The sequence below is a fragment of the Lactuca saligna genome, chromosome 1 (genome assembly GCF_052625555.1).
Source record: "Lactuca saligna cultivar CGN05327 chromosome 1, ASM5262555v1, whole genome shotgun sequence".
NCBI lineage: Eukaryota > Viridiplantae > Streptophyta > Magnoliopsida > Asterales > Asteraceae > Lactuca > Lactuca saligna.
This window is the reverse complement of record NC_136417.1, coordinates 10,783,918-10,856,006: the sequence shown is the minus strand read 5'-3', so window position 1 is coordinate 10,856,006 and position 72,089 is coordinate 10,783,918. Positions and strand designations below refer to the sequence as shown.

The following is a 72,089-nucleotide window of genomic DNA, read 5'->3' as shown; positions in this document are numbered from 1 at the left end:
GAAACAATGGTAATGACACACTTGAGTAAAACAGCATCAATTACTAGCTTCTTGGTAACCTTGCAACTTCCCATGATCCAAGCGTGAGTCCTGTGCTTCCGGTAGTATAGATCTCTACTACCATTCACACAGACTTATACTCGTCCCAAGTATTGTCTCGCAGTTAACCAACTCGCCATACATAAATCATATAATCATTCAACACATCAGATAACATAACCTGGGTTTATATTAATTCTTGAAACTATTACACAAAAGTTCAAGTTCACCCTATACTATGCCTCTAACAGGCTATGCTTCCTAATACAGACTTTATATATTAATATGAAGTCTTCATCTTTTAATCCTCCCATCATTTTCTTCTTCGTCAAGGAGCATGTGGAATGCCCTTGGCTGTGGCGGTGCGTTTTTCTTTGGGCAGTCTCTAGAAATATGCCCTTCTTCGTTACATCTATAGCACACCTTTTTGTTAGCTGCACATTTGTTGGCGAAATGCCCTGTCTTCCCACATTTGTAGCAGGTCGTCTCCTTGTTACACTTCCCGAAGTGTTTCTTTTTACACTTCTCACACCACTTAGCTTCATCTCTTCCTACAGATTTCGAGAATTTTGTTTCTTTGTTGATCATTGAAGATCCTTCATGTTTCCTTTTCTCTCCAACTTCAGCTCTCTCCAGACCCTTTTCTTTTATTTGGGTTTCAACATTTTTGGCTGCCCAGATGGCGGCTTTCAGAGTGGTTGCTTTTCTGACTATCGGACCAAATTCTGCTGGTAATCCATTGGCAAACTTGTTGAACTTGGAAAGTTCCGTTGGAATTAGGTATGGAATAAGCTTCATCTTCTCCGTAAAGCTTGTAGCGTATTCAGTGATGCTCAATTTTCCCTTTTTCAGATTTTGGAACTCATTGTTGATTTCTAGAAGATCCTGCTCAGAGCAGTATTGTATTTCCAATTGCACCACAAACTCTTCCCAAGACATCTTGCTAGCTTCCCCCTTGGGCATCGAACCAGCTAGTAACTTCCACCAACTCAGTACTCCAGATTTTAACAGAGGAATTGCAAGAGCGGTCTTCTATCTGTTGCTACACTCGCAACTTTCGAACATTGTCTCCATCTCGGAGATCCAGTCCATGACTTGCACCGGTGTCGGGCTCCCAGAAAGACACAGTGGTTTGGATGCTATGAAATCCTTGTACTTGCATCCACATCCGTCATTTCCTCCATCCTGGTTGTTTTGGCGAACTATTGGTGGGTTGGCTTGACCAATGGTCCCACTATAGTTTCCTCCTTCAGACTGCCCTCCATTTACTTCGGGATCTTAAAGTTGAATTGATAATTCTTCACGATTCTGCCTAATTAGACGTCTGGTTTCTTCCATCTGATAATCCAACATTGCCTGGATCATCACTTGAACTCCGGCCATTGTGATTGGTTTAGGTGTTGCTGCTACAACAGGTATTTGCTCAATCACTGGTATTTGATTCTTGTTTTCATCAGCATTTCCAACTCCACTCCTCGTTCTCACCATTTTTTATCTATACACCGAATAAGGTGAAATTAGATCCTCATTCACTACAGATATTTAAATCATCCTTATCACTCTGAAACGTTTACATGCTAGTTCTAATATCATAGACGTACACTTAGAATCCTACACACATAAGGTTTCCAAATCCGGTCGGCAACAGACCATAGATCCGAACAAATAATATCATATATGGCAAACATATAACATTTAGCACATAAAATCATTTTAGGCAATTTTCCTAAAATATACTAGTGGCCGTGTCTAAAATATGGTAGACACTCATCTCACAATCATCGCTTAGCATTCTAGTTTAAGTCTAGAAATCTTACAAATTCCTAGTTCACTTAAACTAATGCTTTGATACCAACTGTGACATCCCCAATTTCACAGCCAGAAAAGACCGATTTGTTTATACTTTGTTTTATAAAATCAGACTAATCCTTTGATTAAAAGAGTTGTGGAATTTGTTCCCAAAACAAAATATGATAAAATTTATCAAAACGTTTCTCAAAGAGAATGTATTTTCATTAAATAATAAAACCTCGGGATGTCATGTTCTGATACAGACCAAAAGCATAAACAATATAAAATAGACCTTACAACAGTTATTTATAACTACTGATCTATAATCCAAAATTTCTCGTTAAGTCCACCAACTTATACCCTCGTGTCATTACCTGTAATGTAAAGAAAACTGAGTGGGTTAGGCTTGGGAGCCTGGTGAGCATATAGGGTTTTCAACCCACAATAATACATTTATTATATTCAATTATCAAACAATCAACCCAAATAACCATCCCCATATCTACTTTATTTTCTCAAGGGTTTACCCTAAGAATCCACTATCCTGCATTCATTCATTCCTAAGGATTTACCTAAGGAAGTGGCACGAAGTCCATTGCTGCCAAAGCTTATCTATCAGATACTAAATCCATAGTTATTAGGTGCTAACTCCATAGTCACCAAGGTTTATACAATAGGCACGAAGTCACATTGTCACCAAGGTTTATCAATAGGCACTAAGTCACATAGTCACCAGGGTTTACTCAATAGGCACGAAGTCACATCGTCACCAAGGTTTATCAAATAGGCACGAAGTCGCATTGTCACTAAAGCTTAATCAATAGGCACGAAGTCGCATCTTCACCAAGGCTTTACTCAATAGGCAATACGTCTCATAGTCGCCGCTATTTCATCTACCCATGTTATACCCGACACATTTGTAGATATAAAATACATATACATTTTAAATCATTTAACCCCGTATAAAAACATCAATTCCAAGCCCATCTCAAATACACAAATAATATATATAATACATAGCATGTATTTTATAGCTAATACTTTATATTTATGTGTGAGAAGAAAGTAACTATACACTCACCCAAAAGATATACTTAATACATTCAAACAATACTTGTATTAAAATCGTGTTTATGAAAGGGACTATACACTCACTTGATTAGAAGATGATCGGACAACACTACGGCTTGTAAAAGTAGTATTCTTCGGTAGATCTGGAAGATCTTCACAAAAACCAGGCTTCTCGTAGGCAGAGCTTCGATTCGGAAACTCTTTTCTTCTCGGGATCTTCGGGCTTCGGGACTCGCTTCGGGTCTCGGGATGATACTGGGGCTTCAGGGGTACTTCTTTGCACGTAAATCGAGGTAGAATGGGAGAGAGAGAGAGGAGACAAAATAGCGACCCTAAACGGCTGGCCCTTCAAATCTATTTATAGGGTAAATTTTGCCCTTGCCACGTCGTGGGCTTGGTCGTCACTGCATGCATCATCGCAAGTTGCGTCTGGGGGACTCCAGGAGTTGTCAGAAGACTTGCCACGTCGTGGCACTACTTGCCACGTCGTGGTATCTGACAGTTTTGGGGTTTCGCACCCCGAACTTTAGAAATTTATAACTTTCGCATATGAACTCCGTTTTCGACGTTCTTTATATCGACACGTAGGTGGGATTATGATCTACAACTCTCATTTAGACTCCGTTGGCTAATTTTGACTTTATTTTTAATATATTATAAATATATTACTTATATATTATTTTTAGTAGGCCGGGACAGGAAAACTCTGTTATAAATTCATAACTTCTTCATCCGACGTCCGTTTTCGCCTATCTTTTTATCGTTTCACTACTATTAACGAGATATTTGATTCTTATTTAGATTGTTTCGGCTAAAAACCGCTCGATCTCAAATCGAGTATTCAGGTTGCATACTGTTAAGTCGAAACTTAGAAAAATCATAACTTCCTCATACGAAGTTAGATTTGGACGTTCTTTTTATGCACGCTCATGGTTTAACGTATTCTACGACTTTCGATTATATTGCTAAGGCTAAATATCGCTCTAACGTAAATTCACTTTTTACGTCGCGCTGTGTCGTGCTGTTTTTATCGCGAAACTTTGACAAGTCATAACTTCTTCATTATAACTCGGATTTAGGCATTCTTTATATGTACAGAATCCTTGTAACATATACTATAACTTATTTAAGATTACTCATTCTAAATAATCTTTCATCAAAAAGTCATTTTTGATGCTTATCATCTCTAAATTGACTAGCCCTGATCTAAGGGCGTTACAGCAACAACTCTTATGGAACAAACAAAGGATATGGGATGATAACCAATGGAGAGTTCATAATTCGAAAAGTGGCATACGTGGAAGGATTGTAGCACAACCTCATAAGTGTATCTCAATTGGTTGTGGGTACCGGATGAAAGTCTCATTCGACGGTGAAGGATCAGAAATTATCGAAAAGCAATCCAAAAGAGTCTTGTTAAAGTCTGAACGAAAAGGAGAAATGTACCCCCTAAACCTCAGTCCATGTATAGGAAAACCAACTATTTGCCTGCTGTCCAAGGCGAATTCGGATGAAAGTTGGCTATGGCACCGATGCCTATCGCACCTAAACTTTAAAGATATTAATAAGTTGGTGCCTGGTGATCATGTTCGAGGTCTTCCAGTTCTAAAGTTTGATAAGGAACACCTGTGTGCAGCATGCGAGATGGGTAAACAAATCCGAAAGAGCCATCCTACACATATCAATACCAAGATCGTTGAAGCTCTTGAACTTCTGCATATTGACTTATGTGGACCTTCGGCTCTTGAAAGCATCGGTGGTAGTAAGTTCATTCTTGTTATAGTAGATGATTTTTCACACTTCACCGGGGTATTCTTTCTTTAACAGAAGTCAGAGGTGACTCCAAAGTTGAAAACTTTCATCAAGCAAGTCTAACTACTACTACGAAAGGTGGTGAGGAACATTCGAAGCGATAATGGGATTGAATTCAAGAATAAAGAGTTCGAAGACTTTCTGGCAGAAAAGGGAACATCTCACAACTTCTCAGCTCCCTATACCCCACAAAAAATGGGATTGTTAAAAGACGAAACCGTTCTCTATGTGAGGCAGCCCGAACCATGTTGAGCTTCGCTTCACTCCCATTATACTTCTGGGCTGATGTTGTTGCTACTGCATGCTATACTCAGAATCGATCCCTACTCAACAAGCGATTCGCCATCACTCCGTATGAAATTATGAACAATACGAAGCCAAATGTTAAGTTTTTCCACGTGTTTGGGTCCGAATGCTTCATTTTTTACTCCAAAGAGAACCGAAACAAATTTGATGTCAAGGCTGATGAAGGAATCTTTCTTGGCTATTCACTAACTTCAAAAGCTTATAAGGTTTTGAGTAAACACTCCAAACGAATTGAAGAAACCTACTACGTAACATTTGATGAAAACTACATGAAGAAAGTTCAAACAAACAAGAGCATCACTGGGGAAATATTTCTAGAATCAGGTCAAGTCTCAGTTCCAATTTCCAACTTGTTTGAAGAGTACATATGGCTGTTCGACAAACCAGAAAAGGTCATAATCTCATAGGCGAAAGCAGCAGACAACAAAATCGACCATCTGAAGAAGATCATCGATGAAGCTGCAAAAGATGTGGAAAAAGATCCTCCTAAACTAGTTGAAGGTCAACCCTCAGGAGATCCTTCAAAAAAAGCTCAATGTTCGAGGGGGAGGGTCTATCTGTCACCAACACAACCGAACTGCCAATAAAGGAGGAGCATCCAACTCCAACTCATGTTGGTCCAGTCGAGGGAGAGAACCCAGCTCCAAATGCAAGAGAGCATCCCACTCCAACTGAGGGAGAGTCTCCTGAACCTAACATGGGATATGCTTTGCCATTTGAGGGGGAGAATTCAAATACAAATGATGAAGATGATCAATCGGAATTTGAAGAAGAGATTAATGCAAAGTTGGATCCTGTTTATGACCCGAACTACCCTCCTATGACAAAATGGACTAAGGATCATCCCAAAACACAGATAATTGGTGAATCATCTGAGCGGGTTCTCACACGTTTTCAATTGAAAGCGAAGCAAACTGCATTATTCTCTCATGTTGAATTTTGCATGTTTAATTCGTTTGTCTCTAAAATCGAACCAAAGAAGGTCAATACTGCACTTGATCATGTCGATTAATGTAAGATAAACTTCATGATTTTGAACGTAATCGAGTTTGAAGACTAATTCCCACACAAAAAGATGCTTCTGTGGTCGGTTTGAAATGGGTCTTCAGGAACAAGATGGACAAAGAGGGAAATGTCATGAGGAATAAGGCTTGGCTGGTGGTAATGGGTTATTGCTAAGAAGAAGGAATAGAATATCAGAAGACCTTCGCTCATGTAGCAAGATTGGAATCGATTCGAATCTTTCTAGCATATGCTGCTCATAAAAATTTTGAAGTTTTTCAAATGGATGTGAAATGTGCCTTCCTAAATGGAGAACTAGAAGAAACGGTGTATGTTGAGCAACCACCTGGGTTCGTAAATGAGAAATACCCTGATCATTGCTATGTGTTGGATAAAGTTGTGTATGGACTGAAGCAAGCACTAAGGGCCTGGTATGAAACATTAACTCGCTTTCTAAAAATGTCTAAATTCAAGCAAGATTCGGTTGACCCAACCTTCTTTCGCATGAAAGAAGGCGAATATCTAATGATAGTTCAGATTTATGTCGATGATATCATCTTCGGCTCCACGAATCCTAGCTTAACAGCTGAATTCAGGAAGCTGATGGAGACTAAATTTGAAATGAGCAGAATGGGTCCAATTAACTTTTTTCTTGGGGTTGAATATAAGACAGGGACCATAAGGTATTTTTATTAACCAGGAGGCCTACACGAAGAATCTATTAGCAAAATTTGGTATGACGAGAGACTCGAAGGTGAAGGTTCCCATGGCGTTTGGCACTAAGTTAACACCATCTCTGGAAAAGCCTGTTGTTGACATGACACTCTATCGTCAGATGATAGGATCTCTCATGTATCTAGCTGCTAGTAGACCAGACATTATGTTTTCTGTATGTTATTGTGCCAGGTTTCAAGATAATCCTAGAGAACCTCACATGGTGGCAGTGAAGAATATTTTTCGCTATTTGAAGAGAACCTCGTTGCTCGGTCTCTGGTATCCAGCAAAATCCAGGTTCTTTGTATAAGCCTTTTTTGATGCTGATCTGGGTGGAGGCGGTCTAGATAGAAAGATCACAATTGGAGGATGCCAGTTCCTTGATGGTAAACTTGTTAGTTGGGATTCCAAGAAGCAAACATGTGTGTGCCTCTCAATAGCCAAAGCTGAGTACATAGCTGATCATTCGTGTACCTCATAAGTAGTCTGGATACAAAGTCAACTTAGAGACTATGGGCTGAGTATGAAGAAGATTCCTCTTTATGGTGACTCTGAAAGCGTGATAAGAATTTGTCACAATCCGATGCAACACTCAAAGACAACGCATATTGCACTTAGGTACCATTTCATCAAGGACCACGTTGAAGCTGGAAACGTGGAAGTCCATTTTGTTAGGTCCTCAGATCAACATGCTGACATTTTCACTAAAGCATTACCAGAAGCAAGCTTCAATAAAATTTTGCAAGGTTTGGGAATGATGGAAGCAGAGTCGGTACCGAATCCTCAAATCTCTCTCTGAAAAATTAGGCAAGCGAAATAGAGTGAACGCTCGGTCTATTTCGGTTCTGGAATTTTAGGGAACCGAAATGAACCGAACGCTCTACTTATTTAGGCTCCTTAATTTTTGGGAACCGAAATGAACCGATCGCTCGGTCTATTTCGGCTCAGGAATTTAAGGGAACCGAAATGAACCGAGCGCTCTGCTTATTTCAGCTCCTCGGTTTTGGGGGACTAAAATGAACTGATATCTCGGTTTATTTAGCTTCAATTATTTAAGGTTTAAGTTCGGTTGTATCTTTTTGTATACTTTGTTTTCAACTCTTTTCTTGCTTTATTTTTTCTTTTTTCTTTATTTCTATCATGTTTAAAATTATTTTCGCTTATTTTTGTTTTTATTATTTTTCAGAAATTGCAAAAATCCAAAAATATTTTTTTTATTTTATTTATTTTTTCAGAAAATTTAAATTTCCAAAAAGATTTTACATTTTAGTTATCTCTTGTTATCTTCTCTATCGTTTCGTTTTCTGTTTTTCTTGTGTGTGGTTTGTTTGTCTCTTCTTCTTTAATATGTATCAAGTACATGGTTGCTATATGAACTCAAGATGGGGGCAGGTATATCAATTTCACTATAAACTAGCTAGGTGTCCCTAGAAGCATGTTGTTGCATGTAGACCAAATCCTCTAAAACTTTGAGTGAGGCCTTAATGATTCGATTAGTACCTATCGTCTCTTCCTAATCAAGCCGCTACATTCGCTCAAGTCATGAGCTACCCTACTCTTCACAAATGAGTCAATAGTTTTCTGCAATGTCACTCTTTTAAAGCAGCGGTACTTTCTGTTCTTTAACCACCTCATCTATTTTCTCCATCTACTTTCGGTTCATCAACGTAACTCTTAAGACTCTCAGAGATTACCACTGAGGTTTATGGTTACACAAACTCTGAGTTAATGATCTTAGATGCATACACCACATGCTAAGTGAGACCCAAAATTCAAAACGAATGTTGAATTGACAGTGAATATTTATATTCAAGAACTCACTTGTTACCTAATGAAGTCTCTTTTATTTTCTTGCGTGATCTTTATGAAATTGTCTAACACTAAGGCATTTCTTCCCAAAAGATCCAGTTTAGTTTTTTTTTAGATTTCTATTATAAATCTTGTTCCTTCCAAACTATCCAACCTACTTGTTCAACAGACCACATCGGTCTCACAAGTACTTCATCCAACGTTCGGTCTTATATTAAGTATCGACGTTCGGTTGAAGATTAACCACACACTGTAGCATGTGTTTAAAAAGAAGCCTTTCAATGTTTCTTAACAAACATTTGATCGTATTCTCACGGGAAACCACACAAGCACTTCAAGTCTGTCTTAACTTTGAAGGAAGAGATTCGTGCCTGGGATCCTCTGTTCTATGTCGTATTTGACATCACTCACATCTCATACACTTATTGCTTTATTTCTTATTCTTTGGAACCTTAATGCACAAAAATCTTCATGATTTCCCAAAATTCTAGTACGTGACAATTATGAGTTATTTTTACTTTTGGCTCTAACCATTGAACAGATTTATGGAAGCAAAAGTGGTATTCTATACCATGAATGAGCAACGGATCGGGGCAGTTGAATGGATAAGAAGTTGAAATGGGTTTTTGGATAAGTTCAAGAATAGGCGCATGAAGTTAAAACGACTCCTAAACCTTCGCCGTATGACGTCTATCTGGGGAAACCAAGCTGTCAAATTCTGCTTTTCCAGAGATCTTCTCATCATGATGGCAGATTCCTTCTCTTTCCTAGCAGTCATATATAAAGGGATTCTTGCACCACTGTACATTCTTACCATTCTCAACTTCTCTCAAATACACTAGTGATATTAAATTGTTCATCTTCTTCACGAGTTCAACAATGACAGAATATTCATCCCTTCAAGATCAAACTGCATCGTCATCATTGCTTACGATCAAGCCCAATCAGAACATGATAATTTAGATGACTCCATTCCTGTATGATTCGTACATGCTTCAAGTCATGGAATGTCTCAAATATTCTCCCTTGGTAATCACTCTTACACAAATGGAATCTGTTCCAATGTTGTTGTTGTCCCAGGTGTATTCTACAGCGACTTACGTCAAAACCAAGGAGAGAATCTACTTTCAGATTCTTACACACAAGGCTTCCATCTCAAAAGGGCGATTTTGTTCACTGCTAGGGCTAGCTGTAGATGCTTCAGTCATCTCTCTGGATGTCACACCCCCGAACCTGGATGACGGAAACGTCCGGGGACGGATGACTTCGTGTACAGTATCATAACAATTTAATATAAATGAAACATACAAACCAAACATCATACATTGGAAATACATACTTACATAGTTTACATATTAATCTTGTTCATCAATTACACAAAAGTAATAAAAGTAAGATTTCTTGAAGTCACACCACTTGATCTCCTAGTCTAGCATATTACCTGCTACTAGATTCCTAAGGATACAAGTTGTTTTGAAAAGCGTCAACTAAAAAAAGTTGGTGAGTTCATAAGCAGTTTTAAGTAAAAATGGTTTTTGTACTTGTTTAGAATCGTTTTCATAATGCATTCAAAAATCTGATATTTTCTAATAAGAAATGGTTTGAAATATTTGTGTCTGATCTTATATTAATTCATGTGTGTTAATGTTTACAAAATAGAAAGAGAATGATTTCCAGACAACTCGATGTTGTCTGCGTTAGATGATGCTGGAATCTCAACCCATGTGGTTGAGTACCGGTGTGTATAGATTTCCGTTTTATAAAAAAAAGGTTTCCTGTTTTATCCAAAAAGAACATAGGATGGTTCCCCGTAAATCTTACAACATTAATTCCTCTAAGTGAGTCGTTATAACCATACATGATAGTGACCAATTCGCCTATCATGGCATTTTCCAAACGCCAGTTTTGATCAAGATTTTGTCACCCTAGACTCGCCTAGTCTAACTGCAGCGAACAGCTCAGGTGTGGGGGAGTCATCCCCGTATAGATCTATACACAAACTCTCTCTCTCCCTCCAGGAGACTCTGATTATAGCTACAGGCTACGACCATACACTCAGTGGTGTCAATCGACAGGTCTCACTAGATCCTTAATCGAAATTTACACGGAAAAAGAACGAAGAACACATATAAAACTCATTCCCAGGCCCAATAAACATGTAAGTGGACCACTAAGGCTCACTATACGTGTCTATTATTTCCAGGCTCAAAAGTAATGATGTGTGTAAAACAAACTAGTTTTAAACCTACTTTTAATTATGAAATAAACACACAAAGGCAGTGGACCTATCAATTGTGATAAAGCTAAATAAGTAGGGTATCGAACACAGGGAACGGCAAACTAAAACTAAAAACTAATTTTATCTAAGTTTGAATAATAAAAAGGGGTTTTTCTCTAGTTTTACAAGACTACAAACTTACTAACTATTACTTAAACTAAAAACTAGAAAAGCAAAGATTCAACTAAATTCAATGACGAAGGGGACTTCTGTTTAGTTCAACTCAATTGATCCTATGGTTGATATTATGGTAATAGTGCAATGGATTACTTCTTCTATTAGCTACCGATTCAAGTAATTAGATTCACGTTCGCTGCACTAATTCTTAGAGATCAAACTAACTCAAACAGTGGCCAGTTGTCTAATTTAATTTGATTCACTAGGTTTTTATTCGGGTTAATTTAGACTTGTAATAGCTAACTAATTTGGTCCTTTAGTTAACCTCTTGTTGATGGTCATCACACAAGCTCACACATGAATTTACCTATTTTTCTATTAATTCTAGTTTCACAGTCGCTAATCCTAGTCATATAATAAAGTGGTCACATAAATTATATGAGGTTGCAATTAAGAGATGTTCATGTGACTTAATTATCTCCCTATTAACAGAAAAGTAGTTATCATTCACAAGTAAGGTTCATTAACAAGCTAGAATCAACAAAATCACTAATATTAAATCAATCCTACCATAAATAATCAATCCATAGTATCAACATTGTCTCCCCAAACAGAAGTTTAAAGGTTTTAGCTCATGATTGAGGTGATTAACAGCATAAAAACGTAATCTAAAAGTCTATACATAATGAAGAACAATAGATTAAAGTAAGAATGATGTAGATTTACCTCAAATCTTCTTCGAGATTGGTTTTAGGGTTGTATCTGCATTCTCCGGCTCTTTTCTGACTATGATTCGTAGCTTGCTTCTCCCTAAGGGTTTCAGAATTTTTATGTCGATCTGAAAGCTGTATATATAGATTCGAACCGACTCGCCGAGTCCATGTCCAACTCGCTGAGTCCATTGCTTGATTCCCATTCACGGTAAGTCTTAGAGTCCTTATCTTCTCGATCCTTCGATGCGACTCGCCGAGTAGTCGACCCAACTCACCGAGTACCTTATGTTTTTAACATTTTTCTCCTTTGCTCAACTCCCGAGCTCCCAACTGCTTCTCCTGCTTCCTTTGGCTCCCAAGCTTTGCTTTTGGACTGAAAACATAATTCAAACACTTTTAAGTATCTTTTGTCCATGATATAAAATAAATTAGCTAATAAATGATAAAAATTTATACTTAGTATAAGACTAAATATGCAAATATCAAAACACCCCACACTTGACTTTTGCTTGCCCCCAAGCAAAAATGAATTTTAACACATTATAATCACATAAGACAACTCCAATCGAACCCAACCGTTATCTCAAGACCGAAACGCATGCATTTGTGTCTAAAATTTTCCTAATAACCCCCATATTCCAAATACTCACAATCCTCATAAACATTCGCCCACTTTTTCCAAAAAATGCTCATTTTATGCATCCCTCCGATTCCATCCCCAGAAAACCTCTTAACCTCAAGGTATTTTTGATTGAGCAACCATGCATACATAATCTAGACAATTACAATTTATGATACTACTATGGAGCTCTTTTGGAATTCTTCACTTCTTTGACATTTGATCGTTAACTTTTAGGTATCTTCAACTTTTGAATCTCTTCATAATTTTTGATCTTTGAACTTCATACTTTAACTTTGATGCTCCAAAAATTCTTCAAACTTTTTCTTCTAATTCTCTTTTTTTTACATGTACTCACTTTTTTTCTTCACTCAAAACCCTACATGCTTGAGCAGGGGCGCTCAACTTCAACATTTATTGGCTAAAGATAATAATTTTCCTGGATACATTTATGGTACACGATGCTAAACATATTGCATCCTTCAAACTAAACGAGGTCGTGTTTTTATCCCATGATTTCACTGGAATAAGGAAGCCACAAATGCACTAGAATGTATATAGGCTCAACTAAACATTTGGGTTTTCATGCAATCATCCACACAATTCTAACATGGAATCCTAATTACTCTTTACCAAATTTTTCTAAATTAAATCCTAAGTATTTTTGGCATGCAAATTTTTTTTAAGAAAATAAACCTAAATTAGGATATTAGGATTCTAAATTTACTAAGATGTAACCAACTCCCCACCCCACACTTAATTCATGCAATGTCCCCATTGCATGTTATGCAAGAAAAAAACATGAAATATAGAGAGAATTGAAACAAAATCCCCTGGGATAGCAGTTACGAAGGTATTTTTCTTCAATTAAGCTTCTACTTCAATCGACTTTATCCATGGAAACAGTGCATCCATATCTCGGACATCAAATCACATGTGGGTAGCTTCAAATGTGCAGGAAATTACTATAAAATCTTCAGGAATTGATTCAGATAATCCTTCAAGTAAAAGGCTCATCCCTACAACGGTTAGACTCGGACAAGAGTTGCGCAATAGGGCCAAGTATAGCACTCTGAGATTATTCAACCATGTTCGCATGTGACGTGACGCATTCACCTAATGGCTAACTCCCATCACTTAGATTCCCACAAAGCACAAAGCAAGCAACATTCATACGAAGGAGACTATTCAAGCAATTCTATCCTCATAATGGGAAACTATACTAGCAAACAATGCTAAGCTCACGTTACCAGGCATAACCTAAATAGGCAATTTTCATATACTGAAGCACATAAAGCAGGCACATAAGCATTCACTCCTAGATCTTTAGTCCTATTCAAGCATGTTGTTCTACTGAAACTGATAAACATACATAAACTTGTATGGGTACATTAGGGAATACTTACTTGAGCTCGGTCGGTCGCGCACATCACACACTTTGTTCCTTCTTAAAATTCTTTACTTAACCTTTTAGAAAACATTTTATTTTTCAAAATCTTGTAATCCCTTGATTTGAGTTCAGACACCCCTGAAGGTGTGTCCGAATCCCTCAAACCAGGGCTCTAATACCAACTTGTAACATCCCAAACATTATGGACCAAAAATTTCATTTTTAATTAAGTGAATTGCAAAACGTTAGTAACAAAATATCATTCGACCATAGCATTTAATAAAACACGTCTCGTGTTTGTAAACCAGAATGTAAATCACAATAATATCATAGTACAAATCCCAGAATGTATCATAGTGTGGAAAAACAAGAGCATGTGTGTGATATGCCGCTACCGCGCCAGCTCCTTCCCCTTGGCTGAAGAGGTACCTGAAACAACAACTAAAAACCGTAAGCACAAAGCTTAGTGAGTTCCCCCATCGTACCGCATACCAAATAACCATATAACATACAAATAATGTCAGGCATATCTGGGTGCCCGACCTACCCCTCCGGTCCTCTCGACCGGATACTGACTAGCATATATGGGTGTTGGTCTACCCTTTGGTCCTTTCGACCAGATACTGACTAGCATATCTGGGTGCTGGTCTACCCTTCAGTCCTTTCAACCGGATACTGAGTAGCATATATGGGTGCTGGTCTCCCCTTCGGTCCTTTCAACCGGATATTGACTAGCATATCTGGGTGCTGGTCTCCCCTTCGGTCCTTTCGACCGGATACCGACTAGCATATATGGGTGTTGGTCTCCCCTTCGGTCCTTTTGACAGGTAACCTGGGGACTATCTCCCCTACTATTTCTAGCACATAGCATCATATCGTACGAACACATAAACATAACATAGATAGTGGCAACCCTAGATGAATATCACAGAGACAATCATCTAATCATACAATTCATACTAGTGGGTTGGCATTGTGGCCTTAGACCCACTGCTACTAGAAGGTAACTCACCTCGAAATAGCTACTGAAAGTCTGCTTGTTATGCGCCTGACTGCTGAACCGTAACTCCCCGGCTACAATTTCCATAAACACTAAGTCAGATATTGATAACTAATCTTAGGGTAAGATGACTATTTTACCCCCCGGTCAAAGTCAACATCCTGATCAAAGTCAACTTCCTGGTTGACTGGACTCGCCGAGTTGGCTCGCCAACTCGCCGAGTCCCTTCTATCTGTTCTAGTTCTACACCCGTTTCTACTCGTCGAGCTTAGCGAAGACTTGACGCATTCTTCCTTGATGCATACATACTAAGTCCAAGTTCATCCGACTCGTTGAGTTGAAGAACACTTCGTCGAGTCTAAGGTAATCTTCATCGGACTCGCCGAGTTGCTCATTCAACTTGCCTAGTCCACGGATATCTTCATAGGACTCGCCGAGTCCAAAGTTCTACTCGCTGAGTTTATTCAGTCCTTTTTCCATACAAACCTGATTTGAGCCATGCAGCGGCTCCAAACCACAGATCTAGGCTTTTAAGGCATGCTTATCACGTAAAGTTGCAAACTTTACGTGCATGCATAGCTTTAGGAGCTTCAAATGTCCAAACCAAGCTCTTAATGGGGTTTTAAGCTCAAGAGGGACCTTAATCACAAATATGACTGAAAATTAACACTTCTAGAAGGTAATAAGAGTCCAGATCTGAAGTATAACCCAACCATAAGGTTTCTCTACAAGGATTTGGGATTTTAGGGCTTAAAGGCAACAATTTAGGGACAAACAAAATCTAATAGATCAATAATCAAGATGGAAACTTTATTACCAGAATGGATGACCACAAAATAATATGTTCTGGATCTAAGTCCCCTTCCTTGACCTCTTCAACCTCTCCCTTCTCCCACTGGCTCCAAAGTGCACCAAAAGTCCCTTCACAAGGCAACAATCACTCAAACTTACCTATGGAGGCTAGGGTTTCGTTAAGGAATGCTCTGAGGGTGATGGAGGCTGAGATGGGGCTATAAGGATGTTTAAATAGGGCGCAAACCCTAAGGATTAGGGTCTCCTCCTGATTGGCCTACTCATCGAGTCCAGGCGTGGACTCACCGAGTAGATCACTTAAAGCCCGCATCCACTCGACATATACTCGGCGAGTTAAGGCTACAACTCGCCGAGTAGCTCTTCCCAAAAGAACATTTAATCAAAATAAATACGTACCAGGAACGGGGTGTTACATTTTGCATCATGTTTTTATCCCAAATCGGTTACGAAACACAAATAGTGTGAAAACAAACAACTATAAGTTATGAGACTAATATATTTCTTAACCTACATTGCTTAAGAAACAAAATTAAAAAGAAAGGGAAAATGTATATTTAATTAAATATATTCTTGATTTTGACTGATTTATGCATCATTTACAATATTAAAAAACTTCTTGAACTTTAATATATATAAAAATTTCCAGTGATCAAATTTGATTAGAGATATATATGGTTGAAATTCAGGTCAATGCATAGATTTAGCCATTTAGGCTACGAGGAGTGGAATCGTTACCTTGCTCGCCAAGCTTCTTGCTATTACAAGGAACACCGCCCCCTAGCTCTCACTTGGTGACTCGCCAAGGTAATATCACTACAAACGTAGCGAGAGGAGAGAGAAGGAAAATCTTTGTTGTGATGGGAGGAAATGTGTTTAACAAGATTGCTTGCATGACTTTTGACCATTCAAACCTAACTCCATTTAATTAAAAAAACACCTGACTTCATTTAATTAAAAAATGAAAAATTGCAATAAAGTCACTAAATTACCAAAATATTTCGATTTTGACATCGAGTTTTTTTTTTGTAATTATGTCACTATACTTACATTTTTTTGTAATATTAACCAAATGACGGATTCTCCTTGTTCTACTGGTGACCACTTTTCCCGAATTGCAATAAAGTCACTAAGTCAAATTACAAGAAAGTCACTATATTACCACAAAAATTCGATTTTGACATCGAGTTTTTTTCTCAAATATGTCATTACATTTACAATTTTGTTGAAATGTAAATCAATTGATCGATTCAGGAGATGTTATTGTGATTTAGAAGCTCAATTTATACAACAAATAAATCAAGGTCATTCCAATGGTTCAAACTCATTTATAAGTTAGTGAAAAAGGCATAATCACCCTTTCAGGATATGTTATTATGGTTTAGAAGCTCGATTTGTACAATAAGTAAATGAATACCCCTACAAGGTTAATTTGTACGACAAATAAATGAATACCCCTACAAGTTCGATTTATTTGTACAACAAATAAATAAAGATCCCTATAAATGAAGATACCTATAAACTCACTTCTAAACCAATTGACCGGTTACCATCAATCTACCAAGATAAAAATAAATTGACATGGCAATATTGTGATATGGAAGCCATGTAAGATCTTATGTGGTAGGATTGAGTTTCAAATATAGGGTTTGCAGTGAACCCACTTTCACATATCCTTTTAGGTCGATCAAATGGTTCAAAGTCACTTAAAAGTTAGCGAAAAAGGCATACTAACCTTTTTGGAAGACACTTTTTATCATATTGTTTAATGTTTAATTCTCATTAGAGTATTTCTTCACAAATGGCTTCTAAAAAGTCAATATAGTGGTTCAAACTCACTTAAAAGTCGGTGAAAATTGCATACTCAACCTTTTATGAGATGTTATTGTGGTTTAGAAGCTCGATTTGTACAAGTAAATGAAGACCCTTAGAAGGTCGATCCAGGAGATGCTTAGTGAGTTTGAACCACTAAATTGATCTTATAGGGGCCTTCATTTACTTGTTGTACAAATTGAGCTTTTAGACCACAATGAATCCTCCTGAAAGGGTGACTATACCTTTCTTATTGACTTGTAAGTGATATGGCATTAGCACAAGCATGGCTTAATGTGTCGGAGGATCTTGCAACGGGCGACGACCAAGATTCAACAACCTTTAAAAATAGATTTTAGATTAGTTTTTGTGTCCAAATGAAAATTGAGTACCGCAATGCTAATCAACTTTACTCGAAAATGAAGGACCGTCAACAAAGCCTCAATGGAGTTCAATGACATCTACATAAACGCGACCCGCAACCCCCAAAGTGGTGCAAATGAGGTGGATTCCTATCAAAAGTTCGTAAGATTTATAAGGCGAAAGTCAGAAAACCTTTTGGCAATGAGGCATTTTGTGGAGTTGTGAAGGACAAATCAAAATGGCTTAATCTAAAAAGTGATGATGATTACGCGAGCACGTCCAAACAAAGCTAAACTTCCGAGTCAACCCACAATTAATCTTCTGATGTGCGTATCGAGGGGGATTGACCTCAAAAACGAAGATCTATATGAAGCTACAACTCGTCTTATGGGACGAGACAGAGCAAAAAGAAAGCTGAAATGAGCACAAAGTTCGTTGAGTGGAATTGAGGAGATAAGGAGCGACATCAAAGGGTTGAACGCTAAACTTGATGGTTTTTTGGAATTGGGAAAGGAAAAAGAAATGAACCGTACGCTAATGATTTTCTTAAAGTCGAAAAAGAACTTGTTTGAGGAGGATCGTCAGTTTTTCAACAATGCAAGAAATGATATTGCTAAACAATATAATTGGGATAGGTCGTAGTGTTTTGATGTCTTAAATGTAGTTTTAATTTATACTTTAAGTCTAGTAGTAAATCGTATTGTTGGCTTTAAGTCAAGTTTTTAGGTTTTAAGTAAAGATAATGACTTGAAAAGGTAACAAAGTTTCGATTTTTGTCACATTTAGTCACTAAACTTTTTTTCGTTATCTATTTGCCATTGAACTATTGAAAAACTGTTCACATTTTACCCTTATGACCAGCTGTTACCGGTCATAAGGGTAAAATGTGAACAGTTTCAATAGTTTAGTGGCAAATAGATAATGAAAAAAAGTTTAGTGACTAAATGTGAACAAAATCAAAAATTCATTTCCCTCTAAAAAGTTCAATGACTAAATGTGAACAAACTTTCTATTGTATTATGTTTTAGCAAAATTATTTATTTTTGTTTAATTGTAGCAACATTTGTTGATGAAGAAATCTATGAAATGAAAAAACAAAATGTAACATCCGGATTTCCAGGTATCATCATTTAAGTATTTTTCTTTTGAGTTAAGAAGAGAGACTCGATGAGTTGACGCCTCAACTCGTCGAGTAAGGTCGCGAATGATGACTCGGATTAATGAATGGACTTGACGAGTCGGTGAGGCGACTCGACGAGTCCGCGCTGTTGGCAGATCCCTAAATCTTTGGGCTCGAGCCATATTTAAAGGCACTTATGGTCTTCAATTGCGAATACCTTTCCCATAAGTGAGAACCCTAGCGAGCTTGAGTGTGTAGAGTGAGAGGAAGAGCTATCTTGAGCTTTTTGGTGTGATAGATCTGGACCCTTTTAGGTTCAGAGAGCCAAGAATATGAAGCTTTAGTAGAGTAAACCTTGGGGTTCAAAGTTAGGAAGCATTTATGGTATATATAGTTACTTTCATCTTACACATAGATATGAAGTATTTTATATAAATTACGTGCTATGTGCGCATATTATTTGAATACTTGCTATCTATGTTGGATGAACGATTTTATACATGTTTTAAAAGATTTAAATGGTATATTTATTTTATATCTACAAATATGTTGCGGATGAAACATGGGTAGATGAAATAGTTGGTGTGTGATGAAATAAAATGATGAGAGATAGGTGATGAAAGAAAGGTGGTGATAATTAGGTAAATAGATGATGATAAATATGTGATGTATGATGAAAGGAGATACCATAACCTTTACTAGCAATGTGGCGATGTAGTCATTTACCAGAGTATAGGTGGCGACCACGGACTATTCTAGACAACCTAGTGGAAACATCAGCAGACCCATAACCTGTAGGTGGTGAATTACGAGTTCAGGCGATGTTGTAACTACGTATTCATGTGATGATACTCTAACCCCTTACTATGAATTACGATTTCAAACGATGTTGTAACTACACATTCATGGGATGTCACAAATTTCGCATGCCAAACCAATGGTCATAATTCACATCAGTAAGAATGATTTATTTTTTTGTAAAACCAAAATCAGATTGGAAATTTTGATTTTTTTATTTTGGAAAATGTCAAACCATTGGTTTTTATTTCGGTTTTGGTTTTTTGTTTTTTTTTTAATATATTTTCAGGGTTTTGTTTTGTTTTTTTTTTTTTATTTATTATTTCATAGATTTCTTCATCAACAAATGTTGCTACAATTTAACAAAAATAAATAATTTGCTAAAACATAATACAAGAGGAGGTTTGTTCACATTTAGTCATTGAACTTTTTAGAGGGAAACGAACTTTCGATTTTGTTCATATTTAGTCACTAAACTTTTTTTCGTTATCTGTTTGCCATTGAACTATTGAAACTGTTCACATTTTACCCGTATGACCGGCAACAGCCGGTCATAAGGGTAAAATGTGAACAGTTTCAATAGTTCAATGGCAAATAGATAACAAAAAAAAAATTAGTGACTAAATGTGATAAAAGTCGAAACTTTGTTACCCTTTCAAGTCATTATCCCTTTAAGTAAGTTTTTAGGTAGTAAGTCTAGTTTTTTGTTCATCGTATTTTATGTTTTAAATTATTGTAATTTTTTTATTAATATTAAGTGGTTGTCTTTAAAAGAATATATGATTTATTCAATATTAAAAGTTTGTGTATTAAAATATATAATTTATTTTAAATAAAAACCATATGATTAATTTAAATTTTGAAAAAGAAAATCATAAACTAAAAAAACATAATTTATTTAAATTTGAAAAAATATATATATCATATAATTAATGTAAAATTGAAAAAGTCATAATTAAAAAATATATATAATTTATTTAAAATTAATAAAAAAATCATATAATTTATTTCAATTTGAAAAAGAAACGTAAAAAAAATGTTAGGAATGCTATGCTAAGAATAAGATGTTAGTGAGGGAGGTAGCAAGCAAAAAAGAATACTAGGAGACTAGGGGTGTGTTTGGCAAAAATAGTTGTTAGCTGGAAACGGATAGCGGTTAGTTGGTAGTGGGTAGCTGGTAGTGTGTAGCAGGTAGCTGGTAGCGGGAAGTTGTAGTTTTTATTTGTTATATAAATGTTTGACAAAAGCAGTTGAAAGCTTTTGAAATATATAAAATTACATAAAAAGACAATTGATTAAAATAAATAAATATATAAATATATTTTTAAGGGTAATTATGGAAATTGATTTTAAAAGCTCAGAAGCGTTTTGTTAAACACTACGCGAAGTAGCTTTTAGAATCGGAGTGTTTTGTTAAAACTAAAAGTTAAACGCTTCTACTGCCAAACGAAGTTTTTTGTTTAAACTAGAGCGTTTTATTAAAAGCTAGAAGCTAGAAGCTCCCAAATATTTTCAAAAACTCCGTACCAAACACGCCCTAGGAATATACTCTTTCTAACTCACATGAATCAAATTCAAATCCAAATAAACGAGTTGGTCGGACCGTCTGCTAGATCTAGCCTAGGCCTCCCACCAAGTTGAGTTGGGCTGTTCTGTAGGTAGGCTGAGCCCATATTATCTTTGTTTTAAATAAAAGTTCAGAACATTTGTTAACTGGTGATTTAATTACGTTTTAAATATTATCAATTTCCAAAAGTTACGTATAAGGTTTGAGACTAAAGTTTGGTAAAATATTGATTTTGCAACGTTTCAATTGATTTTTCCCCTAAAATCATGTGCCGCGCATTCTTAGGAGTTATGAAATTGCCTTGAAGCTTCAAACAATCCTAATCATTTTGATATAAATTAGTTCTTAATCATTTTGATGTATGTAATTCGAGTTAATTAAACAAAATGTTAAATAGGAACGATTATATGGGAAATGTATTTGAATTTGAAATCTGAAATAAATGAAAATTATGTGAAAAACAAACATCCGAAAAATAAATAAATTAAAATTATGTGTTTAGTTCTTTGACTCGTGTACTAAACGGGTTAATTATAATAAAATACTATTAAATATAAAGTTTAAACTGTAAATTTATTTGAAATTAAAATTTTGAAATTTAAAATTAATAATCATTATGATACGTTTAATTTATGGAAACTATTTTAATGATATATTGAAAATGAAAAATAAAATGAATGACAAGTGGAAAATAAATGTATATCAAAATTATGATGAAATTACATACGACCAGTTAAATGAGAGAAAGACGTGATAAAATCATTCTTATTTAATAGGTTAGATTATTCAAGTTCCATATATTATCAAATGGTCCCTTAAGTCATGAAATTTTAATTTAAGCAGGTTTGTGATCTAATGACTTTTAGAAAATTACGATGGTACTTAGAACACTTAACAAACCATAGCATCTGAGATATTTCAGTTTATGAGACTTTTGGCTAGTATTATATTCTAAGATTATGTTGAAGTATTAACGTGATGGTTTTATATTGTTGTATATGATGTGTTTAAGTGTTTTAGTTGAGAAACTATAATGTTAACAATTACAATGTGTATAGATACTAATTGAGACAACATGAGTGTAACATCTTGGATTATTAAAAGTATATAACGATGAAAATATTGACACAATCTATGGCCTGGGCTTTGAGGAGCCGATGTGAATTCTCCATAAAGCAAAAATCTTTGAAAGCAGGAAAACTCACATTCTATATGCATTTAAGAACTTCTGTGGCATTTGATATCAATTTTGTCTAGTAACTTTACTATGTCTAGAAGACACCTTTCGATGGACTGCTTGCCAAATCATATCAACAACATCACCAGGATGCGATGGATACTGTTAATCAAAATGTGGTGTAATTCGCTTCAATCTTTCCCACATTTAGATCCATTTTTCTCTTTGAACTCTTTTAAGAAGTTTCACAAGGTACCCTTTACTGGTAGCATCAGATGCACGAACAACTATGGTGAATTTGGTGTAATCAATAACATCTTCAAATGGCAACTCGATGTCATCGCTGATTATAACTAGTACACACCAACTAACAATGACGTTGAATAATCGGTTAGATAACGGGGTGTCTCCGACGATACTGAGGCAGAATTTTGAAAAAGTCATCCCCATGGACACCATGTGAAGTGCACGTCTTTTTCATTTTTCATAAGGTTGTATAGTATTTGACGAATCCTTCCACCTTGTATGTGTAAAACTAAAAACGTATTAATACAAAACAGCAAACACAAGAAGATGAAAATAATAAGACCTAGTGGTTATATGGAAGATCATTCACGTCTTTTGAGCATAATAGGGATCGAGTGCTAATCTAAGTCCCACATCGTTCCATCTTTTTTGGGTAGGACAGAACGTTGTATTTTTTGTTAGGGAAAACTGCAATAAAATCCATATGTATTGACCGTATAATCAATTTGGTCCCTATAGTGTTTTTTTCTAATTAAGTCCTAATTACTAGTAAATGTAATCAAAACGGGATAATTATTGGGTTAGCCGGTACCCCATCGGTACTATGCATATGTGGCACCTTACATGTAAATTAGGGTTTTACCCTTCCATTTCCACTTCGTTCGTCGTCTGGGTGTATCGATTGAGAGAAAAAGTTAGGATTTTACAGAGAGAAACACAAATGAAGTAGGGTTTTACTGAGAGAAAAGAAGTTAAACCCCGACCATTTTTATTAATGGATGTCGAATCAGAGGAAGTTCACCATGAATCATCTGAAGAATACGACTCGGAAGAATACGACGATGATGAGGAGGTGCTTGATACTGAACACATAGATGTTGAAATGGAAGAAGATGATTTCAAGACACAGGGTAAAAGAGATTCAAGGATGCTTTCTTTAACTTCAGTTCTGATTATGAAGATAATGAAGTCGATGAAGACAATGACACTTCTGATGAAGATGAAGAATGGTTTGGGTTAGAAGAAGAAATCGATGACACAGCAAGGGCTAACGATCTTCATTTTGGAGATGTGGGTGGTGTAGGCTTCCCCATCCATGATCCATCGGTTAAGTGGAATAAGATGAAGCCCCTTCTTGGTGAAAGGTATGAATCACAACAGCAGTTGCAATAATGTCTCACTAATTATGCTATTAAGGCAGGGTATAAAATTACATTTGCAAAGTGTGACACTATGAGATTAGTTGCCAAATGTGCTTCTAAAATAAAGTCTCAACCCTGTTCATTCAGAGTTTATGCTTCTTGGATGACTAAAAAAAGGTCTTTTCAGGTTAAAACCTTAGTTGATGAGCACAAATGTGTTAGAAATTTCAATATTTCAAATTTACTAAGTCCTAGATGGCTAGCAAGACACTTTTTGAAGGAGATGATAATGAAACCTAAATTGAAGTGTAAGGAGATGAAATCAATAATTAGAACCAAATTTCATTGTAGGGTGTCTTAGTTTAAGGCTTACAGAACAAGGTGTAGGGCAATGAGCAGTATAGATGCTAAACCCACATACCATTATGCTAGGGTGTGGGATTATTCTTATGAGTTAATAAGGTCAAATCCTGGTTACACTGTCCAAGTGGGTGTCACTGTCAATCCAGATCAAACAACATACTTTTACAGGATGTATGTGTGTTTTAAAGCAATCAAGGAAGGTTGGAAAATAGGGTATAGTAGGGTAATTGGTCTAGATGGATCTTTCTTAAAAGGGACATGTAAAGGAGAACTGCTTATAGCAATAGGGAGGGATGCAAACAACCAAGTATATCTAATTGCTTGGGTAGTTGTTAACACTGAAAATAAAGCTAATTGGAAATGGTTTCTAGAACTACTCACAGAGGATCTTAACCTGAAAGATGGAAGAGGGTTTACTGTAATTTTTTATCAACATAAGGTTTGTAATTTCCTAGCATATTTATGATTGTTCCTTATCATCATATTATATGTTTATGTATTTATTTTTATTACATTACAGGGATTGCTTGAAGCAACAAAGGAAGTACTACCAAATGTGGAGCATAGACAGTATGCAAGACACATACATGCCAACTTTTGGAAAACCTATAGTGGAGTCGAGTTCAAGAATATGTTATGGGCAGCTTCCTTTTCAACTGTAAAGAGTGAATTTTTGAGGAAAATGGATAATATCAAAGAGGTCAATCCCAGTGTTTATGAACATTTGCTTGCAAGAGATCCTCACACATGGTGCAGGGCATATTTTAGGACTAAGGTAGCATGTGAAGCAGTTGAAAATGGAATTGCATAGTGCTTCAGTGTCATCATATTGGATGCTAGAAAGAAACTCATTCTAGCGTTGTTAGAAGAAATTAGGTTGTACATGATGGATAGGTTCTACCAAATGTTATAAAAGGCAGAAAAGTGGGAATCAATGGTTTTTCTAGCTGCAATCGAGAAAATGAACAAGTTTGGAACGTATTTGAGGTTTGTCTTAGCATATTTATGATTGTTCCTTATCATCATTCTTCTAATTTTATTGTTCTGGTTTCATTTACTAATGTCATTGTAAGAATTGGAATGTGAATCCAAGTGGACCATCTATTTTTGAAGCTAGGAATGGATTTGAAGGGTACGTGATTGACTTGCAAAGGAAAGTGTCCATTTGTAGGCTTTACGATATCTCAAGAATTCCATGTGTACATGCACATTCTGCAATACTATTGTAACGCCTTGTTTGGAATTTTCAAACTTAGATACCTTGAAGAATTGAGTTTTGGCTCATTTGGAGGTGGATGATGTATTTTGAATGATCCGGGTATTCGGTTTGTGTTTTGGATCCCAAGGGTATTGGTAAAGGCATTGGTTCGGGCCTTTTATGAATTTTGGATTTAATTTCGGTTGATTTGTAGACAAAATAAAGTTTATAGAAGTGTAGGGTTTCTCCTTACCTTTCTGTGGATATAAAGAACATCGAAAATAGATAATGGATGTAAAAGTTATGATCATTTGAAGTTAGAAGGGTTTGGACCAAACCGGGTACGCATTGCGTACAAGGGAGGTACACATGGTGTACACGGGAAATTGGACGTGGGTGCATTTGAGAACTCCCTGCGTTCCTCAAGGGAACGCGATGTGTTCGTCAAGCCAGATTAAAACCCTAATTTAGGGTCTTTGACCCTATTTAAACACCTTAACTCACCTCCAACCTTCATTTCCTTCAGCCTCCATCCTCTCTAACCCTAAGAATGAAACCCTATACTCCATTTGAGTATTTCTTGAGTTTCATGGTAATTTTGTGTGTTTTTGGTGCTTGAGGATGAAGAAGGAACTTCTTGAAAAGTCATTGCTTGACTTGGAGCTTTTAGATCTAAGCTTTCTACACCTAGATCTATCTTCTAGACGTATAAAGTCTCAACCTTGATGACTCTTTCATGTAGATCTAGCTAAGTGGTATTTTGTTATGGTTTTGGTCTCTTTGAGGTGGTTCTTGTGAGTAGAAGTTACTCCAAAACCTTTGAGCTTCATATTTGGTCCTTATTGAGGTTATAGAGTCATAAAGTTTGGATCTTGATGGGTATAAACCTTCCATGCATGATTTGGTAGTCATTTGATGAAGTTTGGGACTTAGGGTTTTGATTTGGGTCCCATTGAGTTATACTAAGTCATAAAGTTGGAAACTTTATGACTTAAGTAGTCCCTTGAAATCAGATCTAGAAGTTTGGATTGAGGTCTTAAGGTATTAAGTTTTAAAACATTTTCAGAGTGCCTTTGACCTTTGAAGTTCATCTTTGGTGATTGGGCTTCATTAAGCCATGCAAAGGCTTAAAGTCTTCGACTTTATGGATTAAGTCGCTTATATTGAGCTGTTTTGAGGTGTTAGACGTTTGATTTAAAGTATTAAGTCATTACAACGACTTTTGGGTGGCCATCAGGAACGTCGTGCATACCACTGTGGAACGCCGCACGTTTCGGCTATGATACCCATTTTTGGATCGATGACGTACGACGTGCGTATGTTTGATCATATGAGATTTGTATTTTTGGATCATTGGACTTTGGGGGTTTGATTTTGGGTTTTGGTTAAGTTTTAGGCTTAATTGCTTGGGCTGAGTACTTTCATTAAAATTATATTTATTTATTGGGCTAGCCTTGTTTGGCCTTAGTGGGCCTAATGGGCTTGGGATATTAGTGGGTCTGATTAGTTGGACCGTTTATGGATTAATGGATTTGGTTTGAAACTCAATTGTTAACTGGGTGTTGTTTGTTTGATACAGTCTGTTATGATGAGGACCAAGAGCAAGCCAGACTTATGTTGTGGGCTCAGGCGTAATACAGTCTGTTAAGATGTGGACCCATTACATGTTGTTATTATATTTGTGCTATTTGTTATGTATCAGTATTTTGGGGGAACTAACTAAGCTTTGGGTTTACAGTTTTGGATTATGTTTCAGGTACCTCAAAGGATTGCGAGAAGGCAAAGGCGTGATCGTGCACATCCTCATGTTTTTGTTTTATGATCTTGGGATTTATCTGATATTGAAACATATGTTGAAAACAATTTGTAAACAATGATGGTTTTGGGTTTAATTAAACAGTTAAAATTTTAAAAAAATTTATGAATGTTACAACTATACTGTGACATCCCCAAAATCATGGCCAGAAAACACCGGTTTAATTTATGCTTTTAAAATAATTTCAAAGTAATCCTTTGATTAAAACAGTTATGGAATTTGTTCCCAAAACAAAATATGATAAAAATAAGATTTGCCAAAGCATTTCTTAAAGAAATGTATTTTTTAATTATATTACAATACTTGAGATGTCATGTTCCGATAAACAGACCAAAAACATAAACATTTCAATACAGATCTAACAACAGTTATTTACAACAACAGGTCTATAATCTAAAATATCCTGACAAATCATCCAACTTATACTCTGGCGCCACTACCTGTAATACAAAGAAACTGAGTGGGTCAGGCTTGAGAGCCTGGTGAGCATATAGAGTTTTCAACCCACAATAAGTAATTAAATTTATTTTCATCAACCAACATGACCCAATTATCCATTCCCATTATTCTCACTTTATGTCCCTAAAACAACTAACACAAGGGACCTAGTCTTAGAATATTTCATCGGGGCGACAACACATGCATTTGGGGGTTTCCCAGCAATATATGTCAAATAAGGCAACCATGAGGGGGATGGAGTACAGCGAATGAACACCCAAGTTCATTAACACCTACAGGTGGTGAGTTTGCTAGCATTCCACAGGACTATCTAAAAAAGTCAGTGGTCATCATCTAAACTCCGCTAGATGATTGAATCAAAAACAACATCGATGCCTCTCATTTGTTTATCACACATCAACTATCTACCCATGTTCTACCCAACATATTAGTAGATAAAAATATATATATTTTTATACATAGTTTAAAACCTGTATAGCATTCTCGTTCAATACATAATCCAAACAACAGATGAGATACATACACATAACACGTATTTCATAGAGAATAAATCATATCTATGAGATAGAAGAAAGTGAATATACATTCACACATATAACAACAAAATATATACATAACACGTATTTCGTATAAAATACTTCATAATTATGCGTTAGAAGAAAGTGACTACACACTCACTTGATCAGAAGATGATCGGACAGCACTACGACTTGTAGAAGTAGTATTCTTCGGTAGATCTGGAAGATCTTCACAAAAACCGGGCTTCTCGCGGGCTGAGATGTGGCTCGGGAATTGCACTTCTCAGGATCTTCGGAGCTTCGGGACTTGCTTCGAGGCTCGGGAATGATACCGGGGCTTCGCGGTATAAGTTGCACGCAAAACGAGGTAAAAACGCGAGAGAATGAAAGAAAATAGCAACTGAAACTCGGCAACCTCGACTTCCTTTTATAGGGGGCTAGATCCTCGATTTACGCTGGGCGTAAATCCAGGTACGCTGGGCGTAACTCGGATAAGCCCAGTGACTCCATCCCTTTGGATAATATCCGAATTTATATTTAAATTTACTATTTTAATTGTTTAATAAACTTCAAAAATTCATATTTTCCTCACACGAACTCCGTTTTTGATGTTTTTTATACCCACACGTAGGTGAGACTACGCTCTACAACTTTCATTTAGACTCCATCGGCTAATTTTTATTTTATTTTTATTCTTTATTTGTAGTAGGTCAGGATAGGAAAACTTCGTTATAAATTCATAACTTCTTCATCCGATGTCCGTTTTCGTACCGTTGCACTAATATTAACGAGATCTTCGATTCTCGTTTAGATTGCTTCGGCTAAAAACCGTTCGATCTCAAATCGAGTATTCACGCTGCAAACTGCTAAGTTGAAACTTTGGAAATCATAACTTCCTCATACGAAGTCAGATTTGGGCGTTCTTTTTATGCATGCTCTTGGTTTAACGAACTCTACGACTTTCGTTTAGATCACTAAGGCTAAATATCGCTCTAACATAAAATTCACTTTTTACGTCATTCAGCATCGTCGGTTTTGTCGCGAAACTTCGACGGGTCATAACTTCTTCGTTATAACTCGGATTTCGGCATTCTTTATATCTCCGGAATCCTTGTTTCAATCACTACATCTTCATGCAAATATATCGGGCTTATCTAGGCCTGTCAAATCGGGCCATCGTGTCGTGTTTTTGTCTGACACGACACGACACGACAATGTTTTTTGTAACACGAACACGACACGACACGATGTCGTATTTTTTTTCACTAACACGAAAACGAAACAATTAAAAAACAACAACATGACACGACACGACAAAGATAATATTAAATAATTCACACTTTAATTTTGATGCTTATTTTATTCTTAATTCATTAAATTACAATAATTAAGAAAATAAACACATAATTCACATAATACTCAAATATTTCATCATTAATACTTCAAAAAGAATTACAACGGTTAACCTAGACTATTACATCAACAATAATGTCTAGCCCTAAAACACGGGCGTTACATATACACTGGACAAGATCATGTTCAATTCGTAAGTGAGTGGTTTAATGTGGATAGATTTAAGGCCATATATGCAAACAATATACTACCTTGAATGGTAGAAATCTATGGTCTAGAACTACATATACAAAGCCTATACCCCCTTTATCTACAAGAATGCCAGGGAGACCAACTCTAAAAAGAAAGAGGCATGTGACTGAATCTCAAGAAAAATACTCCCAAAATAAGATGAAGGTTAATGGAATATGAAGGACAGTCCAATGCAAAAATTGTCTTCAAAGGGGTTACAACAAGGTATCATGTAAGAATCCCAAGGTCACACTAGAACCCAAACCCAAGAAAAAAATAGGTAGACCAAGATTGGATCCTAATATCATTCATTGGACTAGAGGTGGTGTTAGAGGTAGTAGAGGTGGTGCAATGGGTAGTAAAGGTGGTACAAGGGGTAAGAGAGGTGGTGCAGTGGGTAACAAAGGTGGTGCGGTGGGTAACAAAGGTGGTAAAGGTAGTAAGAGAGGTGGTACGAATAGTGGTAAGACATCTGGTGGAGTTCAGGATGGTGGAATGGCTCAAGTTGAAAGTGGTGGAGTGGTTGAGGTTGAAAATGAGGATGACATTATTCCTAAAAAATATTTAGTCCATTGATGGAAGGCAATTCAAGATTTGAAAGTATCAAAGTATTCAATAGAATAAATTCAAAATACCCTTAGTTTGATAGATTCGCAAATGAAACAACTCAATGATTACAATGACAATATTGAACAAGTTATTCCTATGTATATGTTAAATCCTCTATGTTTTCATATTTAATAGGTTAATCTTACCTTAAAGTTAACATTCATTTATGTTATTAAATGCTTGATGTTTAACAGGAAGAGGAGGATCCACCTCAGACTGAGACACAAGATGGGGCTGAAGAAATTATCCATGAGACACAACCAAAAAGTGAAAAAGAAGAAGAAGAAGGCATTAATGACACCCAAGAATTACCGGTACACCTTAGGATTATGAAAAGAAGAAGGCCCTCTGAGAGGATTGTCAAAACCAAGTTGAATAAGATGGGATGTGTTGGGACTTCTACAAATTCAACATTGGAGTTAGATTAGGGTGTTAGGGTGTTCAGGGTAGTAAGGGTATTAAGGGTAATAGTTGGGCAATGGTGATTAGATGGCCATTTTTGTACATCTTTTGTGGATGCATTTAAATTACTAATAGCCATATTTTGTACATCTTTTGTAAACACATTGAAACATTATGAATACCCTTAACATGGTTGGTGATGACATATTGAAGTTTGTTGTTTAATTATTATAGTTGACAAGTGTGCATATTTCATGGTTATACTTTGCAAGTGTACACCATGTATGCAAATCATAATAACATATTCCCATTTCATTAACCAAAACATTACATGATCCATAAGAACATATATCTATTACATCATGATAACAAACCAAAAGATTACATCATCCCTACCATACCATAATACCCTACAACTTACACTAAACTAACCATACATCATCCCTACAATGAAACAAACGAAACAAACCATCATCCACTTCCAAAATCCAAGTTCATTAGCAGGCACATGTGTATTCTCAAGCATTTCAATTTGATTATTAGGTTCAAGGGCATTCACAGGGGAAATAGGGCCATCAACAGGTATTTCAACTTCATTAACAGAGTTATTGAAAGGAACTACACCCCCATTAGCAACAACTCCTAATTCATACATTATTTCGTTATACCACTTATTCAATAGCCGTGGGTCAATCCAACGAAAATGCCCACAGTCCTTCTCTTCATCCTACATAACATAGAAAGATACATGTTTTTAACATAGAAGAATTTTAGTGGAATAGAAAGAATCTAAGTGAGATTAAAGATTCTATACCATGTAATTTAGGTAACCAAAAAACCTCCGACCTGGATTCTTTAGAGTCCATGATATCCACATTCCAACCCTATCTCCCTAATAGCACATTCTAATGTTGTTGCTTAAAGAATTCGACATTGATTTCCTATTTCCAGTTTGCCCTAATCGCCCGCTCCTTTGACTGTCGAATGAAGAAGAAGAGCCTGATTTATAGATTTATCCCTCTTAAATGGCACGTAGGATGTCATTTAACATGATAACTTCCACGTAAGGTGCCACATCAGCTAGGTACCGGCTAACCCGATAATTATCCTATTTTGATTACGTATACCGGTAATTAGGACTTAATTGAAAAAAAAAACTATAGGTACTAAATCGATTATACGGGCAATACATAGGGACTTTATTGTAGTTTTTCCTTTTTGTTACACAGTCCAACACACACTAAACATCGTACAACATATTATGTCATGTCGTGCATAACACACGTTGTTTAAAAGAAAATGACAATGACATACAAAAAGCTCACATTTTTCCTATGAATTCCTCCTTGGAAAAACACCAGTACATGTCGTTCTTCAAAAGATGGCAAACCACTACCATTAATCTGTTTAACCACATGTTTTTAAGGTGCAAAAATATATTTATGAATCTTCACAATCTGAGCGAGATACCTTCCAAAATCAGCAAGAAACAACATAGCATAATGCAATTGTGTTCTTGCAAAGAGCAAGCTATTCGGATGATGAGTCATGATCAAATGATCTTTCCCTCCCAATCCACTCCATTCCCTCTTACCCTTCAAAAATTCCACCAATCTCTTTTACAGTATATAGTCCATGTTGTTTCTTTTAGCCCTACGAATCTTGGGCTGACGATTCTAACTCCAAGACCTAAAAAATGGCACGAAAATGACATCTACTTCGGTCGATTTTTTTACAGGAATTGCAGTACAAGGTCTAGACACATTTGGGGGAAACCGAAGAGAGAAGATCAAGTGTGAGCCAATACTCCATGCTACGTTGTATATTTACCGCACTTGGGTATGAAGGGATTTAACTCTACTTACTTACGTTAGGCCGAATTGGATTTGATCTCTTCTCCAACCTATTAATCCGAATTGAAACTCTGGAGGTAAATCGTACATAAAGACTTTAATTAGAGCTTGAGTTTGATCACAAATGGCCGGTTTGATGGGGTTGGGTTTAGGAAGTGATTCGTTACAAGATGAAGTAGGGATAAGAATGGGTCCAAACCCGGACCGGTGGACATAGACTCAGAAAACCCGGGAACCGGTTAACAAGATTTTGTAGGACCAAAAACTGGACCAGTATATAGGAACCGATTCTGGTTCGGTTCCGAGTAAGCTACCGGGTAAAGTGGGTCTACAATCGGAAAACCCAGAAATATCAAAATGGGTCGGATGGAACCGGGTAAAGTGGTCTAAAACCGGAAAACCGGAATTTTTTGGTAATTACTTAGTGGTTGAACTTTGAAAATTTTCAACTTTGATATTCCAACTTCGGGGGACTGTAAGTCATTGAATATTAAACCAAAAATGACAGAATTATAGTCTAAAATCATGTAAAAACTCTAAACTACATGTTGCAAAAAATCTCATGATAATTCGACTTCAAATGAATTAGATATGTATGTTTTAGAATTTCACAGAATACAAAAATAAAGCTGAAAAAAATCGCAACTTTGATATCCCAACTTTGGGAGACTATAAATCATGGAATATGAAACCAAAAATTACAAAATTACAGTCTAAAATCATGTAGAAACTTTGTACTACACTTTGAAAAAAACCGCATGCTATTCTAATTTCAAACGAATTAGATATGTGTGTTTTAAAACTATCACAGAATACAAAGAAAGCTAAAAAACATAAAATTTCCAACTTTGATATCCCGACTTTGAGAGATTATAAGTCAATGAATATAAACCCAAAAATGACAAAATTATAGTCTAAAATCATGTATAAACTGTAAACTACACTCTGGAAAAAACCTCATGTCAATCCGAGTTGAAATGAATGAGGTATGCATGTTTTAAAACTATCACAAAATACAAAAAAGCTGAAAAATATAAAACTTTCAGGTTTGATATCCCGACTTTGAGAGACTGTAAGTCAATGAATATAAACTCAAAAATGACAAAATTATAGTGTAAAATCATGTACAAAATATAAACTACAATCTGGAAAAAACCTCATGCCAATCCGACTTCAAACGAATGAGTTATGCATGTTTTAAACTTTTCATAGAAACCGGTTCCGGCCCTTAAAACCGGTTCCGGTTCCTAACATGGTTCCGGTTCTTAAACCCGGTTTACCCGGACCCGAAGAACCCGAAACCCTGATTACCCGGAACCCGGATAGATCCATTTTTTAAACCCGGGACCCGGACCGGTTTTACATATTCCGGTTCTAATGGTTCCGATTCCGGTCCGGTTTTCCGGTTCTAAATCTCATCCCTAAGATGAAGCCACAAAAAACATATCGTACGTTTGATGTTGGATTTGTACCCAAAAAATATATCGTACATTTGATGTTGGCTTTAATCTACAATGTCTAACATTATTGTTTATCAGTTAATCTTATTTACAGTTTAGGACATTTATTGAGATTTCATTAATTTGTTATGATGATTAAATGAGATATAATATATTTGTAATTTTTTATATAAATTAATAACAAAGAGTTAAAAAAAAAGGTCAAAAAATATATTAAAAAACACTAAAAACTAAAACAATAGCTGAAAAAAAATAAAAAAGTTAAAAAAAAAAAAATACTATTTTGATAAATATTTTGGCTATTATACTGTTTTGATAAATATATATATGAAACTACACTTTTTGGTGGGTGTTTGTGATAGTTTTTTAAAAACAAAAAGCTTAATAGTTTTTTAGCTTTTTAAAAAGCTAATAAGCTAAAAAAGAGTTTGTCTATTTAAAAAACGTTTTTTAAAATAGCTTTTCGAATAGGAAAAAGTAAAGCTTTCAAAAAGCTGAAAAATTCTAATTTTTTTAGCTTTTTAACTATTTTACTCTTGAAAAAGCAGCTTTCCATATCCAAACACTTTTTATAACCAGTTTTTTTAAAAAAACCATAAACTAATAAACATTTTTCTTAAAAATCACTTTTCACATAAAAAAAAATTTAACCCAAACATACCATTAATAAAACAAATAGGCATTTGAAACTACGCCTATACTGTTTTCAAACACACCCATTTGATCAAATACTCCACAAATGGGGAAATTTGGGTGCAATTGGTACACCTGTTTCAACGGCTTTTACACTAATTAACTCATATATTGATGTGGCATTAAAGAAGTGTCACCAAACTGGAGTAGTTGTAATGAATAAAGGATTATAAGCAACATTGAGATGGCAAATAGGCAGGCAAGAAATCGAAAAATAAACGCACTTTTTTTAGGGATTGATGACATTACCATAGAGGGTCGAATATAGAGAACAAATACTTGTTATTGAAAAGAACAACTTAAACTTCCACTTCCTAATTTCTTAAGATTGGAAGCAGAAATATGTTAGGATCTCAAGAATCGGGAAAAAAAAAGTAAAAAATAAAATGACGGTATGGGGAAGATAACAAATGTTTCATAAATTACTACAAGTGAATTTAAAAAAAAAAAAAAAAAAAAAAAAAAAAAAAAAAAACTAGATTGATTAAAAGTTAATATAATCATGAAGTTTTTAGTGTAATTTTAGTTTTAAAAAAAGTAATATCGGTTAAATCACGCGTATGAATATTATTTCTCTAGATAATGAGTAACAATTTTTAGTTTTCAAAAATAGAGTTGAAATTTTAATGGTAGATTTTAATCTTTTTCTTTTTTATTTTATATATTTTTAATTTATTTTTATCTATTAATTATCATTTCAATGTATTATTTGATATTTGTAATATGATGTTATATATTAAATTATATTAATTAATTATAAATATAAAGTTTAATATTTTTTGTATAAAAATTTGAATACATACGAAAAATTTGAAACACGATAACATATTTATAAAGTATTATATTGAACAAGACATTTTCATGTACAATGCTTTTTCATATATATATATATATATATATATATATATATATATATATATATATATATATATATATATATATATATATATATATATATATAGAGAGAGAGAGAGAGAGAGGAGCGTTCAATCGATAATATATCTTATTTGTGAGACATTATAGAACAAAAATCATACTTTAATTTGCAATGTGACACTTTTGTAATTAAATCAAAAACTATAAAATAATATTCATATAAATCAAAAAAAGTTAAAAACAATTAAAAAAAACTCACTAACCTACATCACTCACCACCCAACCAACAGCACCCGCAACCATTACCTACCACCCATCACCACCACCTACAACCCACAAACCATCACCATAACTAACAACCCACAACCACCATCCATCACCACCACACCCACCACTCACCACCACCATCCACTGATCCACCCATCACCACCCACCACTACTATCAACCACCTATCACCACAACCTACAACCCACTACCACCACCCATCACTCGTCACCACCACCCACCTCCACCACCCGCCGCCGCCACCATGTAACCACCGCCACCACCCATCAGCACCACCACCGTCTGTCACAACCACCGGCCACCGACTACCACCTATGTATCACCGCCACCCACCCACCCACTCATCACCCCCAACAATCACCACCACCCTCACTATCACCACCACTGCCCACCACCACCTCTACCACGACCCGCTACCACCACTCCACCACCACCACCTGCCTTCACCACCTACCACCACTACCAAACATCACCACCACCCGCTTCCACCACCCATCACCATCACCCGCTAGTACCACCCATAACCACTACTACACACCACTACCACCAACTACCTCCTGCTACCACCACATCCCCACTACCACCCACCATCACCACCACCAACTACCACTACCACCAATTAGAAACCTTAACTAGAACTCTTACGAAACACTATGAATTTGAAGGAGTCTGCAACCAAAAACTCACTAAAATGCGCTGAAAATGACAATTGGAACTAACCTCAAATTCGATCTTGATGAATTGTGCTTCAAATCTCCACCGACGTCATTTCATTGATGAAGAAGATATGTTTGGTGATTTGCATCTCTGGAGATAAACATTTACGGTTTTCCAATACTTTTTAAGAATTATCAAGCAATTGAAATCATCTCTGTAACATTAGGTTAGAATTCATTCGAATCTGTATTCATATCATCAAAAATGTCACGAATAACAAAACATAACGACGATTGATGCTTGATTATCAATTAAAGCTGAAGAGCTAGAAGTAACATGAAAGTTGAGGTCCAATTATTTTGAGGAATCAAGGTAGCAACCACTACTGCCTCCGAGCAAGTCATGAGTAATAAGAGTCGTTGATTCAAAATTATTTATAATCCCCTGGTGTTTCATTATCGTACACAGATAAGTTACGTTGGTGACTAGAACTTTTCCGATGAAGCTAAAAAAATAGGTCTGAGAGGTACGGTGGAGGGAGTTGAAAAGAGAGAGAGAGAGAGAGAGAGAGAGAGAGAGAGAGAGAGATTGGATTTAGGAACTAACCTCAAAGTCGAACTCAAAACCTTTTTGCTGGAGAGAAGAGACAGATTGATGGTGTTTATGCAATTAATAGGAGGATGCGGTTTTGGGCGTTCAGCATGATTAGAGTGAGGCGTCGCTTCTTTTGTGCGTGAATAAGCAAAAAAGAGGGAATAGATAGATTAAACTGCAAATCAACCCATATCTTAATTAAAACTTAAATGATTCGCTTTTTTTCATTTATATAGTTTAAATTTGTTCTCAAATGTTTCTAAATTTAAAATTGTTCTCATTTGAACATATATATATATATATATATATATATATATATATATATATATATATATATAGGGTAAAGTGAATATACCTAACAACCTTATATAAGCTTAGGTACCTAACTCCATATACTACATCGGTTTGTATCATATTTACGTTGTAATTGCCTAAGGTTCTTAAACTTCAACCCAATAACTTGATTACTTCCAAAATCTTTGGACTTTCACCAATATTTTTCTTTTATATCACGTATTTCTATCGAATACCACCTGATGGACTTCATATCCTACCGCTACAAATGAAAGGATATAGGAGAAATATAATAATGAATTTCCTAAAAAATTTGAAGTAAATCAAGTTTAGGGATGAAGTTTAAGAACCTTGGATGATCGCAATAAAAATTTAATGCAAAATGAGTTTGATGAGGTTAGATACCTAAGCTTATATAAGATTGTTAGGTATATTCACTTTACCCATATATATATATATATATATATATATATATATATATATATATATATATATATATATATATATATATATATTACTATCTTATAAAAGAAATCTAACTATTTCTAGAAATAGATTGATTATAATAATAATATTTTTTTAAAACGTCCAAATGATGAAGCTGATAGTACAAGTAATCATTAATAAAATAATATTAAATTTTAACCACATTTTAAATTCAAATAATTATCATCAAATCTCCTTATATTTCTCAACAATTTGATATGGTTTCCTCAAATCCCGGATTCATTCAAATTTTGAACCATTTTAGATATCCTTAAATTTAACATGTTGATTCAAATATCTCTCCAATCGCATATACCTCTTTGTTCCCTTCTCTACTATAAAATCCACCGTCTAGGAAGAAAAAATGACTTCATCTCCCAAATAACACCATAGTTTGATTATTTTGTCTTCGACATGTACTTTCATTTGTAACATAACATTTTTGTAGAGGAAACATATCACCGAAAGAATTTACATGCCCCGCCGCTTTGCGTGGGTACGCTGCTAGTATATATATATATATATATATATATATATATATATATATATATATATATATATATATATATATATATATATATATATATATATATAGACACACACACAGACACGTTTCAAAAAAAAAAAAAAAAAAAAACAAATTAATTACATCCATGACCATGCTTCCTATCGATTATCAAATTATCAAATGTATTTTTTCCTTAATAAAAAAACAGCGGGGATTGTCTTTGAATCTTCTTAAACACATTCTTGGATGGTAGCTCATCATTTTGGTGCTACACATAATATTCCAATTCTAATTCTGATCTTCTTTCCCGATTCTTGATTACAAAATACCATTCCTCTCTTTAATCCCTAGTTTCGGACACATCTTGTTCATGGTAAATCTTTTCGTGAAGTTGTTTGACTGAAAGATGAAAGCTGCTCTTATGGCCATGGCTCCTCTGTTTTTCAGGTTCTTGCCTCTGTTCAACACGGTAAATTTCTTCTTTTGATTCTTGAAAATTAAACTGTTCTTGTTAATGGGTATTTATTGTTTACCTTCATAAAAATATCGAGATTGACCCGTTCGAAGTGGGTTTTGACATTGAAAGCTTATTTTTGTTTTCTTCTAATTTAAAATCTTTAAATAGTTCTTCCATTTTTGATCTATTATCTTCTCCAAAATTCACAGCCTTTGTAGAAATGACACAAATCCCAGAAAAAGGTCTGTTCGTTTCCCGATCTTTTGCATGCCTGTTTGGTGTCTCAATGTTATTCTTAATCCTTTCTTCATCGATCCTATATCAATTTAGTGATACTTCTTTAGTACCCAGATCAATTTACAACATAATTATCGTCAAAACCACACGGGATTACATCAAACCTGATGAAACCAGAGTGCCATTCGAACCCAATTCTCCTATTTTTGCATCTTTATCAAGTAAAGAATCATGTTCCAAAATCACCCCCGTGAAACCTGCCATTTGTGATCAAACTCAAGCTCTACTCAAAGTCTTTATGTACGATTTACCTCCTGAATTTCACTTCGGATTACTAGGTTGGAAAGATCGAAACCAAATCTGGCCTAATGTAAGCAACCTGAATCAAATCCCTTCGTACCCAGGAGGATTAAACTTGCAACACAGTATAGAATATTGGCTCACTCTCGATCTTCTTTCTTCGGTTTCCCCAAATATATCTAGACCTTGCACTGCAGTTCTTATACAAAACTCCACCCAAGCAGACGTCATTTTCGTGCCATTTTTCTCATCTTTGAGCTACAATCGGCATTCCAAGATACACGGGACTGAGAAAACCACCATGGACAAGATTCTTCAACAAAAATTGGTGAAGTTTTTAAATGGTAGAGATGAATGGAGAAGATCAGGAGGGAAGAATCATATAATCATGGCTCACCATCCGAATAGCATGCTTTTTGCAAGAAGACATCTGGGTTCTTCTATGTTTGTGCTCGCAGATTTCGGAAGGTACAGTTCACAAATTGCAAATATCGATAAAGACATTATTGCACCTTACAAACACGTCGTCAAGCGTCTTGATGCTCGTGATTCTCCTTCTTTTAAAGAACGACCCGTGTTGGTGTATTTCCAAGGAGCGATTTACAGGAAAGATGTAAGCTTTTTCGCTTTTCTTCTTTTTCACTTTTTCACTTTTTCTTATTAGTGATTTCTTTTCATATGTTTATCTGAATAGGGTGGAGTGATTCGTCAAAAACTGTATCATCTACTTAAAGATGAAAAAGGCATTCACTTTACATTTGGAAGTGTGTCGTCTGGTGGGGTCCGCAAGGCGTCCAGAGGGATGTCTTCTTCTAAATTTTGCCTCAACATTGCAGGAGATACTCCTTCATCTAATCGATTGTTTGATGCGATTGCTAGTCATTGTGTTCCTGTGATAATTAGTGATGAGATCGAGCTTCCATTTGAAGATGTTCTTGATTACTCAAAATTTGCGATATTTGTTCGTGCATCGGATGCTGTTAAAAATGGGTATCATATGAAGCTTCTTAGAAGGATTCGAAGAGATAAATGGATTCAAATGTGGGAAAGATTGAAGGAAATAGGGAAACATTTTGAGTATGAATATCCGTCAAAGAGTGGTGATGCTGTTGACATGATATGGCAGATGGTTCATAGGAAGGTGTCTTGTGTACATGAGAAAGATGGTAGGAAAAACAGATATGACATGTCACAGATGTTCTTGGATGCTATATGAGTTTTTTTTTCCCTGTTGGGACTTTGGTCTTATCGAATTTGAGTCGTGATTTCACAGCCGATATGGAAAGTAAGTCACCGTTTTTTTGAGACTATAATTATAGTTTAGATTCTCACTTTATTTACTGCCAAGGGCAAGCTTACAAAGACCATTTTGGTAGTATATATTGTATGCTCCAAAATCTTTTGTTGGTTTTTGAATTTTGAAATTACATTATATGGAGTAATTAAAAAAAAACATTTAAGCATTGCGAACGAATCTAATCTTGGTTTGGTACAATCATAAGAAAGGGTAAACATCACCCTCTTGCGTCCCCCACCATTTAGTCTCATAACAAACATAAAGAGGTAAATCATTAAACATGAGCAAGCATGTAGAGAGATACGTTCATATAAAGCTGATAGAAACACAATACAAATAACAAGGATCACCACCACATGCTAATCAAGATCATAGTTTGAGATACAACAATACAAACATCCCATAAAATAGGGTAAAACCAGAGGGAGTGCGGTTTCACTTGTGGTTCCGCCACATCATCACCCAAAACACCGCCCATCACCGAGCGGTAGAAACCGCATTTTTCTCTCTCTTAACCTAAATAGTGTCATGCTCTCTCTCTTCTCCCTCTTTGGTAGCACCTATGTGGCAAAGGTGAGTGTAGTTCTTGTGGCACCACACCCTCCATTCTAAGAGAGGTAGACAATCGTAATTTTACCTAAAGAGCAGGGAGACTATTTTCAAAAATAACCTTTACTAGGAACAAGTGTAAATTGTAAAGCTAACTTGAGTGAGAAAAAAGAGGGAACTAAAAAAAGTTACCACCCAAAAAGAACATGAAAATAAACTAAATACCCGAATAAATAAATAAATAAGATGTATATACACTTGGAGACTAAGACCGAATATTTAGTTGGTTGCCACATTTGAATTAAAAGAAATGAAAGAATTCCTTCAAAACCCCCCACTCATTGTCGACTAAATATATACCTTTAGTCGTCCCTTTTCTTTTTCTTTTCTTTTATCTTTTGTGTATAACTGTTTTTAGATAAACCTCATTTTGTAATTATTTCGTTTTATTTTTATTAAAAAATAAACAAATTACACTAAAATACATAAAATAATTTTGTCTACAAATAGAGACCAATATTTATATATTTAAAAAAAAAATTATATTGTCTATATAATTTAAAAAATAGTGAAGAAAATGAGTTATAAATTGAAAAAAAAAAAAAAAAAAAAAAATCTAGTTTGTATAATATAATAAGTTAATTATAAATAATATAATTGTTTAGTTTGGATTGTGTTGCTACTTGGTGTAAAAAATTAGGCTTCATTTTGGGTTATGTTTGTGAAAGAAAGATTATTTTTTGAGTATGAATGAGAGTATATACTACCCCACCATCCTATTCTAACCTTCCAGCCCTCCTACCTCAAAAAGCACCAACCAACAAACTACCTTAGGTTATCTTCTCACTTCCTCCTCGAGAGCCTCTTCTTCATGTCATCAACCATTACAATCTCTACCTTCTTATTAAATATGCTTTACATGCTCTTAATTTCCTTCCCTCAAACGGATCAAAGCCACTTTCTACTGATTTATAGCAACTACATGTCCAATATTGTTTTGTGGCAGGTCTACTGAAAGCATCCTCATTTCTACAACTTCATTGTGATATGTATAACATAGCTATATAACAAACTAAAGCAAGATAAAGCAGAAGTTATTCACCCATCATAATCATAGAATCAAAAACAGAATTAAAGGGGATTGAATCTTTAATAAATTGTTCCGTATTATTAACCAACCAATCTTCTGTACTTGTGATCTTTTATGCATCCGACAAATTATGCCTAGTATATACCTGTATACATCAAGCACACACACACAGTATGTCATGATTTTCAAGAATAAATTACAAGTCACAACACAAATATGGTTAAAGAAATCAGCAACAAGAGAGCTCTTGGGCCAACACAAATTTGAAAAGCAGCCAGCCACAACGGCTACCATATATTTCCGCAGAATATGCACAAATAGACCATTAAATTTTAGTTTACAAACAGAATTCATTGCGGTGGTATAAAGGTTTTAGTGAGAGATATTTTGCAGGTAGGGGGAGAAGATACAACCCCTCTTAATGCGTAATAACAAAACAACAGAACAACAAAGCCGCAGGCAGATATCTGTGCATATTATATTTATGAGTCCCAACTCCAACCTCAGTATTCTTATACTATTATTGAAGTGGCCCATGGCTGGTGGTCCCACCCACCGCAGGAGGTGGCGGGGTCACCATAGGTGATGGTGCCACTGCGGGTCCCGGTCCCGGTGCAATGGTGACCTGCAACCCTCTATGTTGCCCTGCCTGCATCATGAATGCCACGTCAGCAGCTGCCGCCAGTCCCGTCAGTCTTTCCGTTTCCTGCTCATTAAAATCAAAGTAGGCTTGTTACCATTTTAAATACATCTACAAGCTTTCTAGTGTCATTGTTGAGAACGATGTAAAAAAGGGCATTTAAGTCTTTTTTTATAGATAAGAACTCACAATATTTTTTGAAGGGTTATAACTTATAAAATAATACCTGTGCTTGCCTACGACGCTGCAAGATACTGATGGCCCAGGCCATGATGTAGCAAGGAAGAAGAAAACCCGCTGCTCGAAGCATAAAAAGCTGTGGACACAAATCGTTGTCAATTTGCGTAAGAGTAACGGTGTATGCATGAGAGGGGTATTTACGTCTTTTCAAGAATGTTAAGAGCATAGTAAAGAAGAAAGTCCACTTACAGCAAAAAAGGCAGAAGCATCATCATCATCATCATCCCCGTCTCCGATTGTGAGAGCGTGCCTCAACAGCAGAAGAGCCATCAACTACAAAGAAAGTTCAAAGAATGTTAAGAGAAAGTCATGAAAGAGCATTTAATTAAAAAAGAAAAAGAAAAAGAAAGATGGGCCCACAATGAGAGCAGCTGAGCGACAAAATGAAGCTCCATTGGCACCGGTGTCCTCGTATTCATATTCGGCATCCAGAAGACTGCGTTCAGCAGCTGCCATTGCCAAAAGTCGTGGATCATTCAGGTCTATTGGAGTACCACCAATTGTCCAACTTGCACTGCAAATAAAATCATACCACATCAACAAAATTTTCAAATCTGACTTAATGGAATCACTGTTTGTCTTTCTTTATCACTTAATGCATAAAGAATGACATAACAGAGGAATATTTAACCGAGAGGTTTAAATGCCTGATATCAAGGACAGTGTCTTCTGACCGAGGAGGTGCGGTATAACCAGGTTCATAAGCCTGTGTAGTGTAATCATCCAATAAGTCAGCATTAACAAAGAGCTTACTTTTAAGTGTTTACTACTTGAAAACATCAACTAGCAAACATTTTCCTGAAAACAACTCTTAACATATGTAAGATTTTTAGATAAACCTAATTATTTGTAAACTTGCCATATTCCACAAGAGTAAAAGATATGTATTAGAGGTATATTGTGAACTGGGGCACAGAAGAAGAGAGTAGAGCTAGCAGCAAAAATTAGGAAGTGGGAGCAGAGATACCTGGTGACAGATTTCACAAATTGTGTCGCCTTTTTCATTGCACCATCGCTGAACACATTTCCTATGAGCAAACTGCAATAAATGAGTGCTTTAGTATTCATATGTTCTAGACTGCCAATAAACATACAGGAGATTATAGGTAAAACGTGCAAAAAGATGATCTTTGTCCATTAAAGAAGGGTAAAAAAATAAAAAATAATAACCCACCTTAAGGCTGCCACTACAGGCACAAGGAACTTCCAGGTTTTTTATGGTATCCTCCTCCTGGCAGATACGACATTCAATTGACTGAATAAGTGGCTCATCTTCACCAGCTGTATCATATTCTTCATCCCCCTTCATGTCAGTAACGGAAATAGATGCATGACTGCAGGAAGCATCAGGAGATAATCCTGGAGTGTCCTCAGATTTTGATTTATTTGTCTCCAGCTGATCAACACGCAAAACCAGGTGGTCTTCCATCTGCAAAAGCAATACCATACCCTGATTAGTAACATATATTCTCAATTTCCCTCCACACAAGAAGTTTTAGCGGGTGAAACCTACCAAATGTGAGAGAAAGCAATAGACAGGAAATGCAGTACGTGATAAGAGCTCATTCAAAACTATCAGATGGCAAAAAATATATATATATAGATGAGCTTAGGAAGTCTACAGTCACATTCAGGTTTTGTTGATCTAGGGTTATGAAGAAGGAACGATGAGGTTATTTCTGGGAAATTCCACATCAACGGTGACCCCATGACTAATGAAATTTGATAGACATTAAAAAGGCATGAAATTGTTAACCTTTCTGCTCTAATTCCTTCCAGATTCCCACAATCGCAAGGACCGGCTATATCGTCTAGAAGTAGTCAAAAAATCTAAAAAAGGGAAACTGCTCAAATGTGCGAAATGCATATAAGATCGGGACAATAGAGTAAGAAAACCCTAGAAATGAGCGTGAGAGGACATTGAAACGCATAAATTGCAACGGAAATCGATAAAGAATGAATGAAAGTGGAACAAATCTTGAATACCTCTGAACAAGTGTTGTGGATATGGTCGATTAGGCGGTGGTTTTTTTTGTAGATAATCTGGAATGCAGTACTTGAGATGAACGAGTCCTTGAGAGAAAAAGTCGTGAGCTCGAAATTGCAAAGAGGGTGGTTTGGTTGTATTTTGATTTTATGGACATATGGATAAAATACAAAAAGTAACCCGCGACTTTGTATCTACTTTGATAAAGTCTTTAACCGTTCTTGATTTCATTAAATTCTAAGACATGTGGATACCGGTTAATGGTTATACCTTTTTTTTTTTTTTTTTTTTTTTTTTTTTTTTTTTTTTTTTTAAATGATTCTTACAATGGTTTTTTTTCCGCAAGCATTTGTATTTTATAAGGTTATACAATACAATTAGGTGCAACCGGCGCGTTGCGCAAGAATACATTTAAGTAATTAAAACAATTATGAGAAAAAATAGAAATATATTGAAATTTACATTTTTAATCATGTTTTGGGTATTAACCAAATTATCAAATAACATAAAAATTTATCAACTTATATTTTGATACTATCTAATATAATCCATACTTTATAAATTTTACTTTTACTTTTAAAATATTCAATATATATTATAAGTCTGTATAACATCGGTATAATTACAAAACAAACAAAAAAAAAATATTTAAAATATTTAATTAAATATTTTCAACATCACGCTATATAACATATGATCAATATATTAACGATTAAACCACAATATACAACGACTGGATTACAATAATCCAAAAACGAAGAAAATATAAAAACGAATTAGTATAACAAACTTACAAATTAAAAACTATAATATAATAGCATATATCCAAAAGTGGTCGTAAGACCTCAACCTAACACAAAAACTTTTAAGTTTATTTTCTTTATGAAAATTGTATATTATTTGTATGCATGTATTCCTAAAAGATTGGCCTTTTTATAGTAAATTTTTCACTAGATGCTAATTAAATATAATATAAGTTATAAAACTTTTGATTGTTAAATCATAATTAAGAAAACTTTTAAGTTGCATTAGTTAGAAAATGGGGTTTCAAATGAATGTGGTTTAAGGAAGTTAAAAAAGGGGGTTTCAAATGCATGAGATTCAAAAAAAATGTTAGCTTTATAAGTATGTATGATATTTTTAAAGATAAATTGTTCCGTATAGACTACTTGTATATTATTTTGTGTGTCATATCATATCTTGATACCATTTTATATTTATTAGAAAATATCCATCACAATCATTTTAATTTCCACTTTAAATGTATGTAAAAATAAGTTAAATGAAGGACATGTTCCCACATGGCCTCTTAGGTCTTGGTCCTCAATCAGGCGTTCTTTTACATCGTCTCTACAATATTAAACAGGGTGTTAGGTTGGGGGGAAGGGGGTGGGGTTGGGGTTCCCCAGTGTAGAAGAATGTCACCTTAACTTCTTCATAACATTCTTGACCCATACCTAACAGTCTAAGATACATTTTGTTTTAGAAGTTACTATTCGTGTGAAGTAATCATAATGTAGAAGGAATATTTGAACTAGAATTTTAAAAGTTACTAAAATATGAAATAATAATATTTATTTAATGAATTATAATAAATCACATTTTAAGATATTATTTGGTTATACATTCGTTGCTCTGTCCTGATGTTTGACATAATGGTATAATGGTGAAAAATCCACAGGAGATATTGTACATTCAACCTAAACATTGCATCCTTTATGTTTGAGATGTAATTTACCTTAATTGTGTTAGTTTTCGGAGTTGGGACACTCTACATCTATGCATCTATGTGTTTTATGTTTGCTACAATATGACGAATGTAATTTATTTATATACCTTTAATAGCAATATACTTAATTTTTACACATAGTAGAAATATAATTATATTTCCTTACTAATAATAGCAATGACTTGAATTACTTATAATAACAACATATTCATATCCAATATAGCAAAGCTCTTATATTACACTAATAATAACATAATTTTTATGCATAGTAGAAATATACTTATGTTTTTTTATTGATAATAGCAATGGCTTGAATTACCTATAATAACAATATATTCATATCTATTATGACAAAATGCTTATATTACATTACCATTATTAGCAATACATTTTAAATATATTTTATATTGTTTTTATCCTTACAAATAAGTACATTGCAAGTATATGTAAGAAATTGCAAGAATGCTACCATTAATAGTAAAGAAATATAAGTACAATATCATTATTTGTAATAAATTCTAGCTATGTTCTCATTATGAGTAAAGAAATATGTATATGTTTATATTATATTATATTATATTATATTATATATATATATATATATATGTGTGTGCGTATTGTCCCGATTTCCAATACAAAATTTTCATTTTTAAAACATAAATATAATAACTCCAAAATCATTAAAAGATCATAGTTTTACATTCATTAAACAAAAAAAGAGTTTAGCAAAAGTCCAAAACATAATTATTTCTTTGATACGAGTACAATCACGTTGGAGCCTCCTAAGATCAGGGGGAACAACCTGAAAAACATTTTATCCACAACTGTAAGCCAAAACTTAGTGAGTTCTGATGGGGTTTCTAGGTAACCAAAAAAAAAGATTTCCACAGCAGATTTTAATCATAAACACTTATGGGTAGATGCAACCTAAAACTTTATGGCATTTTCTCTAATTATATGAACATACTTTGTGAAACAACATCTAATCTATAATAATCGAAATTCATGAGGTTAGAATCATACCTTATGTAATCAAATGAGTGATGCAAGAAACACTCTTGTAGATCTCTGTGGAAAGCTAGCTCCAATAATATGGCAGCCTCTAACATGTCACACTCAAAACCCTAGGAAGGACCAAAAATATGGATAGATGGAGAGGAAAAATTATAATTTATCTATAAATGAGGGTAGGGATCATTTTTCCAAAGGTGTATGACCTTTTATATAGTTTCCATATAACTCTGAAACCTAGATTTGAATATTAAAATAATAGTATTTTAATCGGATTCACATATTATTTCCTTATCTGATTCAAGAGTCTCCCATAACCCTTCCAAGCACTCCTTGAAACTGTCCACATAGCAAGGGAAAGATCTATAATTGTCTTCATTGCTCAACTATTAAACAATTACAGTTCAACCTTGGAACCCTTAATTAATTTCAACTGACTCTAATTAATTCTTAATTAATAAGTAATTAACTCAAATTAATATATTAATCATATAATAGATTAACAAATCATTTTATCTCTTTCTCTCTCGCTTTCTCTCTCTCTCTCTCTCTCTCTCTCTCTCTCCCTCTCTCTCTTAATTTCAATCCAAGTCATTTCCTGGTTATGAGAGCAACCTAAAAAGAACGTTACTTTTATCACTAAGTGTAACAGCCCGAAATCTCGAAGTATTATTAAATCACATTTTGGGGTGTTTTAAAGGGGGGGACTGGGTTAGATCTGATCCCACATCGGCTGGGAAGGAGAACTAAGCATTCCTTATAAAGGGTGTGGATACCTTCCCTATCACAACGTGTTTTAAAGCCGTGAGGGCAGCAGATCCCATAAGAACTCTGCAGTTAAGCGTGCTCGGGCGGGAGTAGCACCGGGATGGGTGACCCCCTGGGAAGTCCTCGTGCCGAGTGGCCCAAAGCGGACAATATTGTGATACGTGCCAGAGGGGGGTGTTACAAATGGTATCAGAGCTAGGGCACGGGTCGATGTGTTCGACAGGGACGTCGAACCCTATAATAGGGGGTGAAGGTGGGTTAGATCTGATCCCACATCGGCTGGGAAGGAGAACTAAGCATTCCTTATAAAGGGTGTGGATACCTTCCCTATCGCAACGCGTTTTAAAGCCGTGAGGGCAGCAGATCCCATAAGAACTCTGCAGTTAAGCGTGCTCGGGCGGGAGTAGCACCGGGATGGGTGACCCCCTGGGAAGTCCTCGTGCCGAGTGGCCCAAAGCGGACAATATTGTGATACGTGCCAGAGGGGGGTGTTACACTAAGATTACCCCGGTATGCCTAGCAAGGGTAGGTTAGGCACCCCGGTATGCCTAGTAGGGGTAAGTTGAGCACCCCGGTATGCTCAACAGGGTAGGTTGGGCACTTATATATGCATGGCAATATGTGTTATGTATGATATGTGGTATGATGGGGGAACTCACTAAGCTTTGTGCATACGGTTTTTAGTTTTGGTTTCAGGTACCTCTTCGTCGAAGGGGAAGGAGCCGACACGGTAGCAGCGCATCACACACATATGATTACGGATTTTGAGATATATGGGATTGTACTTTGATATTATTACTATTTTGATGATATAGTTTTTGGGACAAGTGATTATGGTTTTATGAATTGGAATGATGATGACGATGTTTTTCAGTAACTGTTTTATAAGTAATATGATTAAAAACAAAATTTTTGGTCTTGAAAATTGGGATGTTACATCAAAACATGTTATCATGAAACAATATCAGAGTGTGATCCCAAAGATCTCATGTACGGAAAACATAGTGTGATGTGCTGCAATAGCCGACTCCTTTCCTTTGAAAATGAAGTACTTGAAACAAAACTGAAAACCGCAAGCACAAAGCTTAGTGAGTTTCCCCATCATACCACATACCATACAATAAACATATTGTCTAACTTATCCGGGTACTAACTACCCATTCTGTCTCTTTCAACTAGTAACTTGCCTAGCATATGAGGGTACTGGACTACCCCTTCGACCCTTTTGACCGATATCTTGCCTAACATATCAGGGTGTTAGCCTACCCCTTTAGTCCTATCGACCAATACCTTGCCTAGCATATCAGGGTGCTGGCCTACCCCTTCGGTCCTATCGACCGGTACCGAGGACTATTTCATCCCTACTTCCAGGGCCGGCCCATGGGCTTGGGCAAGCTGGGCGACCGCCCAGGTTCCCCAAATGCCATAGGGCCCCATTTTTTATTTGTTCTAGTGTTTATATGGTAATATCCCAATAGTTTTAAGTACGTTGGACCTGTTCTTAAAGCCCAATACTCTTATTATAGCCGATCCAAAAAGAAAGCGAGAGAAAGTGATACTGACGAGGCGTGCGGTTGCTTCCTACTTCCAATGCGCAATAACTCTTCAGATTTCTATGGAAGATCCAAACGACGTTTCTCCTCATTCAAGAAACAACGGTAATCAATTTCTTCCATTTCTAATTTCTTATTCCATATTTCAAGTGTTTCTTCTCCATTTGATTTTCTTATATTTCGGATTTTCTGAGTTTCTCCATAACAACCGCCGTTCCTTAGGAACAACAGCCAGTGAATCAAGCCTGATTGTTTCTCTTTCTCACGATTCCAGAAAACTGAAACCGATTCTTGCCCTTCTTCTTTTCGATTTTCAGTTTATTTTACTGAAACAACACAAGTGAATTTAAATGTGAATCTCGATTCTTGCTCTTCTTATTTTCGATTTCCAGTTTCTTTTTCTTGAAAATAAGACGAAATCGAGAGTACACTCTGTGTATGAGAGTATCCGACCTTCTCATTTTGAATATCTGTAAGTTATACTTGTTGGATTAGGTGTCTAAGCCCATAACTATAATTGGTATGTACTTGAATTGATAGCAGCACAGTCCTTTTGGGTTGCCCTCAAACCTAGCAACCGGACAAGGAAATTATGAAAGGAGAGATATTAATTTATTATAAGATTAATAAATTAATATAAATGAATTTATTAATATGTTAAAAGATTAATATATTAATAAGAAATCATTTTGTTTAATTGATTGTTAGCCAGAAATTAATTAGAATTAATTTTGGGGTTAAAAGAATTAATTATAAAGTGCAGGGACTAGTTTGCAATTATCTAATAGTTGAGTGGAAGGCTCCAGAACCTCCTTGGAAGGAGGTGGACGAAATCTATAAGGGAAACCCTAAGGATTTCGTCCAAGGGGGCTTGGATAAGGCCTTTGGCTTTGCTTAGGCCCTAAGCAAGGAGCATTAGGGTTTTTCCTAAACCCTAGATCCCTCAACTATATAAGGAGCCTCCCGGTTCACATTTTGGTCACTCTTTCTTTGGAAGAAACCCTTAGGGCCGAAAATTGCATACTCCTCTCTCTCCTTCTACTTTCCTTCTTGCTAGTTTGGGTGTGATTCCATTAGAGGCATTACACTTGTGGTGCTAAGCTTCCAAGAAAATCAAGATCAAGATCAAGGGAATTATCAATTGTTTACTATAACAATTGAAAGGTATGTAATTACTAAACCCTAGGTTGTAAATTTCGATTATAGCCTCTCTCCTCTAGGGTTCTTGTTTTGCAATTCAAAGTTGTATGTTCAATAGATAAAACATAGATCCAAAGTAGGTTGCATGTGAACTTAGGAATTGTTTTTCTAGTTTATTTGTTTTATCTAAAACCCATCAGTGGTATCAGAGCCATTGTTGTTTTAAATTGAATTGCTATAATAGTTGAATTGCAAATTAGGGTTTATAGCCATTAAACCCTAAAGGCCAAAATTTTCGATTTTAGGGTTTTGGTGCAAAGGGTTTTCGAAAACCCTAGCCTCCATGAGCCCTAGTCGAAATTAGGGTTAGGGTTTCCAAAACCCTAGCCTCCTCCCCTTGTAATTTCGAAATATGCTCCCTCTTTTAGGATTTCTTTGTTTTGGATAATAGTTGCCTTATTGTATTATTGAGATAAATAAGGAAATTATCCTATCCCCATATTTTCGAAATCTAGAAAGGATATGGATTAGGATTAAGTTAATTGTTTAATTTAATTAGATAATCCTTAAAAGATTTAATAAATTAATTAAAAGTTAATTAATAGATAAATATTAAATCTAATTAATTGGTTTACTTAAATTTAAAATTTAATAGTTTAAATTTCGAAAAATTTATATAAACCCTTGGAGTTTTAAAATGTTTTAAAACACACCTTATATATATATATATATATATATATATTATAATTAAAAAGTTAAATATTATATATGTATAAGAATATGGTCAGTCAAATCGCTAGTATGTCTCATTCACGAAGCTAATCTATAAGGGTGGTATAAGGAAACTGCCTATAAAATGGTAGTTGAATGGGTGTCCACTCTCACCCACCGCTTCCTTGATTAGTGGAGGGTCGTTAGCAGAACGGATTTGATAGGACAACTGCATCTCATTAAAATTATAATGTTATTAAAGAAAGTACTAGAACATTATTTTATAAAATCCCAACTCTAGTTACTTTAGAAAAAATGTGAAAAGTATGCTAATCCATGAAATTACACATTATGCTTTATTGGTCGTTAGTGGAGCGTGTGTGGTTAACCGGCACACTAAAAGGCACTAATAAAGAGTAGTAATGGGTATCTTATAATTGTCATTTTGATGGAGCGTGTGTGGTTTACCGGCACATCAATGGTTAATGATAAAGACAATGAGGTTACCGAGCACATTTGCATGGTTATTCACATCTTGTTTGTGATCCTCGGCATCCCAGTCACAAATAGAAGAGCATAATCCGAGATTAAAACATGCCATTGAATAGTTTCAATGTATCTCAAAAGATCTAGGAGTTTCCAATACATTTAAAACTTAACCTTCTTTTTCGTTTTTCGTGGTGGAAATTGGTAAATCGTCATTTACCTACCTTCAAATATTCTGCAAATTGGATTATGGCATCCCTCTTTCAATTTGTGGAATGTTGTGTTGGATCCTAGCCTCGATGTTTCTTTTGGGTGTTACATCAAGGATTCTTATCAATTAACTTGAATTTTCTCCCGGTTTTGTAGATGTCTGAATCTAACCATGGTCTTCCCGAATCTAAAGGAAAAAATATTCCTGCTCAAAGTCTGTTCCACTATGAAGGTGAAAGATCAATCCCTACCATATGGAATAACTTGATTCCACTTCCTCCACCTCCTCCCGTTGTTCTCCCAAACCTACAAGTTCGAAGGCTTGAAAAGTTCAAGCTCACTCAAGCCCTTTTGGCAAGTAAACACGAAGATGGGAAACCTGTGTGTGCACACGTCTTAGAGATGAAGTCACACATTGATAGGTTAAGCATGTTTGGTGTCGAGATTTCAAGTAAGTTGGCTGTTAACTGGGTTCTTCAGTCACTTCCCGAATCATATAGTGAGTTCGTTAGAGAGTACTATATGATGGATCACGACGTGACCCTCATTGATCTCATCTATTTGCTTATAGCTGCTGAATCAACAATGATTTGGCGTGCTGATCAAGCAAATTTGCCTGGTGAATCAAACTCCCAAACTTCAATGGACATTGAAAATGATGACATTGGAGATCCAGAAAAGGTAAACTCTGAGATAGTTCCTTGTGTCACTCCAAAAGAGTCCATTTGCTTTTATTGCGAAGTGAAGGGGCATTGGAGACGAAGCTGCCCTATCTACCTGAGAGATCTAAGAGATGGGAGAGTCTAGTGTTATGACTCCTCCTTGGGTATAAAATCCACTATCTAACTCCATCAAGTTCCTATTCATTGATTCTTAATACATAATGTGATAAGATTACATTTGAATGTTTTGCAGGATGAGAGAAAAGAGAGGAAGCTTGATGGAAAAGCAAGATGAGTCTGATCACGAAGAAATGGATCACCGTCACATGGATTCGAAGATCAGATTTTGAGCTTAGAAAGTTATGATAGATTTGTTAGGAATAAATACATAGTTTTTCAGTTGATTTTGCATTGTAAGGACAAGTTTCCCGCTGCTTTTATGAATAAAATAAAATTTTTGGTTTGAATAATTTTATATGTCCTTGCAATGAAGTCGTTATGAAAAATTGATGTATTGTTATCAATAATGGATTTGATTCTTAATTATGTCATTTGTGGAAATGTATAGAATTTGCCAAATGAGGAAAGATTCTCATCGCCCAAGCTTCAATTGGACAGAAACTTGGAGTCATGCAACTTGATTGCGTGATGAATGAGAAACTTCATATTTGGAAATTAGACCAATTCTTTGACAAAGTGTCAAGAGAAGGACTAGAAGATCAAGTACACTAGGTTGTACATTGATCAAGTTCACCACGAGAGTGATAAAGATATTCGTCATGATTTACTAAAGTTTAGTGAATATGGTTATGCTTATAAGATTAACTATAATTCTGAGTTGATTGAAAGAATTTCAATCAATGGTGGAACGAATAAGAAGAATCAAGTAGGCAGAAAGATAAAAGTATCTCTATTCTAAGAAGAAGGGAGGGTAACTTTTATTGTGTTTTATGATAAGTCTTAATGATTAGGAACCATATCTCAATTGATCCTCTAAGTAAGTCTTAGTACATTTGCATGTATAAGAAGAGGAATCGAGAATTGTGGAAATGGTTAAAATCAAGAAGTCAATCATGCTTCGTTCCAACATCAAGTCTTAGAGTTATACTCCAAGATTGTGAAATGAGTGACAAGTCTCAAGAAGGTTTATAACACTCATCAAATGTGGAATTTGGAAAAGTTTTCTTATTCTTGCACATTTAAAATTTGTAAGTTGTGATGTCTTGGATAAGACAAAGACCAACTAGGACAAATTTTGTGAAGTGTTTTGTCTTGATAAGAACCACACTAACTCTTGAATATTTGTTTTGTAGAGGAAAGTTTCCTGACAAGAGAATCGTATATGTCAAGAGGTCAGTGGGAGTTTTAATGATCTTGAAAAAGGTTTCAAGAACTAATCAAGAATAAACCTTATCGATCATCACTAGCACACGACTTGAGGTTTATAGCCTATCGTGGATGACATACTCCTTTTCTATGCCATTCCAATTGAATTAATTATGCAAGTGAGTTCTATGAGTTCTCATGTGAATGCATAGAGACATAGCACCTTGATCAATGGAAAGTACATTGATAAGTAAGTTGATAAACCACTTGGAAGACATGGTGGGCACTCGTGTTACAATGAGGCAACAAATCGAGATTGAGAAAGTTCAGTCCATATGAGTTTGGATTTGTCACAAACTTTGGTTTTGACAAATTCACATGGATAGGAACTTATACACCACAAAATCTAAGTGTCATAAGATTACCTCCTTCATGAAAATGACTGTGAGGAAATGCTTTTACTAAGAGAGATTTTAAGAAGATAGCAATTGTGGAAATTATATTCTCAAATTCGATTATGGTTACGGCATCCCTTTCCATAGTTCGAATTATGAGATTTGACATAGTTCGAATTATGAGATTTGACAATTAGTCTGAACATTTGGGACTTAGTGACATAAGTTCTGAATTTGTCTAGACACACATATGAGCTTTCTAATGCAAAGGTGTATGATTTTAAGAAGCTTTGATAAAGGCTTATCAAAGCATTAGGTATTAGAAATATGAACTTAAGGAATTCAATAAGCATTGTTCTCTGGAAGTTTAATTGTTTTCTGAATACATGTCAAAGCTAGTGGGAGCATAAGTGTTATGCTGGTAAGAAAATAATCATCATGTTAGTGGGAGCATGATTATTATGGTAAAGTATTGCGAGTTAGCAATATTAATTATAGAAAACAAAGATTCACTTTGCAAAGTTGTAATGTTTGAAAAGTTGTTTTCGCTATAATTAAGGGAGAAAATATTATAATTCATTTCAAAATTCTAAAGCTTAGATCGAGAAATGTTAATAAATTTAGTCAAGGATATATAGTGCATTCTCAAATTCGATTATGATCACGGCATCCCTCTTCATAGATCGAATTGTGGGAACAGGACACATAAAATATTATGGCAGAAGGATGATAAAGTATCACTTCTTTATGTGAGACATTATGCATCATGTCCAATACGCTTCGGGTATAGGATCGATTGCATATGCTGTAATATTTTACCATTCTAAAATTTTCCAAATGCCTAGGGCATTAAGAGGGAAAAAGGAACTAGAATCGGTTTTGACTAAAATAATTAAACAACTATCAAAGGAAAATCTGAGGTTCACTGAGGATTTGTCGTTTGTGAGTAGTATAGTACTGAATGGGCTATATTGACATTATTATGAATAGATAAGATTCTATTAAGAATAAGCTGTCATATGGCAAATATGGAAATGTCTCCATATTGGGAGTTGGATGTTGAGAGTCTATGTCTAGATTAGAAACTTTTATGCAAGAAGGATATTCAAAGGAATGTACTTTGAATGTGAGACTTCACGTCTGTGGAATTATCTTGTAACAATTTCCGATAGATTACTTTGTAATTTCATTGTCCAAAGTCTTGGTGACTTTTGTGCTATGACTTTGCGAAAGGATCGTTGCATAAAATGTTAGAATCTAGCATATTCTAGTAGTTGCAAGAACCTTGTGTTCTAACACTAATTATAGGGATTGGGAATTGTGAAATGAGCATCATTGGAAAGGTTTTTCAATTGATTTATTTCACAAAGTATGGACCATAGGAAACCAAAGTATGCATGCTTGGAGCATGGGACAATTGTGGTTATAATTCAAGTAATAAGTTGATTTTCTGAAACTATAAGCAATGAATAATGAGTAATCAATATGGTGTTTAAACAAAAGTGTTTTTATTTACGCTCAAAAGCTTTGGGGCCATATAGGATTAATATTATTATTGCGTTTCACTTTGCATGTTTTGACTTCCCGAATAATAAGATTATTCAAACTCCACAGTCGCTCGTACTTTTGGAAGTAAGTAGTGAATCAAGACTGTCATGAACTGGATTGTAGATTGTCTAAGGATAGACATGGCAATAGATTTGCTGCAACGTTCATGAGTACTCAGAAATTGAGATTTGAGTATTGGATAAACCCACGCTCAGAGTATTACTTCATGGAATTCATCACGAGTAATACTGAGACGATAATATCTATGATCTTGAAACAGAGATATATGAGTTGTAATTTGCAAGTCGGCTATACATTGGTGATACGAAAACGCATCAGTAACTTGGTGTTATAAAACGTATTGTCATGTATGGTTTGATGAGTAAAAGATACAAGCATATGAGTCAATGTTTATTCGTTCCTTTTTCCCTAACTGGAAAAGCGATATCTGTGGGTCCCTCGATGATTTGGTGTTGACTTATGTGCTGGGCCCAGCCATGACTAATTGATGTGTTCGATTAGAAGTCCTATATCATCACAAATCAGAAATCGGGAAACATAGATTCTGGACTAAGAGATTGATTGTATTCCATGTCTTATGTCTTGGGATATCTTGCAGAACGAAGGATTATATGATCACTTATCTTAGGACTCGTAACTGACTGGGTCAGAGTTCAGCAGCAGCTTTTTGGAAGCTACAATTTGCTGGTCAAATTTAGAAGGCATACTAGAAATTATAGTTACAGACTTATCCAAGTGGGAGACTGTTGGATTAGGTGTCTAAGCCCATAACTATAATTGGTATGTACTTGAATTGATAGCAGCACAGTCCTTTTGGGTTGCCCTCAAACCTAGCAACCGGACAAGGAAATTATGAAAGGAGAGATATTAATTTATTATAAGATTAATAAATTAATATAAATGAATTTATTAATATGTTAAAAGATTAGTATATTAATAAGAAATCATTTTGTTTAATTGATTGTTAGCCAGAAATTAATTAGAATTAATTTTGGGGTTAAAAGAATTAATTATAAAGTGCAGGGACTAGTTTGCAATTATCTAATAGTTGAGTGGAAGGCTCCAGAACCTCCTTGGAAGGAGGTGGATGAAATCTATAGGGGAAACCCTAAGGATTTCGTCCAAGGGGGCTTGGATAAGGCCTTTGGCTTTGCTTAGGCCCTAAGCAAGGAGCATTAGGGTTTTTCCTAAACCCTAGATCCCTCAACTATATAAGGAGCCTCCCGGTTCACATTTTGGTCACTCTTTCTTTGGAAGAAACCCTTAGGGCCGAAAATTGCATACTCCCTCTCTCTCCTTCTACTTTCCTTCTTGCTAGTTTGGGTGTGATTCCATTAGAGGCATTACACTTGTGGTGCTAAGCTTCCAAGAAGTTCAAGATCAAGATCAAGGGAATTATCAATTGTTTACTATAACAATTGAAAGGTATGTAATTACTAAACCCTAGGTTGTAAATTTCGATTATAGCCTCTCTCCTCTAGGGTTCTTGTTTTGCAATTCAAAGTTGTATGTTCAATAGATAAAACATAGATCCAAAGTAGGTTGCATGTAAACTTAGGAATTGTTTTTCTAGTTTATTTGTTTTACCTAAAACCCATCAATACTTTCTTGCATTCTGGAAATTTCTGATTATTTGATCACTTCGTTTTTTAGTAAAATATATCTATTTTAACTTCATTATTTTATTATGTGTAGAATCAGAATATCCGAGTATATACTTTCTGAATCCGATTATGAATCACTACCTTCTGATTGTCAATTGTAAGTTCTTCTCCAATTCTTTGGAGATGATTTCTTATCTGTCTTCTTTTTAATTAATTGGAAATTGGAATTGGTTTCTTTTTTTCATTACATTTTTTTATCTTTTAGTTTCAATTTTATAATTTTCTTTAGTATGTTTGGTATCTTTTTGTTGTTAGCCTTCTGTTACTGAACAACCTAATTAAACTCAAAGATGATATATGAATAAGTTTTTAAAGTGAACTAATTATGTTGATGTACAAGAAAACGATGGACAGTTTAAATGAGCAAGAATATTGGGATTGATAGCTATGTATATTTTTTTTCAGGTATAAAACTAAATTAGCTTATATAAAGATGGGCTATGGATTGATAAGACATGAAGATATTTCTAGACTGTTATGCTTTTACTGTTGGTTGATTCACATATGAGGTTGATATCATATTGTGTGTTGTTGTTGTTCAAAGATGGTGTGGAATTTGAAATTTACAATCTAAACATCTTATTGGTTTTAAGACAAATTTACCTTGTTGACAATTTTCAATATTGAAGATGTTCTTTATTATAGGTATAATAAGGACCTTTGGCTTTAAGACATATTTACCCTTCATATTAACAAATTTGATCCATGTATCTCTTGGACCTTTAATGATATATATATATATATATATATATATATATATATATATATATATATATATATATAATTTACAGGCACCACATCTGTAAGTTTGTGTATTAATTTTTTTTAAATACATTACTTAAAACAATTATTAAAATGAATGTTTGTTGTTATGACAACACAAACTTTAAACTAAATCGCTATTTCTCTATGTAGCCCAATAAAGGAGAAAACACAAAATATAGCAATGTCCTTTTGTTTGTTTATCAAATTAGCGTCTTACTTTAACTATATCTTTTAATAACACTTTTTGTATTTAAAATGGGTTATTTTTATAGCAATGTACTTTCAACAGTGTTTTTATTTTTCAAATGTTGTTTCCAAAGGGGCCCATTTTTTTGTTTTGCCCCAGGCCTCAAATTGTCTAGGATCGGCCCCGACTACTTCTACCACATAGCATCCTAATGCATAAACATATAAGTCATATACTGCCTAACTTATCTGGGTGCTGGCATACCCCTTCGGTCCTATGGACCGATACTGGCATCTGTCCTACCCGTCCTACCACTATCACATAACATCGTATCATACTAGCACATAAAGATAACATATAGTGACATACCAAATAATTATCATAAAGACAATCATCTCTACTATAGCTCTTACTACTGGGCTGATATTGGTGCCTTCGACCCACTTCTACTGGAAGGTAACTTACCTCACATTGTTGAAGTTCATTCCAGGAAATCCTTAGTTGTCGCCCTTGCAACTTTTCGAGCTGTCAATACCATAATATCACCCAATTAGCGATTGGGTCTCAAACCATGATCCATAATCAAAATCTTGGGGTAAAATAACCATTTTATCCCTGGCCCAACAAACCCATATTAAGACCCAAGTCCAAAACCAATAAGGTTCAAAACCATAAAAATCCACAAAAGCCCAATATATGGCCCAATTTGCAAATTGGGCCTAACACTTACATGGGACTACCTTTTTAGGACACATTCTGCACTTCATAACTCTCCAAGGTCAACCTTGGTCAAATTCAAAGTAAAAGTCAACATCCTGGTTAACTCAACTCGCCGAGTTGGTCCATCAACTTGCCGAGTTCCTTAATCCATGAAACTCTGGAAATCTCGATCCTACTCGTCGAGTTATTTCATGCACTCGTCGAGTTCCCCTTCATACAAAGTCGGGACATTTTACTCACAACTCGCCGAGTCCCTCGTTGAACTCGTCAAGTTCCTCAATCTTCATCACCTAGAAAACTTTGGTCAACTCACTGCGTTATCTTCTAGACTCATCGTGTTGTTTAGAAATCCGAAAGATTGGGGACCACGATCCAACTCACCGAGTTGGATGAACAACTCGTCGAGTCCTATTAGTCTTAATCCATTAAGTCACTTTATGTTGAGTCCAACACATCCAAACCATAAATCTGGTCCCCTAAGGCTGGAATACCACATAAAGTTGCTAACTTTACATCCATGCATGGCGTCAAGAAGCTAAAAACACCAAAACAAAGCTATATACGAGATCTAGTGCATGGGGAAGGGCGAAGACTAGATAAAGCTGGAAACTTTCAGTCTCATGAGGCCTCAACGTCTAGATCTAAAGGCATGACCTCAAAGCATGCTCAAATCTCGAAAATGACTTCAACATGGTCCAAAAGTAACAAAATACACCCCTAAGTGAAGATCTAAGCAATGGAAATCCAAGGTATCAACTTTATACCTCAAATGAGTCATAAAATGTAGCTCAACTCCCGAATATACTGGTTTCCTCTTGAATCCTCAAGCTTCTCCTTCCTTCTTAAGCTTCAAAATCACCAAGAACACACATCAATGGCTCAAAAGTACTCAAAGATGGATTAGGGTTTCGTGGCTAAGGTTTAGGGTGATGGAGACTACAAATGAGGCTAACTTTTGGAGTTTAAGGTGCTTAAATATGGTGCAAACCCTGAAAATTAGGGTTTCACTCTGGCAACCCTACTCGTCGAGTCGGGGCTCCCCAACTCGTCGAGTAGGTCTCTAAATCTCGCGCCGAAATTTCCAATTCTACTCGATGAGTTTGGGGCCTCAAACTACTTGAATCCCTTCGCAAAAATTAGAATTATTATTTAAAATACCTACCAGGAACCGAGCGTTACAACCCTAAGAGCTCCAAAGCTCATATATGGTCCTTCCCATGGTCTTGATGGATAAGTTTTCCAACTTTATCCATTAAGACACCTCAATAAGTCAAGATTCTAAATCCTAATCCTTAAAGGTGACTAAATGCATAAAGTCACCCATTAAGCACCCAATCTCTAGAGGTGCTTACCCAAGGTTTCCAGAATGGTTCCTTACAAAGTTACACCTAATAAATAATAAAGGTTGTAGCTTTATGGACATGCATGTCCAATGCATGTCCCTTCCATTTTATGTAAAAAAACATGGCAATAAGGAACTTAAGCTTGAGCACGGGACCAAAAACTCAATAAATTATTAGATCTGAAACATATAACACTAAATGACCACTGGAACCATAAACTTGCAAACTTTATGAGATCCAAACTTCTAATTCCTCACACCATGAAGATTAAGGGATGAAAGGGCTAGATCTAGAGACAAGTGACGTACAGATTGGATCTTGAGGTCTTATAAGTGTCCAGAAAACATACACAAGAGAAATAGGGGGAGTTGCTTGCTGAAACAAAGCCTAAGGGTGCCTTGTTTTTCTTCAAAACACCATTAAACACACAAAAACTCAAAGGTTAGCAATGACGGCTATGGTTTTCTCTTAGAGGTTGAGAAAAAGCGATGTGGCCGAGGGTGAGCAACCCTAACCATCACGTTATCTTAAATAAGGTCTCAAACCCCAAATTAGGGTTTACCATTAAACAACGGGCACGCCGTGACGAATGGATGCCACGTCGTGGCACAAAGTTAGACCCATAAAATTTTTGGCGTTGGCCAATCTATGTGACTCCATCACCACACTTTGGCCATGAGAAATCCAACATCAAACATACTCCCTTCGTCTCAAAATTATAGTCCATCTTTCCTTTTTGGTTTGTCCCAAAATAATAATCCATCTTTCCTTTTTGGTTTGTCCCAAAATAATAGTCCACTTCTAAAAATAAATAACATTTTTACCAAAATACTCCATCATTATTACTTAACCAACTAAACATTTAATGAAACATTAAACACAAAGTAAGGACAAAGCTGTTATTTTATTGCATAAAGTTAGTGGTAATTAATGCTTACTTTAATCCGTGTGTTTTTTGTATGGGGACAATAATTTTGGGACGGAGGGAATATTAAATTACTTAAAAGAAACTTACCCGAAAATTGGTGTTACACATTAGGAGATCGTTTCCCTAGTTAATCTCTTTATAATGATTTGACTGCGTCAACATTTCACGTTTGAATGCGATCAACAATCATAACATGCAATTTCTAGAAGTCCAAACTGACGAATTCCTAGTTTTGGAAAATTTTATCAGGAATTCGGCAGCACATCCAAAGTAGAATACGAAGTTCTACAAGAAATATTGATACGTGAGAAGAGCAAGGTTCGATTGTACACATGCGCAATCGCAACATGTTTCCACATAATGTGATTATACTCTGATATATTTGATTAAATAAAAATGAAAACTTTGGATTGGAAATCAGCACGTTACAAGAACACCCTAAAGGGGTATGGGTTGGTGATAACTTGCCTCATCTTGCTAGTTAAGGTCATTCCATGCTTCCTTACTTGTGTCATATTGAAGGTATGGGTCCAAAACTAATAAAAGAGATATTCCAAGTATAAAAGGGAAGAAATGTGGCTTTCTTTTGTTTGCTTCTTTCTCTCCAGGGCCGGTCCAGACGGTGGGCAACCTGGGCGACCGCCCAAGGCCCACGTCTCTAGGGGCCCAAAAATTCTAGGCTATGTAGTGTGTATATATATAAAAAAACTTATTACCTAAATGATTTTTAGAGCATAAAGTTTTTTCAAACTAAAACTAGCTTAAAAGATAAACAATTTTGTTTGCTTGTTATTGCTAATTGAACACGTCTATAATGGAGAATAAATGATATTATTTAATCTTTATTATATATACGTCTTTAAGGGGCCCTTTTTTTTCTTTTCGTCCCGGGCCCCGTATACGTTTGGACCGGCCCTGTTTCTCTCATAAAATCATCCCATTCTCTCTCTCTCTCTATCTTTCTTTCTTTCTCTCCCCCTCTCTCTATCACACACACTCTCTCTCTCTCTCTCTCTCTCTATATATATATATATATATATATATATATATATATATACACACACACACATCAAGTTCTTAAAGTGTCAAGACAAATAAGAAGAGTCCACACTCTCCTTTAAGACGAAAGATTGTCTTTTGTTCTTAAAAGCTTCAGAGTTTTTGTTTACAAGAAAGACTAGCATTCATGTCAAGTTGAGCTATTGGTGGTGTTTCTACTTAGATAAAGTTATACATCTATATTCCCTATCAACTTCCAACCTCCCGAAAAGAATCGAAGTCTTCAGAGGTTATAGTTCTTATTCTTATATGGTTGTTTTATTTATTTTTCCATGATTTGCAAAATGATCATTGGTGGGTTAAAACAGTTTTAAATTTATTCATTTTAAAATCCGTTCATTGCTAAACTCGCAGTTTATTATATACTATTTTTGAATAAAACCCAACATAAATAACATAATGTTTTATGTTTAGAATAGAACACAAAAAACCATAAGAACTTGTAAAAAACAAAAGTAATTATAGAGAACCGAGCTTTTATATGAAGGTTATAAGACTTTTTCCATTTTTTGATACACATTTCATGATATATATATTTTTTTGTGTACAATTATAACTTACTTATAGTTTATCTTGATTTAGATAATTTATTAGGAGTAGAATTATTATTTATGAAAAAATATCAAAAGTAAGATTTTATTTTAAGTAATTCATTTTTCTAAAATGAAAGGTTTTTTTTAGAATTTAAAAAAAGATTAAATTAGATGAATGATCCCTATAGTTTAGGGTAACTTATGCGTTTGGTTCCTTATTTATTTTTTTTTAATTCGGTCCCTACTGTTTGTTTTTGTTACGTGCTTGATCCCTGTCTTACTTAAAGAAACTATTTTTTCCTTATTTTTTAATTTATTTAAATAAATACACTCCAACCTCACCACCTCACCTTATCTTAACTACCCCATTATTTTCCCCTATTTAAAAATAGTATTTTTAGTTAAGACAAAGACTAAGTACGTAACAAAAACATTAGATTTTCAAATTATAAAAATAAATTAGGAATCAAAAAATGTAAATTAACTCAAAACATAAAGACGGTTAATTTACTTAAAAAAAACATAACAAAGTCGACATTTAAGAATTAAGGGTATCAATTGATTTTTTATTTTATTTATTTATTATTTTTTTACTTTGATTTTGATTTTGGACAAAAGTCAAAAGTCCAAACACACCAAACCACAATCAGTCAATCAGCCTTGATTGCGATTTGCGAGGGATGATTTAGTAACTTCCCACTATCAAAAACCGCTTGTATTTTTCACTCAACCTATAAAAACGCTGTTATGAGAACCAGGGTTTAAAGTTAGGGTTTTCCTGTTCCGCCATAGCCACTGGGAGAGAAGAACAATCGGTAGTAATGGCAGAAGAAGCAGCAGCCCCAGAGACCACACTTCTAGACGCAATAAAAGATGGTTCATCAGCAGCCCCACAAGAGATGGACATGGAAACCATCGATTCCGATGCTGCTGCTGCGGTTAACGGCGGTAAACGAGAGAGGGAGGAAGGAGTGACAGCCGAATCTTCGGAGGATGGAAACGAAGCGAAAAAGGCGAAGGTGGATCAGGAAGAGAAGTCCGTGGAAGAACAGAGACTGGAGAAAGATGCAGCAAAGAGTGGTCCGGTGGCTCTTGGGTATAAGAACTTTGAGACCTCTGTGCAGATGTTTGATTACTTCTTCAAGTTTCTCCATTTTTGGCCTCCAAATCTGAACGTCAACAAGGTATCTGGCTTTATTCTTGATTTTAATCATATTATTTCATCAAGTTCGTCTTTATCATATTAGATAAGAGAAGCAGTATTATATTAGTAAGTTTACTGAAAATCATATACTACAAAGCAAATTGATTAACTGAAAGTGAGTTCAATATGAATTCAGTAGTTAAGTTGCCTCCTTCCATGGTCAAAATAGGTATAGTCATCATGATGGATCTGCAAGAGTGACTGATATTTCAGAAAAGTTGCACGTTTCTTTGATTTCATATCACCTGTTTGTTTATAGCAACATATGTATCAATATCTGACAATTATCAACTTCATTTGCTCCATTTATATTTAAGTGAATCTCTTCGACTTATTAATGTATATTTCTTTTTGACTTGATACAGTATGAGCACGCAATGTTATTGGATTTGCTAGAAAAGGGTCACGTAGAAGCAGAGAAAAAGATTGGTGGAGGAGTGAATGCGTTTCAAGTGAGGTATCACCCACACTGGAAAAGCCGATGCTTTTTCTTGATCAGAGAGGATGAGTCTGCTGATGATTTCAGTTTCCGTAAGTGTGTGGATCACATCCTACCCTTGCCGGAAAACATGGCAGTAAAACCTGATGTCAACAAGGCATTGGGTGGTGGTGGTCATGGTGGTAGAGGCGGAGGACGTGGTGGTGGTCGTGGAAATTGGCGTGGACGTGGTGGTGGTGGCAGGGGTAAACGGAATTAATGAAGTCCCTTCACATGTTGGTTAATTGTGGTAAAAGAAGAGACATAGTTTATAGAAGAAACTGCAGTATTGTTCTTCTTTCTTGCATGTCTGCCTGGATTTTGATTTTTGGTTATGATTAAGTTTTACAATTTTGGCTTTCTTTTTATCTGTTATTTTTAGGTAATGTTACTTCTTCACTCATTAAAGTTAAAATATAAACGGAGGTCCCAATTTTTCTACAGGGGGATCAGATGTGATGTGGTTGAGAACCATACAGGCGTCTTGCTTAATGATAGGAAACAACAATAAGTTGTGGTAGTGTAATGAATTATTAACGAATGAATTAATAAGATAATGATCGAATTAGGTTTGTACCTTGATGATTTTGAAAAAAATGTTATCGAGTTGTAACAGAAATATAGAACTTAAGATAACTGAAATAACTGTAATGAAATGATATTAGGTTCGTATCTTAATGATTAGAGAAAAATGTTATTGAGTTGTAACAGAAAATAAGAACTTAAGATAACTGTAATGAAATGATATCGTAAGATCAAGGGGTGTGATCATATCAAATCCTCAAAAAAAAAAAAAAAAAAACCATTCAAAAAGTGATCCTAACTAAGCGCAAGGTCAACTCTATTACAAACTTATTACAAAATCACTAGCCATTAGAAATTGTTAACAATTTTTTTTGATATATTAGATTAAAATAAAAACATAATTCAAATAAAAACACACATTAAATTAAAAACACATTACATTAATTTAAAACACACAAATTTAAATCTTAAAATACTTAAAAAAATATAAAAAAATACAATCCTAAATTACTTATTTATCTTAAATTACTTAAAAAAAAACATAAAACATACCAACTAAAACATAAATATTAGAACTTAATTTCCATATTTGTCGTGGATTTGTAGTTGTATTTTTAGAAATGTTGCTAGATTTTTCAGGTTGAGATCCGGTTGGGGTTTTGTGATTATAATTTTGAAGATCGGTAAGAACGATTTTTCAGCGACGAGCTTTCTCCGTTGATTGGTATTTTTTTTTTTTTTTTCTAGAAAACTTAAAGTTTTATCTATGGATTCCACAAGCTCGTCGTCGCTAGTTGCGGTTGCTTTTCCGTTTGAAGACGCCACCCCGTTTTGTTTTGTTTCTTCCCGGTGGTCGATGAAGTTAGACTTCCGGTAGACCCTCTACCTCGGCAACATCGAATTCATCATTGAGGTCTAGGCTAAAACCCGGATCCGAATCGGAAGTTCTTGGTCTTTTGTTGGAGCTGGTGGTCGAGTCCGAATGCGACGTCTCCGAATTAAAGACCCATTTGGACCCTTACGCAAACTTCCCATCTTTTTGGTGACCGAATGGTTTACTATTGTTGGTAACTTTGAATTGGTAGCACCCGATTGATAAAATATTGAAGTCGTTGCAACTAGTTTTCTGTATATTTTTTTTAGATTCTCAAATATGCCATTAAACTTTGTGCAAGCCGCTCATAGATCATGCCATTTTCCATTGACTGCGTCGTACGACCAATGTGTTTGCCTTCCTAGTAGCGCGTGAAAGTGATCCAAAACACGATTCCAAAAACTTTTGCTGGATTATGCATTAGCTCTTCTCAAGTCACACGATATGAAAATCCAAGATTTCGCTAAAGCTTCCTCCTCTTTTTTGTTCCAAGCCACTGTTTTTTTTGGTTGCGTTCTTCGAGATGGTTGTGGTGTTTCTTGGACCTGTTCATTATCATTGTCGAGGTTTACAGTTTGGGATTGAGATAATGAGATATGAGATGACTGTGTTTGGAATTGTTGTGGCTGAAATTGTTGAGAATGTTGTTGTTGAAAACCATAGAATTGGGGTTGAATGAATTGTTCTTGTGGTCGTTGTTGTTGGTAGAATTGTGGGTTGTATGCAAAGTTAGTGAATAAATGTTGTTGTTGGATTGAAGAGTTTAACAATTGCATGTAAGTTTGATAATCATTTGGAGTGTTTGGAGTAGGTGGAGTATTTTGGTTTGGGTCAATTTTTGAAGAAAAGATAAAGAAAGTAGAAGAAAGTTGGTGTTTTAGAAGTATAAAATATAGGTAAAATGTGTAGTATGTATAGGTAAAAGATGTACAAGATGTTATTTCAATTTAAAAGTTTAATATTTTTTTTTTATAAAAAAATCAATTAAACGGTCAAATATACAGTTGTTACTTTCTCTCCCTTCATCCGATTCGCTATCTTTGTCCATGGATGGGACTACACCACAAGCCACCTACGCACACCTGGGGCGGTGTTCACGCGTAGGTTGGCATGCCCACTCAGCTCCTACACGTGTTTTTCCTAACCATACTGGAAGGCCTTAAATATGAAAAAGGCGTTCACTTTACATTTGGAAGTGTATCCTCTGGTGGAGTCCACAAGGTGTCCAGAGGGATGTCTTCTTCTAAATTTGCCTCAACATTGCAGGTGACATTCCTTCATCTAATCGATTGTTTGATGCGATTGCTAGTCATTGTGTTCCTGTGATAACTAGTAATGAGATCGAGCTTCCGTTTGAAGATGTTCTTGATTGCTCAAAATTTACGGTATTTGTTCGTGCATCGGATGCTATTAAAAAGGGGTATCTTATGAAGCTTCTTAGAAAGATTCGGAGAGATAAATGGATTCTAATATGGGAAAGATTGAAGGAAATAGGGAAACATTTTGAGTAAGGATATATGTCAAAGTGTGGTGATGCTGTTGACATATATGGTAGATGGTTATGTACATGAGAAAGATGGTAAGAAAAACAAATGTGACATGTCACAGAAGTTCTTAGATGCCATCTGATTCTTTTTTCCTCGCTGGGACTTTGGTCTCATCGAATTTGAGTCGTGGTTTCACAACCAATATGGAAAGTGAATCACAGTTTTTTTAGAGACTATAATTATAGTATAGATTCTCACTTTATTTACTGCCAAGGGAAAGAGTACAATACCATTTTGGTAGTGTATATTGTATGCAATTTGAAGAAGAATTGTAATGAGTAATCGAAAGTAAATCAGAGTAATTCAACTAATGATTTAGAATGAACACCCAATGTAAATATGATCTGGTTTCAGCTTTGCCTACTTTCAGAAACTTGAGTACAAAAACAGATAATACAAGTTGTGTAAACTCTATTACCTACACTCAAGTTCATACCCTATTGATAGGATACTGAAAGTACAAAGAATACTAAGGACTCAACATTACGTTTCGACTGAACATGTGCCTTAGTAAATACATACGAAATTACAATACATACACTTCGACTCTTTACAACATTTTGACCCTAACAATCTCCCGTTTTGTAAACGAGTCAAACTACTCAATTTGTGAGAATCTGAATAGCAAAAAGCATCACCCTTTGAATCTCAGTATACCAAGATAATATCTTCATCTCTTTCTTATCCACTTGATTGTTCTTCAAACAGTTATTTATACAAACAACAAAGTTCGTATACTGGGATGTGGTATACCTTTCCACTTCGGATGCTTTGAACAAAAATCTTTTATTCTTCCCATTTTTATCCTTTCCAACGAAGACTATCCCAAATGGTTTCAAGCATATTTCCCCATCAGCATACTTCTTTAACTCAGCTTGATTCTTCATTGGTTCCATAGGAACTTTCACTTCTAACCCCTTTGTAGTAGCCAACTCCACATCAGTTAATGCTAAACATTCATAGTAGTTATCTATGAATATCTTGATGTGAGCAAGACCAAGCCTAAAAACTTCTAGATCAGTTTCTCAAAGATACGAAGCATCTTTATCTTTCAAAAGCAAAGCAACTTGTATAAGATCATACAAATTCATCAAAGGAAAATCAGCCATAGAGAAATCATACACTTGACCATTCGCCCTTGTAACATAGAAACGAAAATTCTGCATCATGTTCTCAAACAAAACATCCTTCTTAATACTGATCACTTTTTTTTTTTTTTTTTTTTTTTATCTTCAATAAAGACCATATCTCCTCTGTAGCTTTCCCAAGAACAACATGAAACCTAAGTTTCATGTATGTATACTCATCTTCATTTTTGAACTTTTCAGCAATCTTGAATTGAGGCATTATGAACATCATCTCATTCACTGGAAAATCAAGTTGGCTCATATCTGCATTTGTAACAACATAGATTTGTTCTTTTCAAAAGCATACATGTGATTATAAGACACTTTTGCTTCAATTGTTTCATAGTTGTAATGTTTAGCATGATCTCCCTTACTCATTCTAGGAGGATCATTTGCACGAAGCCTCATTATGCTTTAAACAACTCTTAACTTCTCCATTTCAGCTTCAGCTTCAGCTTTCTTCCCCTCTTTACTTTTTTCAACCATAATTATTTTACCTTTGTCTTTGTCCGAAGAAATATCAATAGCTTCCTTCGGCTTCTACCACATTCAGTAGAAGAACCAATAACAATTTCTTTCATAATTGGCTTTGTTATCAGCATCGTGGTAACAACCGTTGAACTAACCGGCCCAGCAGATGAACCAATTAGCTTTGTTGTTATAACCTTTGTTAAAGAAACCTTCCCAACAGTTTTGACATCTTCATACGAAGCCTCACCAACCTTCGCATCACCAACATTCTTATCTCCCCCTTGCACCCCTGTGCTAACAGGTGGGCCATCCGTTGGTTGAAGGTTTGAGATCCTGGACAATGGAGCCAACTGTTTATGCAAAACAGCTTCGAATTGAGAAAACTTATGATATAAGAATTCTAGGGTAATAATCAAAGATGAAGCAGGCTTTAACACAAAGTCTTTCAATTCCTTTAACAATGAAATAACCTCCACAAAATTTTAACTATCACTTGTAGAAAGTTGAGTAATTTGAGGACTCAAACTTTCGTACATTTTAACATACTTTGTTGCATCATCACATATAACATCCACCTTCTTATGTAGAGCTATATAGTCTTATTGAACACTAGCAATCTCTTTTGCCATTTCTTCACGAAGCTCTTGAAGCTTAAAATTCACATCTTCTCTAACCTTCTTCACATCAAGAATATGTTGGATTAGTGTCTAAGTCCATAACTATTTTGGTATGTACTTGACCCGATTATGAGCATGGTCCTTTTGGGTTGCCTTCACCATAGCAATATGTAGGATGCATTAAGGAGAGAAAGGTTTAATTATGATTTATTAATATATTATGAGAATAATATATTAAAGGAGAAATCATATAGTTTAATTAATATTAGTCAAGAATTAGTTAAAAATTAATTTTATGGCTAAAAGAGATTAATTAAAATTAGGGGACTGGAATTGTAATTATAAGATAATTGCAATTGGGCTATGGATCACCTTGGAATATAGGTTGGATGAAATCTATGGGAAGCCCATATGATTTTCATCCAAGGCATGTTCCAGAAGGGGCCAATGGGCAGCTTAGGGCTTAAGCAGTCAAATTAGGGTTTCCTTGTTAGATAACCCTAATTGCCTACCCATTTAAGGACCCCCTAAGCCCCAAAAACGTGGTGACTGAATCCTTAGGGTTTCCTGGACATTTTGGAGCCACCTTCCTCTTCTCTTCTTCATCTAGTTGCTTAGTGGTGTTTGTAACTCCATTAGAGGTGCAACACTTAAGGTACTAAGCTTTCTTCAGCCAAGGACTAGATTGTTATTGCTATATAACAATCAAAGGTTAGATCTAAACCCTATTTTATGTTAATATGATTAATTGTATGCTAGATCTAGGGTTTATAACTTTGGATATTCAATTGCATGTTCATTAGATGTAACGCCCGTAGATCCAGGCTAGTCAATTTAGAGACGTTAAGCGTCAAAAATGACTTTTTGATAGAAGATTATTTAGAATGAATAATCTTAACTAAGTTGTAGTAAATGTTACAAGGATTCCGTACATATAAAGAACGTTGAAATCCGAGTGATAACAAAGAAGTTATGACCCGTCGAAGTTTCGTGACTAGACCAGCACGACACAGCGCGACGTAAATAATGAATTTATGATAAAGTGCTTTTTAGCCTTAGTGATCTAAACGAAAGTTGTAGATTTCATTAAACCGAGAGCGTGCGTAAAAAGAACGCCCAAATCTGACATCGTATGAGGATGTTATGATTTTTCTAAGTTTCAGCTTAACAGTATGCAGCCCGAAACCTGAATTTGAGATCGAGTGATTTTTGGCTAAAACAATCTAAACGAGAAACGAAGATCTTGTTATTATTAGCGCAATGGTGAAAAGACAATCGAAAACAGACGTCAGATGAAGGAGTTATGAATTTCTAACGGAGTTTTCCTGTTCCGACCTA

The 72,089-nt window shown here is 35.3% G+C and overlaps 3 protein-coding genes and 1 pseudogene across 6 annotated transcripts; 2 read left to right on the top strand and 2 right to left on the bottom strand.

Moving 5' to 3' along the window:
- Nucleotides 1-22,374: 22,374 nt before the first annotated feature.
- Nucleotides 22,375-36,080, bottom strand: LOC145002539 (putative arabinosyltransferase ARAD1; annotated as a pseudogene).
- Nucleotides 36,081-38,698: 2,618 nt separating this feature from the next.
- On the top strand, nt 38,699-40,762 carry LOC145002985 (putative arabinosyltransferase ARAD1). Its single transcript, XM_078962171.1, has 3 exons — nt 38,699-38,821; nt 39,019-39,959; nt 40,041-40,762. Exons 2-3 carry the CDS (start codon nt 39,030-39,032, stop codon nt 40,560-40,562), a joined length of 1,452 nt encoding a protein of 483 aa, XP_078818297.1. The 5' UTR covers nt 38,699-38,821; nt 39,019-39,029; the 3' UTR covers nt 40,563-40,762.
- A 1,782-nt stretch (nt 40,763-42,544) lies between these two features.
- LOC145002796 (uncharacterized) lies at nt 42,545-45,304 on the bottom strand. Of its 4 annotated transcripts, XM_078962079.1 has the most exons (10): nt 45,149-45,303; nt 44,919-44,992; nt 44,676-44,734; nt 44,337-44,591; nt 44,130-44,201; nt 43,810-43,868; nt 43,523-43,676; nt 43,352-43,435; nt 43,149-43,238; nt 42,545-42,988 (listed from the first exon to the last, which is right to left on the bottom strand). In XM_078962079.1, the coding sequence occupies exons 4-10, from the start codon at nt 44,589-44,591 to the stop codon at nt 42,803-42,805; spliced, it is 900 nt and encodes a 299-aa protein (XP_078818205.1). In that variant the 5' UTR covers nt 44,676-44,734; nt 44,919-44,992; nt 45,149-45,303; the 3' UTR covers nt 42,545-42,802. The 4 variants fall into 4 exon arrangements, with proteins under 4 accessions (XP_078818205.1, XP_078818168.1, XP_078818132.1 ...); XM_078962042.1 differs by lacking the exon at nt 44,676-44,734; XM_078962006.1 differs by lacking the exons at nt 44,676-44,734; nt 44,919-44,992 and having other exon boundaries at nt 45,149-45,304.
- Nucleotides 45,305-64,640: 19,336 nt separating this feature from the next.
- LOC145002734 (DCL-like protein) lies at nt 64,641-65,952 on the top strand. Its single transcript, XM_078961956.1, has 2 exons — nt 64,641-65,092; nt 65,478-65,952. Exons 1-2 carry the CDS (start codon nt 64,730-64,732, stop codon nt 65,808-65,810), a joined length of 696 nt encoding a protein of 231 aa, XP_078818082.1. The 5' UTR covers nt 64,641-64,729; the 3' UTR covers nt 65,811-65,952.
- The last annotated feature ends 6,137 nt before the right edge of the window (nt 65,953-72,089 follow it).

Bases quoted from the DNA above. Each gene is read 5' to 3' on its own strand.
- LOC145002985 (XM_078962171.1), top strand. From the start codon at position 39,030: ATGACACAAATCCCAGAAAAAGGTCTGTTCGTTTCCCGATCTTTTGCA. The intron at 39,960-40,040 runs GTAAGCTTTTTC...TTATCTGAATAG, and splicing joins GAGCGATTTACAGGAAAGAT to GGTGGAGTGATTCGTCAAAA.
- LOC145002796 (XM_078962006.1), bottom strand. From the start codon at position 44,591: ATGGAAGACCACCTGGTTTTGCGTGTTGATCAGCTGGAGACAAATAAA. The intron at 43,239-43,351 runs GTAAGTGGACTT...TTGTGTCCACAG, and splicing joins ATGCTTCTGCCTTTTTTGCT to CTTTTTATGCTTCGAGCAGC. The intron at 42,989-43,148 runs GTATTATTTTAT...TTTAATGAGCAG, and splicing joins AGCGTCGTAGGCAAGCACAG to GAAACGGAAAGACTGACGGG.
- LOC145002734 (XM_078961956.1), top strand. From the start codon at position 64,730: ATGGCAGAAGAAGCAGCAGCCCCAGAGACCACACTTCTAGACGCAATA. The intron at 65,093-65,477 runs GTATCTGGCTTT...GACTTGATACAG, and splicing joins CAAATCTGAACGTCAACAAG to TATGAGCACGCAATGTTATT.